This window comes from Aquarana catesbeiana, linkage group LG05 (genome assembly GCF_042186555.1).
Source record: "Aquarana catesbeiana isolate 2022-GZ linkage group LG05, ASM4218655v1, whole genome shotgun sequence".
Lineage (NCBI taxonomy): Eukaryota > Metazoa > Chordata > Amphibia > Anura > Ranidae > Aquarana > Aquarana catesbeiana.
Window position 1 is genome coordinate 639897175 of NC_133328.1, and position 72089 is coordinate 639969263.

Sequence of the window (72089 nt, forward strand, 5' to 3'; positions counted from 1 at the left end):
ATTGCTCAGTCATGCAACACTGTACCCAATCGAAATTTATGTTTTTTTTTTTTGTTTTTTTTTCACACAAATAGAGCTTTGTTTTGGTGGTATTTGATCACCAATGGTGTGTTTTTTTTTTTTTTTTTTTTTTTTTTTTTTTTTTGCGATATAAATGAAAAAAAGATGAAAATTAAAAAAAAACAAAAAGATTTTTTTTCCTTTCTGCAATAAACCATATCCAGTGATACTAATACAGTGATCAGTGCTAATACTGTATACTATCACTGTACTGTTATTTTACATGATTTATATAGCGCCAACAGTTTGCGCAGTGCTTTACAACATGAGGGCAGACCGTACAGTTACAATACGATTTAATACAGGAGAATGGGAGGGCCCTGCTCATTAGAGCTTACAATCTAGAAGGGAAGGTCAAGAGATACAAAAGGTAATAACTGTGGGGGGTGAGCAGATTGGAGAAAATAAAAATACAGTTGTTAGGTGTGGGTAGGGGAGGCTTCTCTGAAGAGAAGGGTTTTCATTGATCGTCTAAAAGCAAACAGAGTGGGAGATAATCGGACAGCTTGGGTTTAGAGATTTCCAGAAGGTGGGAGAGGCGCGGGAAAAGTCCCGGAGGCGAGCATGGGAGGAGGTAATGAGGGAACTAGAGAGCAGGAGGTTTTGGGAGGAACGAAGAGGACAATTAACCACATCTCCGCTGACATCCGCCTGGGGGTCAATGGATGGCCTGAAAAATGGACAGGCAGATCCGAGCGGGCTTATCGCGTGAAAGGGGCCCAAAGGTGCGGTTATAGAAGTAGGATGAGAACCAGTGAACAGTACAGTCCTGGAGACCAAAGGAGTGGAGATTTTTGGGGAGGAGGAGGGGGTGGTCAACTGTGTCAAAGGCTGCAGAGAGGTCCAGGAGTAGGAGTACAGAATAGTGTCCATTGGATTTAGCTGTTAGATCGTTTGTGAGTTTTAGGAGAGCAGTTTCTGTAGAGTGTTGAGGGCGAAATCCAGACTGAAGGGGATCAAGAAGGTTGTTCTCCGTGTGTCGATCAGTCGGTTGTAGACCAGACATTCAAGGACTTTGGATAATGACATGATAATAATATGATTGATGATAATATAATATTGGATAATGAGCTTACTAATGACGGGGGTTAACATCGAGGGGCGATCAAAGGATTAACTGTGTGCCTAACAGTGACGGCTTGTCCATACAGGACACAGGGGCGCCACCCTCCCTATCCATGCGCCTGGCCCCTAATCTACATACAGGGAGATGGACGCATGGATTCCAATGGGGTGGTGAGGGTTTAAGCATGTGATTAAAGCCAGAGGCTCTAATAGGCTTCAAAAAAGGGTGGGATCGGGGAGCAGAGCACTGCGCCTAGCCCACCCAGTTTTGTGACAATAGCGAATGAATATTCGCTATTGTAACGCTGTTTCTCCTCCCAGCCAATCGGGAAGTGGGTCATGAGTCCTGTTTCCTGATTGGCCCGAAAGGAGAAGCGATCTTATTGGCCAAGGGGGAGGAGAAGCAGGGGAAGACCGACCGGCCGACCCACCAGCCGCCACTGCAACTCCAGGGATGGCTCACCCGCAGTGGCTCAGCCACCCAGCCCACCCAGCACTTCCCGGCTCGGACAGGGGAGGGAGTAGGAGGGGAGATCGGAGTCATTCCAGGGGGTGGCCTCTTGGGGGGGCCTCTTAGGCTGTGTTCCCCACATTCATGTCCATCTCGGGGGGGGGGGGGGCAGTCTCCTCTCCCAGTGAGGAGGGGTGGCTTTGGTTTGCTGCCGCCCCTGAATTATCGAGCGCCAGCCATCACTGGTACCTAACAATGTGTAATGTGTGTAACATGCGCTGCTTTTTCTAAGCAATCTTCGCAGGAAATAAAAAAAAAAAACAAACAAGATCACCTTGTCAGTGTTCGGAGCTCTGTATTTTTTTTACCAACACAGAGCTCTCCTCCATGAATGGCGGAACCAACCAACAGTTCTCGGCAATCAATGGTTGGCCGGGATCCCCTGAATGCCTTCTGCTGTAGCAAATCATAATCTGCAGTAATGTCCGCGGGGAGGTCCGCAAGCGGTATATTTGTTTTATTTTAATTTTTATTGATTTCTTTGGGGTGGGGGATGTGGTGCTTTTAACCATTTTTCTAATCTAAATATCTTGTCCCACTCACACATGAAACATCCGTGATCACAGATCTGAGCAAAAAGTGCAATAAATGTCAGACATTCTATTTACTGTATTTATTTTTTTTCGGTAGAGAACAAAAATAAGTGCGAAAGTTTACTGAACGATACGCCGTTATTAAAAATACATCAATGAATAGAAAAACAAAGAAGAAAACTAAACCTGATAGAAAAAGTTTGATTATTACATTAAAATAAAAGAAGTCTGATTAGAAAATCTCTTACAATCCATGTGATTACATTGACCTGAGTGGAGAATTTCTGGAGCCAGTGAAGTCCCATTCATACTGCTGCGTCGTTGGCGTAACGCTGTACTGCAGTATATAACGCATAAAGCCTGGTGCGGTGTCAGGTCAGATTTAAGACAGCCATGACCTCTATTAAAAGTAAGCACATTTTTAATATTTTTTCATATTCATGAATAAAAATCCCCCCCCCCACACCAATGCAGACATCCAAGGTGCGGTTGTCCAACGGTGGCATTTGATTGGCGGCCTCTAGGATTCCTGGGATCGCGGCACGGCGCACACCTGGGAGAAGAACAAACTTCTCATCTTGTCCTGTTTCAGCGCCTTACAGTCCTGACGCTCTGCGCCCGGCGGCTGGGTGAAGGTGAATTTCTGGAGCAGAGCGCAAAAGAGTAGGAAGAGTTCCATGCGGGCCAAATTCTCCCCGGCGCAAACCCGTTTCCCTGCGGAGAAGGTGAGAATCAGCGCTGATAATAATAAGATTTCACACGTATTTACTTATTCGTAATTCAAGCGCCATCGTAACCCTCCTCTCCCATTTCATTTTTTGATGGGCGGTGTTTTTTCCTACTTTTGGGTGGAGTGGAGAAGGATTAGAAACCCCCCCCCCCTGTTGAGTTTGTACTTCCTGAAGCTCCTTTGGGCAATGCCAGGAACTTCACCAGACAGGAAGTGAGGGGAAATTTCCAACAATACAGACTGTCTGTCGCTGATCAGGACTGGAACCCGTCCTATCCGGGGTCACTGAAACCTCATTATTTGTCAGATAAGCCGACAACAACTCTCCCAACACTCTAAACTGTCACTTTTATTTTTCGGACGGATGAAGCCTTTTATGTAATACATTGTTACAATAAATTCCCCCCAGCTGGCTGCGCTATCTGCTCTGATGTGGATACGTCATATAAGATCAGAATTATTTCCGGCCAGAAGCTTCCACTGTGCTGAGCTGGGAAGAGCACGCTGCAATCTCTGCTTGTCTGACCACATTCTTTTTATAACACTTTTTTTTGCTTCTCAGGCTGATTTTTTTTTCCTTCTGTTTCCATTGTTCTCTCACCCCTACTATTCTCTTTTACTCTGTTCACTCTATATCTCTCCCACCCCAGCAATCAGTATCGCTCTCCCCCTTTCCCACCCCAACTCTCAGTATGGCTCTCCCCCTTTCCCACCCCAACTCTAATAGTGTTGCTCTCCCCCTTTCCCACCCCAGTTCTCAGCATCACTCTCCCCCTTTTCCACCCCAGCTCTAAGTATCGCTCTCCCCCTTTCCTACCCCAACTCTCAGTATCGTTCTCCCCCTTACTCACCCCAGCTCTAAGTATTACGCCCCCCCCTTTCCCACCCCAGCTCTAAGTATCGCACTCCCCTTTCCCACCCCAGCAATCACTATCGCTCTCCCCCTTTTCCACCCCAGCTCTAAGTATTGCTCCCCTCCTTTCCCACCCCAGCTCTCAGTATAGATCTCCCCCTTTCCCACCCCGGCTCTCAGTATCGCTCTCCCCCTTTCCCACCCCAGCTCTCAGTATCGCTCTCCCCCTTTCCCACCCCAGCTTTCAGTATCGCTCTCCCCCTTTCCCACCCCAGCAATCAGTATCGCTCTCCCCCTTTTCCACCCCAGCTCTAAGTATTGCTCCCCTCCTTTCCCACCCCAGCTCTCAGTATCGCTCTCCCCCTTTCCCACCCCAGCTTTCAGTATCGCTCTCCCCCTTTCCCACCCCAGCAATCAGTATCGCTCATCCCCTTTCCCACCCCAGCTCTAAGTATTGCTCCCCTCCTTTCCCACCCCAGCTCTCAGTATCGCTCTCCCCCTTTCCCACCCCAGCTTTCAGTATCGCTCTCCCCCTTTCCCACCCCAGCAATCAGTATCGCTCTCCCCCTTTTCCACCCCAGCTCTAAGTATTGCTCCCCTCCTTTCCCACCCCAGCTCTCAGTATCGCTCACCCCCTTTCCCACCCCAGCTCTCAGTATCGCTCACCCCCTTTCCCACCCCAGCAACCCAGCAATCACTATCGCTCTCCCCCTTTCCCACCCCAGCTCTAAGTATCGCTCTCCCCCTTTCCTACCCCAACTCTCAGTATAGATCTCCCCCTTTCCCACCCCAGCTCTCAGTATCGCTCACCCCCTTTCCCACCCCAGCTCTCAGTATCCCTCACCCCCTTTCCCAGCCCAGCAATCAGTATCGCTCATCCCCTTTCCCACCCCAGCTCTCAGTATCGCTCACCCCCTTTCCCACCCCAGCTCTCAGTATCCCTCACCCCCTTTCCCACCCCAACTCTCAGTATCGCTCACCCCCTTACTCACCCCAGCTCTTAGTATCGCTCTCCCCTCTCCCACCGCAACTCCCAGTATCACTCTTACCCCCCCATAGTCCAGCTCTCAGTATCGCTCTCCTTTTTCTCCCTCTCTGTACCACTCAAGCAGTCTCCGCTCTAATTCATCCCAAAGGTGTTCTAACGGGTTGAGGTCAGGACTCTGTACAGGCCAGTCAAGCTCCTCCACTCCAAACTCGCTCATCCATGTCTTTATGGACTTTGCTTTGTGCACTGGTGCGCAGTCATGTTGGAACAGGAAGGGGCCACCCCAAAAATTGTTCAAAATGTCTTGGTATGCTGACGCCTTAAGAGTTCCCTTCACTGGAACTAAGGGGCCAAGCCCAACCCCTGAAAAACAACCCCCACACCATAATCCCCCCTCCACCAAGTGATTTGGACCAGTGCACAAAGCAAGGTCCATAAAGACATGGATGAGCAAGTTTGGAGTGGAGGAACTTGACTGGTCTGCACCTCATCCCTCTAAACCCGAACACATATTAATTACACATTTTCTATGGCTAATTTAATGCTGAAAGACTGGTCAAATATTCCCATAGACACACTCCTAAACCTCTTCCCAGAAGAGTTGAAGCTGTTGTAACTGCAATGGGTGGGCCAACTCAAATTTGAACCTTACAGACTAATGCCCCGTACACACGGTCGGACTTTGTTCGGACATTCCGACAACAAAATCCTAGGATTTTTTCCGACGGATGTTGGCTCAAACTTGTCTTGCATACACACGGTCACACAAAGTTGTCGGAAAATCCGATCGTTCTAAACGCGGTGACGTAAAACACGTACGTCGGGACTATAAACGGGGCAGTGGCCAATAGCTTTCATCTCTTTATTTATTCTGAGCATGCGTGGCACTTTGTGCGTCGGATTTGTGTACACACGATCGGAATTTCAGACAACGGATTTTGTTGTCGGAAAATTTTATCTCCTGCTCTCCAACTTTGTGTGTCGGAAAATCCGATGGAAAATGTCCGATGGAGCCCACACACGGTCGGAATTTCCGACAACACGCTCCGATCGGACATTTTCCATCGGAAAATCCGACCGTGTGTACGGTGCATAAGGCTGGAATGCCATTAAAGTGCATGTGTGTGTAAAGGCAGGCGTCCCAATACTTTTGGTAATATAGTGTGTGTGTGTGTGTGTGTGTATATATATAATCTCACAAAAGTAAGTACACCCCTCACATTTTTGTAAATATTTTCTTCTATCTTTTCATGTGACAACACTGAAGAAATGACACTTGTCTACAATGTAAAGTAGTGAGTGTACAGCTTGTATAACAGTGTAAATTTGCTGTCCTCTCAAAAGGGTTTTTTTTTAGCAGCAAGGTGCATGAATATCAGGGAATTCAAAGAGAAATATTTAGATTAATAAAAATGTATTTTATTAATCTAAATACTTCTCTTTGAATTCCTTGATATTCATGCACCTTGCTGCTAAAAAAAAAACCCTTTTGGGGGAACTTTCCCATATATATGTATATGTAAAATAAAAGGGACAGAATATGAGTAATACTGTATAATGGTAAATGGGCATAGAAACACATAAGTAACATGCCTGTTTTCCAAAATCAATACTGGGATGCCATTAAAGTTCATGTAAAGGTAGGTGTCCCAATACTTTTGACAATATAGCGTATATAGTATACTGTGTGTGTATAAAAAAAATCTCTCTCTTTATTATTTTTTAATAATAATAACGTAATATATTTTTGTTGTTCTCACCTGCAGAGAAAGCCATGAACGCTGTCTTTGTGCGGAATTGTCCCTTTTCATCCAGAAAATGTCCCGGGTTGAACTCTGTGGGAGTCTCCCACTGGCTGGGGTCAGATAGCACTGAAGAGATGAACGCAATCACTGTGGTCCCCTGAAAAAGTAAACGAGAGTTCCTATGTACATTCAATTCTATACATCAATTAAAATAAAACTCTACTGGGAAAAAAAATTTAAAAATTTAAAAATTTTAAAAATGAATAAATAAATATATGTGTGTGTGTGTGTGTGTGTGTGTGTGTGTGTGTGTGTGTGTGTGTGTGTATATATATGTGTGTGTGTGTGTGTGTGTGTGTGTATATATATGTGTGTGTGTGTGTGTGTGTGTGTGTGTGTGTATATATATATATATATATATATATATATATATATATATATGTGTGTGTGTGTGTGTGTGTGTGTGTGTGTGTATATATATATATATATATATATATATATGTGTGTGTGTGTGTGTGTGTGTGTGTGTGTATGTATATATATATATATATATATATATATGTGTGTGTGTGTGTGTGTGTGTGTGTGTGTGTGTGTGTATATATGTATATATGTATATATATATATATATATATATATATATATATATATATATATATATATATATATATATTCCGTACTGTTCTAAACCCTATTAAATATATTTTTTTAAAAATGTGCATCTCAGGTGTGAGCAAAGAGAGGGCAGCTACGTTCCTACATACATTGGGACCATGGAGAACAAGCATAGGCACCCTCTAACAGGAAGTCAGATCACAGCACAGAATTTGGAGATTTGGGGGGAGGCTGAGGCAAATAGAATGGACTCTTTTTTTTTTTTTTTAACATTTCTTATCTTTTAGATGTCTCCTAGGGGAAGGTGTCATGGCTGATTGCACGTATTTCTCAACAAGTTTAGTGTGAGTCTGTCCCAATGGAAGGGCTTAGGCTTTTTTGCTTTTTTTTTTCCAATATGCTCTCAGGACTCTCCTCACTGAGCTCTGCAGAGTGTAATCTTAGCCCTCCGTCCCCTTTTTTTTTTTCTGACAGCTCAGACAAGCTTTATAAATTTTGCACCTTGAACAGATGTAGAGAAGAGAAGACTTCAGATAAACAGGTACAACTAATGCCCCGTACACACGGTCGGATTTTCCGATGGAAAATGTCCGATCGGAGCGTGTTGTCGGAAATTCCGACCGTGTGTGGGCTCCATCAGACATTTTCCATCGGATTTTCCGACACACAAAGTTTGAGAGCAGGAGATAAAATTTTCCGACAACAAAATCCGTTGTCGGAAATTCCGATCGTGTGTACACAAATCTGACGGACAAAGTGCCACGCATGCTCAGAATAAATAAAGAGATGAAAGCTATTGGCCACTGCCCCGTTTATAGTCCCGACGTACGTGTTTTACGTCACCGCGTTCAGAACGATCGCATTTTCCGACAACTTTGTGTGACCGTGTGTATGCAAGACAAGTTTGAGCCAACATCCGTCGGAAAAAATCCTAGGATTTTGTTGTCGGAATGTCCGATCAATGTCCGACCGTGTGTACGGGGCATTACAGTGGGGAGAAATAATATTTGATCCCCTGCAGATTGTGTAAGTTTTGCCCACTTACAAAGAAATGAAGGGTCTATAATTTTATCATAGGTGTATTTTATATGATAGAGACCGAAAATCAACCAAAAATCCAGAAAAAACACATGATACAAATGTTCTAATTGTGTTGCAGTTCAGTGAGTAAAATAAGTATTTGATCGTCAAGCAAAACATGACTTAGTAGTTGGTGGAGAAAACCTTGTTGGCGATCACAGAGGTCAGACGTTTCTTGTAGTTTGGTGACCAGGTTTGCACACATGTCAGGAGGGATTTTGGTCCACTCTTCTTTACAGATCTTCTCTAAATCCTTAAGCTTCCTTGGCTGTTGCTTGGCAACTCGAAGTTTCAGCTCCCTCCATAAATTTTCTAAAGGATTAAGGTCTGGAGACTGGCTAGACCACTCCATGACCTTAATGTGTCTCTTCTTGAGCCACTCCTTTGTTGCCTTAGCAGTATGCTTTGGGTCATTGTCCTGCTGGAAGACCCATCTTCAGTGTTCTGGCTGAGGGAAGAAGGTTCTCATCCAAGATTTTACAATACATTTCCCCATCCATTGGTCCCTCAATGCGGCAAAGTCAGTCTGTACATTTAGCAGAGAAACAGCCCCAAAGCATCATGTTTCCACCTCCGTGCTTGACTGTAGAGATGGTGCTCTTAGGATCATAGTCAGCATTTTCTTCCTCCAAACACGGCGAGTCGAGTTAATGCCAAAGGGCTCAATTTTGGTCTCACCTGACCACAGCACTTTCTCCCAATCCTTCTCTGAATTATCTGGATGTTCATTGACATGACTGTACATGTGCCTTCTTGAGGAGGAAAAATGCTGACTATGACCCTAAGAACACCATCCCTACAGTCAAGCACGGAGGTGGAAATATGATGCTTTGGGGATATTTCTCTACTAAATGTACAGGCCGACTTTGCCACATTGAGGAACCAATGAACGGGGCCATGTATTGTAAAATCTTGGATGAGAACCTTCTTCCCTCAGCCAGAACACTGAAGATGGGTCTTCCAGCATGACAATGACCCAAAGCAACAAAGGAGTGGCTCAAGAAGAAGCATATTAAGGTCATGGAGTGGCCTAGCCAGTCTCCAGACCTTAATCCAATAGAAAAGTTATGAAGGAAGTTGAAACTGCAAGTTGCCAAGCGACAGCCAAGAAACCTTAAGGATTAAGAGCCCTTGCACACTGGGGCGGTTTGCAGGCGCTATTGCGCTAATAATAGCGCCTGCAAACCACCCCGAAAGTGCCGCTGCTGTCATCCCAGTGTGAAAGCCCCGAGGGCTTGCACACTGGAGCGATGCGCTGGCAGGACGGTAAAAAAAGTCCTGCCAGCAGCATCTTCGGAGCGGTGAAGGAGCGGTGTGTATACCGCTCCTTTACCGCTCCTGCCCATTGAAATCAATGGGACGGCGCGGCTATACCGCCGGCAATGCGCCTCTGCAGAGGCGCTTTGCGGTGGTATTTAACCCTTTCTCGGCCGCTAGCGGGGGGGTAAAACCGCCCCCCGCTAGCGGCCGCATACCGACGGTAAAACGCCGCTAATAATAGCGGCGTTTTACCACCGACGCCGCCCCCCGCCCCAGTGTGCAAGGGCTCTTAGAGAAGATCTGTAAAGAAGAGAGGACCAAAATCCCTCCTGAGATGTGCAAACCTGGTCACCAACTACAAGAAATGTCTGACCTCTGTGATTGCCCACAAGGGTTTCTCCACCAAGTTTTGCTTGGGGATCAAATACTTATTTTACTCACTGAACTGCATCTCCATTTATAACATTTATATCATGTGTTTTTTCTGGATTTTTGGTTGATATTCTGTCTCTATCATATAAAATACACCTATGATAAAAATATGTAAGGGTTTGCAACCACTTTAACCAAATCAAGTTTACAACTGATAATGAGATCTTATAGCACAGCACAGACGGGGTTAACTATGGGAAATACAACTCCCAGCCCCCCCTCCTTTCCCCGCTCATAAACAAAAAGAGCTAAGTAGGTTTTTTCAGTGCTGGTGTATCTAGACGAGAGCATCTAAAAAGAGAAGTTGCAATTTTTACATTTTCATTCATTTACCCTACATTCACACCTATGCGTTTTTTAGTACGTTTTGCAGTTGCAGAAATGCACTACAGTCCATTTAACATGGTCTCCTATTGTACTAGTTCACATCTATGCGTTTTGCGGCTGGGGCGTTTTTGGAAAGGGTCGGGGACTTTTTTTCCAGCGATTTGCGGCTAATGGACTTTAAAAAAAGAAAACTGCATGGGACCCCCCCCCCCCCCCCCCAAAAAATACATACCAGACCCTTTTCCGAACGTGCCGCCCGGCAGGTCAGGAAAGGGAGGGGAGGAGTGAGCGCCCCCCCAAACCATACCAGACTGCATGCCCTCAACACAGGGGGGATGGGTGCTTTGGGGTGGGGCAATGAGGACAAGGGCCTCTTCCCGACAACCCTAGCCAGTGGTTGTCGTGGTCTGCGGGCAGGGGGCTTATCCAAATCTGGAAGCCCCCTTAGACAAGGGGACCCCCAGATCGCGGGCCCCCCACCCTATGTGAGTGGGTATCGGGTACATCGTACCCCTATCCATTTACCAAAAAAGCAGTGAAAATTAAAAAAAAAAAACAAGAGCCCTTTTTGACAATTCCTTTATTAGTAAAATAGCGTCACAAGGGGCGGGCTCTCCTATCGACGTCATTGGATGGCCACGCCCCATGCCTATGTAAGAGGCACCAGAAAGCGGGGAACATAACAACGGAGGAATACAGCTTTGCGGCAAGACCAGCTTCTTTTTTTGTTTTTTAGCGGGTAACCGGTAGCAGCGAGGAAGAAGAAGAAGACAGCGGCGGGAGTATGAAGAAGAAGGATGCGGCGGCAAGGAGGAGGAGGAAGAAGACAACACTGGGAGATACAGCTCGGGAAGAAAACGGTGGCAGAATAAGACGAGGTCACGGGGAGAGACGACACCGGGAGAGACGACACCGGGAGAGACGGCGGCTCAGAGCTATTTTACTAATAAAGTAATTGTCAAAAACTGGCTCTTGTTTTTTTTTTACCTTTCACTGCTTTTTTGGTGAATGGGTAGAGGTACGATGTACCCGATACCCATTCACATACAGTAGGGTGGGGGGCCGGGATCTGGGGGCTTCCAGATTCTGATAAGCCCCCTGCCCGCAGACCCCGATAACCACCGACTAGGGTTGTCGGGAGCAGGCCCTTGTCCTCATCAACATGGGGGCAAGGTGCACCCATCCTCCCATGTTGAGGGCATGCGGTCTGATATGGTTCAGGAGGGGGGTGCTTGCTCATCCCCTCCCTTTCCTGACCTGGAAATGCTCGGATAAGGGTCTGGTATGGATTTTGGGGGTGACCCCACGCTGTTTTTTTTTTTTTTTTTTGGCGTCGGGGTCCCCCCTGAATCCATACTAGACCTGGGGGGGGGGAACGTCCATGCTGTTCCTTTCACTAATTTGTTTGCCGGCAACACTCAGCTTTTAGCAGGGACATTCAGCTTTTAGCAGGGAACCCCGCTGACAGCTGATGACTCAGTTGCTAAGGACGCGGCGGCCGGCTTCCCGGCCCCCTCCTTAGCAACCAGCTTTATACAGTGTGTTTTACAATGCGTTCAAAGAGAGAGAAAAAAAAACGTAAAACTCAAAATGCATGAAAACTGCATGCAAAAACACATAAAAAAACGCTGGTTTAAAAACGCAAAATGCACTAAAAAACGTGCCTGAAAAATGCATCAAACGCAGCCGCATAGGTGCGAACTTAGACTTATGCTGTGTGAATGGCAATATGGAACAAATAGAAAATAGGTGTCATCCCAATTTGGGTGCAAAAGTGGAAAAACCAGGTTGGCAGGTGGCAGCAATAAATGGGCACCCTCTACCCGTTGATAAACCCGCACCTTGGGAATAGTGTAACCTCGGAAGTGGGTGTCCTCTGTGACGGCGTGGTAATGGGCCATCGGCGCCAGGTCTAGAACTCTCTGTATCTCATGGATCACGGCGTTGGTGTATGGCATCTGCGCCCTGTCCATGATCCCAGCTTGGCGCTGCGACTCCGTCACCTCATCGATCTCCTGCTGGACCTTGGCTGAAGGAGATACCAAACACAGAACACTGATTGTTTCCAGAAAGCAATGGGGGGGGAATGAGAAAATATTTCCAACCCGGCAAAAAGGAGTAGACTTGAAGCTGACCTCCAGGCAAAAGCAAAAGATGCGCATTAGTGCCGATCGTCATTCATAAATGTATTAACCCCTTCACCCGGGTTCACGTCATATGACGTCAGGGACTTGAAGTGGCGATATCTAAATGATGCTTGCAGCTGCAAACATCATCCAGATATGATTCTTTTCAGTCGGTGATTCCCCCGCCGCGTTTCGTCTTTGTATGAGTGGAATGTTATTTCGCAAGATTTAAGTAATACAACAAAATGGCATGTGTTATTATCTACAAGACAAATGCAGGTTAACTGGTTTCCGATCGCCCCACCTACACATACTGCGGGTGTGCTGCTCTTCTGCGCGAAATCACATACAGGTATGATGATCTAGCGCTTCTGCTGTCAATCACAGCCAATCAGCGGGACCGGAGGCCAGAACGGCAGATCGACGTTCTGTGAGAGGGGAAGACAGAGATCCTGTGTTTTTTGCTAAGCAGGATACCACTGATCTCTGTCTTCCTACAGTTAAAGCACCTCTCCCCCACACAGTTAAAAAGCACTCCCTAGGGACACATTTAATCCTTTGATCGCACCCGATGTTAACCCCTTCTTTGCCAGTGTCATTAGTACAGTTACAGTGCATATTTTTTAGTACTTATCACTGTATTGGTGTCACTGGTCCTCAAAAAAGTGTCACTTAGTGTCCGATTTTATCCGCCGCAATGTCACAGTCCTGCTATAAGTCGCTGATCGTCGCCATTACTACTAAAAAAAAAAAAAAAAAATCCATAAAAATATTTTGTAGTTTGTAGACGCTATAAATTTTGCGCAAACCAATCGATATACACTTATTGGGATTTTTTTTTTTTTTTACCAAAAACATGTAGCAGAATACATATTGGCCTAAATTGATGAAGAAATTAGTTTTTTTTACATTTTTTTTTTTTTTGCAAAATTGTTGGTCTGTTTTTTGGTTTATAGCGCAAAAAATTGCAGCCATAGAGGTGATCCAATACCACCAAAAGAAAGTTCCATTTGTGGGGAAAAAAAGGCATCAATTTTATTTGGGTACAGCGTCGCACGACCGCGCAGTTGTCAGTTAAAGCGACGCAGTGCCGTACTGCCAAAAAAAATGCTCTGGTCATTAAGGGGGGGTAAATCCTTCCGGAGCTGAAGTGGTTACAATCTGAAATGAAGTAAAGCCATGCAATGTACATAATTTGACAGTTTTCGCTCTATTCTAACACTTTCTGACCAGCTGTCTTATTTCTTTATCCCTTACCTCCTGCATTCCGCTCTATTGGGTGAGTGTAAATAACAGCCAGCCCCCGCTTACCTCCTGCACTCCGCTCTATTGGGTGAGTGTAAATAACAGCCAGCCCCCGCTTACCTCCTGCACTCCGCTCTATTGGGTGAGTGTAAATAACAGCTAACCCCCACTTACCTCCTGCACTCTGCTTTATTGGGTGAGTGTGAATAACTGCCAGCCCCCGCTTACCTCCTGCACTCTGCTTTATTGGCTGAGTGTGAATAACTGCCAGCCCCCGCTTACCTCCTGCACTCTGCTCTGTTGGGTGAGTGTAGATAACAGCCAGCCCCCGCTTACCATCTGCACTCCGCTGTATTAGGTGAGTGTAAATAACAGCCATCCCCCGCTTACCTCCTGCACTCCGCTGTATTAGGTGAGTGTAAATAACAGCCAGCCCCCGCTTACCTCCTGCACTCCGCTGTATTAGGTGAGTGTAAATAACAGCCAGCCCCCGCTTACCTCCTGCACTCCGCTCTATTGGGTGAATGTAAATAACAGCCAGCCCCCGCTTACCTCCTGCACTCCGCTGTATTAGGTGAGTGTAAATAACAGCTAACCCCCGCTTACCTCCTGCACTCCGCTGTATTGGGTGAGTGTAAATAACAGCTAACCCCCGCTTACCTCCTGCACTCCGCTCTATTGGGTGAGTGTAAATAACAGCCAGCCCCCGCTTACCTCCTGCACTCTGCTCTATTAGGTGAGTGTAAATAACAGCTAACCCCCGCTTACCTCCTGCACTCTGCTCTATTAGGTGAGTGTAAATAACAGCTAACCCCCGCTTACCTCCTGCACTCCGCTCTATTGGGTGAGTGTAAATAACAGCCAGCCCCCGCTTACCTCCTGCACTCCGCTCTATTGGGTGAGTGTAAATAACAGCCAGCCCCCGCTTACCTCCTGCACTCCGCTCTATTGGGTGAGTGTAAATAACAGCCAGCTTTAAATTTATGGGGAAAATTCAGAACTAAAACAGGACAAAGTTTTATAGACAAAAAGCAGAGTGGCCTTTCGTGACACGTCTATATTGAGCCCCTTGTACCTTGTATCTCCGGGTAATTGCTGATTAGGACCAGAGCGAATTTCAGCGTGGTGGTTGTGGTCTCAGTCCCAGCAGCGAGCAGGGAAATGAGCGTCATCAGGAGGCTGGTCTCACTGAAATGACCCCCCGAGGACCTCTTCTCCTCCTGCAATGAAACGGGAAACTGGAAATTCATTTTTCTTCAAAGTATAAATATTATAACAAAGTAACAACACCTAAAACAGGGGTCTCCAAACTTACTAAATAAAGGGCCAGTTTACTGTCCTTCAGACCTTAGGAGGACCAGACTGTGCCCAGAGGGAGAAATGCCTCATCTTTGGTATTATGGGAGGAATAGTGCCCCATCATTGGTGTCCGTAGGAGGAATAGTGCCCCATCATTGGTGTCAGTGGGAGGAATAGTGCCCCATCATTGGTGTCAGTGTGAGGAATAGTGCCCCATCATTGGTGTCAGTGGGAGGAATAGTGCCCCATTATTGGTGTCAGTGGGAGGAATAGTGCCCCATCATTGGTGTCAGTGGGAGGAACAGTGCCTCATCATTGGTGTCTGTAGGAGGAATAGTGCCCCATCATCGGTGTCAGTGGGAGGAATTGTGCCCCATCATTGGTGTCAGTGGGAGGAATAGTGCCCCATCATTGGTGTCAGTGGGAGGAATAGAGCCCCATCATTGGTGTCAGTGGGAGGAATAGTGGCCCGTCATTGATGTCAGTGGGAGGAATAGTGCCCCATCATTGGTGTCAGTGGGAGGAATAGTGCCCCATCATTGGTGTCAGTGGGAGGAATAGTGTCCCATCATTGGTGCCCGTGGGAGGAATAATGTCCCATCATTGGTGTCAGTGGGAGGAATAATGTCCCATCATTGGTGTCAGTGGGAGGAATAGTATCCCGTCATTGGTGTCAGTGCGAGGAATAGTGCCCCATCATTGTTGTCAGTGGGAATATTAGTGCCCCATCATTGATGTCAGTGGGAGGAATAGTGCCCCATTGTTAATGTCAGTGGGAATAATAATGCCCCATCATTGGTGTAATAATAATTCCCTGTTGTTGGAATCAGTGGATAGAATGGTGCCCCAAGGAATTCTCACCAGCAAAAGATTGAGAGCAGGTTCTATATTTTCCCGTCGGAAAAAGTTCCTATTGGAAATTCCGCTCGTCTGTATACAATTTCGGCACGCAAAAAAAATCACACATGCTCAGAATCAAGTACGAGACGAAATCACTCGGCCTGCTAAAACTAGCGTTCGTTATGGAGATAGCACATTCGTCACGCTGTAAATTTTTGGGTCTTTTAATGCAGCGCATTCTTTTGTTCTTTATAATGCTAGAAGAATTTAGTTGTTTTGCTGCTGATATTCACACAGAGTTCTGACAAACTTATTTCTTTATTATTTCTTGAGATCTCCTTAATATTTTTAGTTTTTAAAGCCAGATCTCCACAATAATGTTTAGAATTATTTTTTCAGTGATTTTTTTTTTCCCTTTTTTTTTTTTTGAATCAAGATCTCCTTTTTTTTTTTGATTGTTTTAAAATTATTTTCTAGTGATCTCCATAATTTTTTAAATTTTTTTGTGTGTCAAGTTACCACAACAACATTATTATCTTGTATTTTTTAACCTCAAGGAGGCTGGTTGGTGTCCCTTGTTAATTTGACATTGTATTTTTGAAATGTACCTGCCTACTCACAAACAAACTGTCCTTTGTTAACAAAAGCACATAGCCAAGTATTTGTTGAAAACAAAATGACCATTTATTGTGGGTCATAACAAAAGAAAGAGGGAAGGCAACGCTTGAGAAACTGCAGAAATTTGCGAAGCCTTTGTACACCAGGGCAGACATCAACTATTTGAAAATGAAAATTAGTAGCCTGAGGAGTCCATATATTAGGGAGCACAATCTGGTCCTGGACTCCGAGAGATCAGGAACAGCAGCAGATCATATATATGTCCCCAGGCTGTGGTACTACAACAGCCTGCGTCTTCTGTCAGACCAGACTGAACCCAGGCCATCACTCTCTTGTCTTCCTTCCATGCTTCCCTGCACGCTGTGGCTTTGTTTGTCGAGTTGTGGCAGGAGGAGGAGAAGGAGGAGGAGGAGGAGGAGGATGGACAAACTCAGAAAGGTGTGTATTTTCTGTCATTTGTCCACTCAACCCCTTATTTAGGGTCTGTAAAATTATATTCTCACATAAGAGGCGTTGTCCCTTCTCCATTTCCTGCATTTTCGCTGCTACTATGCAGCCATAGCCCTCTTGAATGCTGGGGGGTCTCTCAGGGTCGCATGAGCATCCTGAATGAGGGCAAGTGCTGCATCCTCTATGTTCCTCCCTTACCTGGGCCTTTTGGGTGGAAGGCGGAGGGGAGGGACTTGGGATTGGGTCAGTCCACTGGGCCCAGCCACCTCCTGGCTGCCACTTCCCCCTGCCACCTCCTGGCTGTCACTTCCCCCTGCCACCTCCTGGCTGCCACATTCCACACCCTAATCCCGGCTGAGGCTTTCCTGTGTATAAAAAAGAGACATAGTTTTAGTTTTTGCTTCATCAATCACACACAATTTTCAGCTCGTGACTGTTGCAAATTGAATGTTAATAAATAGAAAAGACTATCATTCTGAGCCCAGCATTTTTCATTCTTGTCCCAATCATTTTTGGCCACTACTGTCTATTGATATGTAAAACACTTTTTGTTCAATCATTCATTTCTTAGTAATAATAACATCTAGTTAACATCATTAATTTTAGGACAAGAAATATGTAGAAAAATACTATACCTGCCTCAAGCTGGGCTCCTCCACTTCTTCCTGGCTGGAAGGCCAAGGTTGGTCCTCGGAAGCCTCAGCTGGGGGTGGAAGGAAGTGTGGAAAGTGATGACCTCACTTCAGTCTGGTCTTCCAGAAAACGCATTTTGTTGTAGTACCACAGACTGGGTACATACACGTCCTCTGCTGCTGCTCCTGATCTCTGGGATGCCAGGACCTTATTACGCTCCTTCTTGTATGTGCTCCTCAAGCTACCAATTTTCCTGTCCAAAAAAATCGCTGTCTGCGTTGGGGACCTCCGTCTTCACAAATTCCAGCAGTTTCTCCTGCGCCGCCTTCCTAGCTGGTCTGTTATGGTATAAATTATGTTTGACTTGCCACAAACTGGGCAGCTCCCTGTACCTATCTATAAACTGGCTCATAAACTCAGGCTTTTTGAACGGATTCATTATTTCTGCAAGACAAAAAACAAGAGCAAAACCCTAATGTCAGGCTAAACTCTCATAATCTTATCACAATATAGGCCTCAATCTAGAAGCAGTATACGCCACTGATGCCCCAAGTTAAAATGTTACCTTCGTTCTAACAATTGGCACTTCCTCCACTCACAGATCGTACGTCCGACGCACGCACGTTATGCTTTATATACACTGCACATGCGTGAAACTCCGCGCATGTCGCCCACCCCTGATGTTCTTTCTAGAATATTCCCCGCTCCTCCTCTTTCGGCGCAGTGGGAGAGGACATGGCGGAGACACAGTAGGTGCGTAATTCCAGTAACGACGAGGAAAGCCCGGAACCAGAAATGTCCCGATCCCGGAGGAGATTTAAGGCCTCAAATATGGCCTTTGGAGAGATGGTGGAGATGGTGGACATCTTGAAGGGGGCCCAATATGATGGGAAGTATGGACCTTACCTAAACCCGAATGTGAGAAAGGCCAAGATCATGTCTAAAGTTGTGAGAAGTCTGCACAGGAATTTTGGGGTACGGCGATCCAAGGAGCAACTGAGAAAACGCTGTTCAGACCTGAAATTGAGGGAGCATGATCAGTACAGAAGGATCAAGAAACTGCTTCTAAAAAGTAAGTAGTTGTCCTGTGTTCCTATTATTATTATTATTATTACTTTAGTGCTGCTGCATGTCAACATGTGCTATCTCCCATCATGGGGGATCAAAGGACGTGTTTTGGGGGTGCAACCCTTTCCTCTCACCTACTTGAGTTGCGAGGAAGAGCTTGCACCCACAAAACGCGTACATTGATATCCCATGATGGCAGATAGCACATGTTGACACACTGTGTGCATCTTCAAAATTTGGCTTTTAAAATGTATTAAAACTTTAGGAAATTTCTCCCAAAAATTATAAAATGGTGTGATTTTGTTGTTATTAAGATTCTCCCTAATACATCAATCATGTTCTTCAGTTATTGTTCAACACTTAATCGTTTTTTTGCTTGATGATGTCTAAATCCCGACTACACACCATTATGTCCTGGATTAGCATTTGTGCACTTTCACTTGTGAAATGCGAATCTTCTTCCACAACATGCACATCACCTAAAATCAAAAAACACACCATGTATTATAAATATGCAGGCATACATCTATTACCTGAAGCTGTGGTCTCAGACACTCACCTGTTGTGGTCACTATTCCAACCACCTCTCCTTCCTCCACATCCTCTGGTTGTGTGCTGAGTTCCCCTTCTTTAGTAGGTGGGGGGTACCTGGTGTCCTCAAACGTCCCGAGTCTTTTCTCCACTATGATAATTAAAAAAAGTTATACTTAGCACACAGATATTTGAGGCCAGAAATAGGAATATGAAACATTGCTTGGAAGTGGGGTACAATTGTTTGTTTTGGCAGAGTTCCAAGCTGAAGACATTTTTTTCCCTTTCTAAAGCTGGAATACTTACCTATTTTGGACAACTTTCACACATGTAGACACCCCTAGTATCCACTGGAGCACCTGTGTGGGACACCCTAAAAAGTTTGTTCTGGTATCCCACACTAGTGCTCCAGCGTCCAGATGTGTAAACAGCTGCTGAGTGTCCTCTCCTTACATTACACTGAATCAAGTTTGCATTTCAATGACCGATTACTGTGCCCACGAGCCTGAAAGTTGCCATTTTAAACTGGACAACAATAAAGAAAAGCACATGGAGCAGCACTAAAGTAATAATAATAGTAGGAACACAGGACAACTACCGTTTTTATCGGCGTATAACACGCACTTTTTTCCCCTTAAAATCAGGGGAAAATCGTTATAAGTTATATGCTGATCCCCACTGTCTGTGAGCCGAAAAAGAGCGAGCGCCGCCAAAAATGGGCCGAGCGCCGCCGAAAAAGACAGAGCACCGCCGAAAAAGTGCTTGGCTCCGCTCGCAGTCATGCCGTCCCGCCTCCCTGCGGTCTCTGAGAGGATGAGGAGCGAGCGCTGCTGAAAAAGACCGAGCCGAGTGTACTGTGTACTCGGCTCGGCTCGGCTCCGCTCACAGTCCCGCCAAGTCCCGCCATTGGACTTGTGTTATGTCCATCATAGGAGCTGGGCAGAACTGCGAGCAGGCCGAGAGGAGCCGAGTACACATGCTCTGTCTATCTCGGCGGCGGCGGCAAATTTAAACAGTTACATGCTACAAATGGCACTGATCATTCTGCAATGATGGACAAGGCTGCAAATGGACTGATAAGGCTGCATTGATGGGCATTTAAATGTAAGTCTTTTTCCTTAAACTTCCCTCCTAAAAGTTTTTTTCCTTAAAATGCCCTCCTAAACTTGGGGTGCATGTTATACACCGGCGCGTGTTATACGCCGATAAATACAGTACTTACTTTTTAGGAGCAGTTTCTTGATCCTTCTGTACTGATCATGCTCCCTCAATTTCAGGTCTGAACACCGTTTCCTCAGTTGCTCCTTGGATCGCTGTACCCCAAAATTCCTGTGCAGACTTCTCACAACTTTAGACATGATGATGATCTTGGCCTTTCTCACATTTGGGTTTAGGTACGGTCCATACTGCACGTCATAGTCAGCCCCCTTCAAGATGTCCACCATCTCCACCATCTCTCCAAAGGCCATATTTGAGGCCTTAAATCTCCTCCGGGATCGGGATGTTTCTGGCTCCGGGCTTTCCTCGACGTTACTGGAATTACGCACCTGCTGTGTCTCTGGAGCTGCCCAGTTTGTGGCAAGTCAAATATAATTTATACCATAACAGACCAGCTAGGAAGGCAGCGCTGGAGAAACTGCTGGAATTTGTGAAGACGGAGGTCCCCAACGCAGACAGCGATTTTTTGGACAGGAAAATTGGTAGCTTGAGGAGCACATACAAGAAGGAGCGTAATAATGTCCTGGCATCCCAGAGATCAGGAGCAGCAGCAGAGGACGTGTATGTACCCAGTCTGTGGTACTACAACAAAATGCGTTTTCTGGAAGACCAGACTGAAGTGAGGTCATCACTTTCCACACTTCCTTCCACCCCCAGCTGAGGCTTCCGAGGACCAACCTTGGCCTTCCAGCCAGGAAGAAGTGGAGGAGCCCAGCTTGAGGCAGGTATAGTATTTTTCTACATATTTTTTGTCCTAAAATTAATGATGTTAACTAGATGTTATTATTACTAAGAAATGAATGATTGAACAAAAAGTGTTTTACATATCAGTAGACAGTAGTGGCCAAAAATTATTGGGACAAGAATGAAAAATGCTGGGGTCAGAATGATAGTCTTTTCTATTTATTAACATTCAATTTGCAACAGTCATGAGCTGAAAATTGTGTGTGATTGATGAAGCAAAAACTAAAACTATGTCCCTTTTTTATACACAGGAAAGCCTCAGCCAGGATGAGGGTGTGGAATGTTGCAGCCAGGAGGTGGCAGGGGGAAGTGGCAGCCAGGAGGTGGCAGGGGGAAGTGGCAGCCAGGAGGTGGCTGGGCCCAGTGAACTGACCCAATCCCAGGTCCCTCCCCTCCGCCTTCCACCCAAAAGGTCCAGGAAGGGGAGGAACGTGGAGGATGCAGCACTTGCCCTCATTCAGGATGCTCATGCGACCCTGAGAGACCCCCCAGCGTTCAAGAAGGCTATGGCTGCATAGTAGCAGTGAAAATGCAGGAAATGGAGAAGGGACAACGCCTCTTATGTGAGAACATAATTTTACAGACTCTAAATAAGGGGTTGAGTGGACAAATGACAGAAAATACACACCTTTCTGAGTTCGTCCATCCTCCTCCTCCTCCTCCTCCTGCTACACCTCCTCCACCTCCTGCCACAACTCGACAAACAAAGCCACAGCGTGCAGGAAAGCGTGGAAGGAAGACAAGAGAGTAATGGCCTGGGTTCAGTCTGCTCTGACAGAAGATGCAGGCTGTGGTAGTACCACAGCCTGGGGACATATATGTGATCCGCTGCTGTTCCTGATCTCTCGGAGTCCAGGACCAGATTGTGCTCCCTATTATATGGACTCCTCAGGCTACCAATTTTCATTTTCAAATAGTTGATGTCTGCCCTGGTGTACAAAGGCTTCGCAAATTTCTGCAGTTTCTCCAGCATTGCCTTCCCTCTTTCTTTTGTTATGACCCAGAATAAATGGTAATTTTGTTTTCAACAAATACTCGGCTATGTGCTTTTATTAACAAAGGACAGTTTGTTTGTGAGTAGGCAGGTACATTTCAAAAATACAATGTCAAATTAACAATGGACACCAAACTCCTTGAGGTTAAAAAATACAAGATAATAATGTTGTTGTCGTAACTTGACACACAAAAAAAATTTAAAAAATTATGGAGATCACTAGAAAATAATTTTAAAACAATCAAAAAAAAAGGAGATTTTGATTAAAAAAAAAGGGAAAAAAAACACTAAAAAAATAATTCTAAACACTATTATGGAGATATGGCTTTAAAAACTAAAAATATTAAGGAGATCTCAAGAAATAATAAAGAAATAAGTTTGTCAGAACTCTGTGTGAATATCAGCAGCAAAACAACTTAATTCTTCTCACATTATAAACATCAAAAGAATGCGCTGCATTAAAAGATCCAAAAATTTACAGCGTGACGAATGTGCTACCTCCATTACGAACGCTAGTTTTACCAGACCGAGCGCTTCCGTCTCATACTTCCATCTCGTACTTGATTCTGAGCATGCGTGGTTTTTTTCGCATGTCGAAATTGCATACAGACGAACGGAATTTCCAAAAGGAACTTTTTCCGACGGGAAAATAGAGAACCTGCTCTCAATCTTTTGCTGGCGGGAATTCCGCCAGCAAAAGTACGATGGAGCATACACATGGATCGGAATTTCAGACCAAAAGCTCACATCGGACTTTTGCTGGCTGAATTTCCAATTGTGTGTACGGGGCATTAAACTAATAATTTGTTGAATCCCTTTTTGATTTTATTACAGCACTCAGTCTTTTTGGGTACGAGTCTATCAGCATGGCACACCTTGACTCGGCAATACTGGCCAACTCTTCTTTGTAAAAACACTCCAGATCTGTCAGATGTCCTCCAGCCAGGAAATGAGGCGGGGCTCTTTCTGACTTTCTGCAGCTTCCAATGCACATGGTGAGAAGCTCACAGTGTGCAGTGAAATCAGAGGAAGCCGTTTCAGTCCAGGAGAGGAGCCGGTACACCGATGCAAGACTGAAGGGAAGACCGGAGATTTATATTAATTGGAACCCACCATGATTGGGTCTCCTGCCACCCTCTCACCTCTTTGATCTTGATAAAAAAGTAATCTATAAAATCTCGGGGAGCTGCCGGGTTCACGGAGTGCCGGTGCTGCTCGATGTACTTCTGGACGAAGGCTTTGAGGTCAGAACTTTCCTTGAAGATTTTCTGCTTCAGGATCGGCACATTGAGGAGGACGGGGAAGGTGTTTGCCAGCTGGAAGGACAGAAAAAGACATTACAGAGGGGAGAAACGTGGGTCTATCCTGCAACCTCGCTAAGGCCAGATGATGAATCCTATGTGGGGATAGGCTGTGTCTTCACTCTACACAGGCTGGTGTGATCGAGGCCCTTACCCTATGATGAGCTGGGCCCTTATAGCCAAAGACACTTTAAGACTTAAAGGGGTGTATTTATTTATTTAAAAAAAAACCCTGCAAAATACTTCACTTAGTGAGAGCGCATGTACATTCGTTCTGTGCAAATGGGGCAAAATATGATTGTTATTAGGCTATTTCCTGTGCTGGATGAATGTTTTTTCAATTATTTCAAACATAAAATACTGAAATTGGCCACTAGATGGTGCTAAGTATCGAAGTAATTTCCTAGGGTATTTAGCACCACCTAGTGGATAAATGTTATACTTTCCATTTGAACCACTTCAGCTCCTGAAGGTTACTCCCCCCCCCCCCCCCCCTTCATCACCAGGCCAATTTTTGCGATACGACATTGCGTTATTTTAACTGACAATTGCACGGTCGTGCGATGCTGTACTCTATTACAGTAGTATATAATGTACAATGTGTGTGTTTCTGTAATATAATTGTGCCAATACCTTCGATATAGCGCCGCTCTGCGCTTCTGTGACCCACCGGAGCTCTTCTTCCCCGCAATTATATTACAGAAACACACACATTGTACATTTATGTACTATTGTAATAGAGCGGGTTATAGGATTTTACAAGCATTTTAAACTAGGGCTTATTTTCGGGGTATGGCTTATATTGCAGCCCTCCTGGAAAATAATGCTAGGTCTTATTTTCCAGGGGAAACGCGGTATTTGATCCCCTGCAAGTTTTGTAAGTTTGGCCACTTACAAAGAAATGAAGGGTCTATAATTTTTTTATCATAGGTGTATTTTATATGATAGAGACAGAATATCAACCAAAAATCCAGAAAAAACACATAATACAAATGTTATAAATGGAGTTATAAATGGAGTGCGTAAAATAAGTATTTGATCCCCAAGCAAAACATGACTTAGTAGTTGGTGGAGAAACCCTTGTTGGCGATCACAGAGGTCAGACGTTCCTTGTAGTTGGTGACCAGGTTTGCACACATCTCAGGAGGGATTTTGGTCCACTTCTTCTCTACAGATCTTCTCTAAATCCTTCAGGTTTCTTGGCTGTCTCTTGGCAACTTGAACCTTCAGCTCCCTCCATCCATTTTCTATATCGGTGATGGTGAACCTTGGCACCCCAGATGTTTTGGAACTACATTTCCCATGATGCTCGTGCACTCTGCAGTGTAGTGGAGCATCATGGGAAACGTAGTTCCAAAACATCTGGGGTGCCAAGGTTCGCCATCACTGTTCTATAGGATTAAGGTCTGGAGACTGGCTAGGCCACTCCATGACCTTAACTAGTTAAGGACCAGGCCTATTTTTCAGACTCTGTGTTTACAAGTTGAAATCGGGGGTTTATTTTGCTAGAAAATTACTTAGAACCCCCAAACATTATATATTTTTTTTTCAGACCCTTCATTTTTTTATAAGTGGGCAAACTTACAAAATCTGTAGGGGATCCAATAATTATTCCCCCCCCCCCCCACTGTATATGCTGGATTATTATAGCAGCGTTTCGATGCAGTTCGCACACACGGCGTACCTCGTGCAGCGGAGAGTGAGTGTTGTATATGAACTTCCTGGTGGTGGTGATCAGTTCCTGAAACTTCGGGTCTTGGTAGTCGAAGTGTTCCCCCAGCAGAGCAGAGCTGGTGATATTCCCCACCGCACAGCCCAAGAGATTGAGAGCGTTGAACGGCTTTCCTAACAAAAGTATATTAACGGAGATGTAAATCCAACCAGTAAAAGCTGTGACAGGTTGGTGTCATTTCAAACATCATATTTAATCTGCAGCTTTCCCTGGCCATCCTGCCATAGAGGTCCTGGTTCAGGAACTTCCTGTTACGGGGTGACAACACTCTGTCACGTTCTACCAATAGTGCTCCTGCGTTGTCACCCTGTCACATGGGCTTTCAATGGAGACTACAAGTGCACATTTCAGCACATATTTTGCAGGGAGGGTCCACAGTTGTCTCCGTCAGGAAACCGGACCCCCTGGTTTTTTGCTTTTCTTTTTTTAGTACTTGCGTTTCCTGAAATCTTCAAGTGGTTGTATACCCTAATTTGTCATTTCTACCTACAGGCAGGGGCGGACTGACAACTCAGGGGCCCCCGGGCAATAGGAGATTATGGGGCCCCCCAGGCAATAGGAGATTATGGGTCCACACAGTATAGACACAAAGGATACACATACACACACAGTATAGACACACAGTATACACATACACACACAATATACACACAGGATACACATACACACACAATATACACACACAGTATACACACACAATATACACACAGTATACACACACAGTATACACACACAATATACACACACAGTATACACACACAGTATAGACACACAGTATAGACACACAGGATACACACACACACAGTATACACACACAATATACACACAGTATACACACACAATATACACACACAGTATACACACACAGGATACACACACAGAATACACACACAGTATACACACACAGTATAGACACACAGGATACACACACACACAGTATACACACACAATATACACACAGTATACACACACAATATACACACACAGTATACACACACAGGATACACACACAGAATACACACACAGTATACACACACAGTATACACACATACACACACTGAAAAGGTACTGGAGAGGCGGGGCAGCTATAATCTTGGGATTTTTTAAAAAACACAGATTTTTACATACTGTCCCTGGTTTTATTGAGGCTGGCAACCCTGATGTGGCCCCTTAGTGGCATGGGGCCCTTGGGCAGTGCCCGAGTGCCCGAATAGTCAGTCCGCCCCTGTCTACAGGTAAGCCTATAATAAGGCTTACCTGTAGGTAAAATTAATATCTCCTAAACCTGTACTGTTTAGGAGATAATCCCTTTGACATCAGCGGCACATGAGCTCTGAATGCCCGGCTGAAGGTCTGGCAGACGCTGCCGGACCTTGCCGGGAAAGAAGACTGCCACGCGCATGCGCGGGAGTGACGTTATGGCGGCTCCGGCCACTCACAGTGCCGAAGCCGCAAACCCACAAGAAACGCCTAGGACAATACGCCTAGGGCAACGCCCAGGCTGCGATACGGGGGCTTCGATCTGAGTGTTTCATAATGAGCTATTATGTGGTGCGGTGTAATCCCTACACTGGCTCCCAATCGCCCAGCGAATTAAATTCCAAATACTAACCACAACATACAAAGCCATTCACAACTCTGCCCCCGAGCTGCATCACCAATCTTGTCTCCAAATATCACCCAAATCGTCCTCTCCGCTCTTCTCAAGACCTCCTACTCCTCAAGCTCTCTCGTCTCCTCCTCTCATGCTCGTCTCCAGGATTTCTCCAGAGCCTCTCCCATCCTCTGGAACTCGCTACCTCCACCGGTCCGACTATCCCCCTACTCTTGCTACCTTCAGGTGATCCCTGAAAACTCATCTCTTCAGGAAAGCCGATCACGTCTCCAACTAATCTCCTACCACTTCCATCAGCTCATTCCCCACAGTTACAACCTTTTGTACCACCTGCCCCACCCTATTAGATTGTAAGCTCTTCTGAGCAGGGCCCTCTTAATCCTCTTGTATTTTATTGTATTATAACTGTATTGTCTCCTTTTATATCGTAAAGCGCTGAGTAAACTGTTGGCGCTATAAAAATCCTGTATAATATTTTTTTTTTTTTTTTTTTAGATGTGCGGGTATACGACCACTTTCAGGTTGGTCCTGTGACATTGCACTGTCCTCATTTTTTTTGCAGCTTCTGCAGGCTGAGTAGTCCATACTGATGCAGGAATTACCCCCCCCTCCCCCATCCCCCACATACCCCCCTCACTGCAGGGGGCATGATATTTGTAGCACTAACTCACGGTGGAGCTGTTGATCTAATGCAGGCTGTTACCGTCACCTTGTTACCTGTAATTTTACCAATGCCGGGTCTAGGGGTTCCCGTTGAGCTTACTATAAGACAATGTAGGCACCAGTCACTTGGGTATTTTTCCAATGCTTTAATGGGAGATAACTGGAAGAAGTAGCAGGAAAGAGGTAGAAGTAGAGCTGCAGGGAAGTTCAAATACCTTTTCTTGGCGTAGCGTCAAGGAATTTAAATCTTTAGGATGGATGTGTCCTCAACTTAGGATTAAATCTTTGCCCGCCCGGATAGGTCTCTCTCACTAACCTAGCAGCCGGTACGCAGCACGAACAAAAAAAGTCTCTGCCACAGACTTGGGTGAAACGAAACTGTACGATCCTCTGCCACAGGACGTAGTGGTTTTCGATGAACAGCAAACACAGTACCAGAACCTTTAAGCCGACCCGGCAGTACTTGTGCGGTAGAGTAGTTTAGGATACGTCCTCCAATCGAGTCACCAGGCCCTTCTTAAGACCAGCCTTGCATGGTCTCTTCCAAGATGGGTCCTCCCCTGGATCTTCCCGATTGTCCGGCTTCTTTCCCGCAGGACAGACAGCACAGGACCATCCCCTGCAACAGCAGACCCCAGACAGGCTTCTGGGTCTACCCGCTCGGCTGCAGCAACGTAACCCCTCCAGGCCGGAGGGCTACGAGGTAGAACTCACTGACACATAGCTCTAGGCCAGGAGGGCCACGAGGCAAGAAGACTCGAACTCCCCAAAAACATGGCGTCTGCCCCATAAATACCCTCTCCCAGAATACAACTCGGAGGGCCACCTCCGCCGAGTTATCTCCGGGACAAAAGAGCACCCATACACTTCAGCTTGTTGCTTTCCAACACCGACCCATGGCGACAACGCCACCCACAGGCGCAATGTGGAACCGCACGCAACACAGCCAAGCTGGAACAGAAGCCAAATCCGACAATAAACTAAACCTGAACTATGTACAGAACAGATGACCCACTAAATTTACCTATAAGCGGTAGATTGAAAAATCTACCAGCGCTACATATACATATGAATGCCACCATTATTTACATATCTATGCCGCCGGATGCAGCTTTTTACATATGAATGCCGCCCCTATTTACATATGATTGCCGGTTATTTACATGTAAACACAGGGTCTGCAGGTGAGTCATCTGTACACAACAATAGGGCAGAGCTGGGCAGCATTAGTAGCAGCACTTCACACTGAGATATCAGGACACAGCACGGGACTAAAACTTCAAGGAACAAGGGAATTTAAACTGGGATAGTTGGCAAGTATGAGGCAGCTGCTTTGGGCCCCACAACAATGACAGGACCCAGGGCAGCTGCCCCTTTTGCCCTGCCTTAAAGGCGGCCCTGGATGTGGTGATTGGGTAATCAAACGTTATGTAGGCTTGGAGGTGTGGCTGTCAGCAGTCACACCCCCTATAACAGTTGGAATATCACCGAATCACCTCCTGTCTTGGAAACGGCTCCGACGAGATTCCGGGACTCCTCCAGCACTTGCTTCTCCATCGATTTCTTCCCCATCCCGAAATTGCGCAGTGACGTTATGGTGAATCTGCGCAGCTGGCGCCATCGTTCGCCTTCAAGGCTGGGAAAACCTGCGGAGAGGAGACAGGAAGATCATAATCGCGTCAGCGACGGGAACCAACAAAGACCACTGCATGGCACCTGATGGGGGAGGGTAAAGGAAAGGGGTGAAATGCAGAACAAAATTTGGTGCGTGTATATATAAATACACAGTATCTCTCAAAAGTAAGTACACCCCTCACATTTTTGTAAACATTTTATTCTATCTTTTCATGTGACAACTGGAGGAGGAGGAGACAAGTTAGAAGCCCGTCGCCCATAGGAGCGCTGCCCGCCTGCAACCTAGATGGGGTAAGCGTGGGGCAGGATGACCGACCACGGGACCCCCTGGGGAAGGGGGGGGGGGTTTGCGGGTTGTTTGCCGACCCCCCCCCTCCCCCCCAAAAAAAACCCCAGCAGCCACTGAATCCCGGTACACAGCGAGTGGTTTTTAATACAGCTGTGGGTTCTATTATTCACTTGTATTCTCTTCCTGTCAGTGCAGAACGTCAGCCCAGTGTCAGGCTCTGAGGCCCCCAATGGAGACTGTCCTGTCTCCTGCCTAAGCTCAGGGCTGACAACTGGCGCTCTATCCAGAACGGTAGAAAAAGGTGAAACTGTCAGATAAACTCCTTTAAATTGAAAAGCATCTTTGTTATGTTTTTTTTTTTTTTCTTTTTTTTTTAGCAATAAGCTAAAGCAGGAGAAAGGAAAGGTCCATAACACTTGACACATGGGGGGAGACTAAAACCGGTGCACACAGAATCTGGTGCAGCTCTGCATAGTAACCAGTCAGCTTCCAGGTTTTTTTTTTGTCGAAGCTTAATTGAAGAAGCTGATTGGTTTCTATGCACAGCCGCACCAGATTCTGCCTGCACCAGTTTTAGTAAATCTTCCCAATGATGTATATTTATTATAAAAAATGAAAAAAAAAAATGCTGCACGACAGTTACAAGCATTCACCCAGCTGTTTTGAATTTTTCCCGTATGTTGTCTAGTAGATTATTTCCTAAGATCGTCGGCGCCATCTAGTGGCCGTAGTGAGGTCTTTTCCTGAAATACCTCAATCAGGAAAATATGGCATTATGGCCACTAGATTCGGCAGATGATCGTAGGAAAATAACCTATTCAAATACCAGGAAAATTCGTCACTGCTGGGTAAATGCTTGTGACGTTCGTCCAGCTAATTTTTCTTTAGTAAATAGACCCTCTTAGGGCTCGTTTACACCATCTGCGGCTTCCCCCACAGCTCCGCACTGGAACGCAGGCAAAATGGACAGCACCGCTCTACATGCCTCTCGTGTGAAGGGAAGTGGGGGGGGGAATGCAGAGCGGTGCTCTGTGAGTTTCCAGCCAGCCTTCTCCTCATGCTGGAATGCCGCCTCTTGGGTAGGAGCTGGAAGGACTCTCATAGTGGGCAACAGAGTGGCGGTATGTGATAAGGGGGGCACTGATGGTGGAGGACAGATAAGGGGACACTAATGGTAGGGGACAAATGAGAGGCAGTCTGATGGGGGGGAGACTGATGGGGGGGGACAGATGAAGGGTACACTGATAGTGGGGGACAGATGAGGGGCAGTCTGATGGGGGGACAGATGAGGGGAAGACTGATGGCAGAAGACAGATGAGGGGTACACTGATAGTGGGGGACAGATGAAGGGTACACTGATAGTGGGGGACAGATGAGGGGCAGTCTGATGGGGGGGACAGATGAGGGGAAGACTGATGGGGGGGGGGACAGATGAGGGGTACACTGATGGCAGAAGACAGATGAGGGGTACACTGATAGTGGGGGACAAATGAGGGGCAGTCTGATGGGGGGGACAGATGAGGGGGAGACTGATGGGGGGGGACAGATGAGGGGTACACTGATAGTGGGGGACAGATGAGGGGTACACTGATAGTGGGGGACAGATGAGGGGTACGCTGATAGAGGAGGACAGATGAGGGGTACACTGATAGTGGGGAACAAATGAGGGGGAGTCTGATGGCAGAAGATTGATGGTGGAGGACAGATAAGGAAACACTAATGGTAGGGGACAAATGAGGGGGAGTCTGATGTGGGGGACACATGAGGGGTACACTGATAGTGGGGGACAGATGAGGGGGAGACTGATGGTGGGGGACAGATGAGGGGTACACTGATAGTGGGGGACAGATGAGGGGTACACTGATAGAGGAGGACAGATGAGGGGTACACTGATAGTGGGGGACAGATGAGGGGTACACTGATAGAGGAGGACAGATGAGGGGTACACTGATAGTGGGGGACAGATGAGGGGTACACTGATAGTGGGGGACAGATGAGGGGTACACTGATAGTGGGGGACAGATGAGGGGTACACTGATAGTGGGGGACAGATGAGGGTTACACTGATGGCAGAAGACAGATGAACGGTACACTGATAGTATGGGACAAATGAGGGGGAGTCTGATGTGGGGGACACATGAGGGGAAGTCTGATGTGGGGGACACATGAGGGGGAGACTGATGGTGGGGGACAGATGAAGGGTACACTGATAGTGGGGGACAGATGGGGGGTACACTGATAGTGGGGGACAGATGGGGGGTACACTGATGGTGGGGGACAGATGAGGGTTACACTGATAGTGGGGGAAAAATGAGGGGGAGTCTGATGGCAGAAGATTGATGGTGGAGGACAGATAAGGAGACACTAATGGTAGGGGACAAATGAGGGGAAGTCTGATGTGGGGGACACATGAGGGGGAGACTGATGGGGGGATGACAGATGAAGGGTACACTGATAGTGGGGGACAAATGAGGGGGAGTCTGATGGTGGGGGACAGATGAGGGGTACACTGATAATGGGGGACAAATGAGGGGCAGTCTGATGGGGGGGACAGATGAGGGGGAGACTGATGGGGGGACGACAGATGAAGGGTACACTGATAGTGGGGGACAGATGAGGGGTACACTGATAGTGGGGGACAGATGAGGAGTATGCTGATAGAGGACAGATGAGGGGTACACTGATAGTGGGGGACAGATGAGGGGTACACTGATAGTGGGGGACAGATGAGGAGTATGCTGATAGAGGACAGATGAGGGGTACACTGATAGTGGGGGACAGATGAGGGGTACACTGATAGTGGGGGACAGATGAGGGGTACACTGATGGCAGAAGACAGATGAGGGGTACACTGATAGTATGGGACAAATGAGGGGGAGTCTGATGGCAGAAGACTGATGGTGGAGGACAGATAAGGAGACACTAATGGTAGGGGACAAATGAGGGGGAGTCTGATGTGGGGGACACATGAGGGGTACACTGATAGTGGGGGACAGATGAGGAGTACACTGATAGTGGGGGACAGATGAGGGGTACACTGATAGTGGGGGACAGATGAGGGGTACACTGGTGGGGGACAGATGAGGGGTACACTGATAGTGGGGGACAGATGAGGGGTACACTGGTGGGGGACAGATGAGGGGTACACTGATGGTGGGGGACAGATGAGGGGTACACTGATAGTGGGGGACAGATGAGGGGTACACTGGTGGGGGACAGATGAGGGGTACACTGATGGTGGGGGACAGATGAGGGGTACACTGATAGTGGGGGGTAGGGTGTCCCTGATGAGGGGGAAACTAGTGGTAAGGGACAGATGAGGGGGCACTAATGGCGGTGCTCCTGGCTCCTCCCCCTTGACCAGTGTCCCAAATAACAAGCCACTTGCTTTGAGGGCACTGGTTCCTGCTCACTCCCGAGCCCTGCTTTATGCATCTGTGAGACACATAGAGCCGCGGCTCGGCCCCGCCCCCCGCTCTCTTCTCATTGGCTCACTGGCTGTGATTGGCTGTCATTGACAATGAGGAGAGGGAGTCCCGGGACAGCCGAGGCTCTCGTGGTGCACATCACTGGATTGAGAGGGGGCTCAGGTGAATATTAGGGAGGGCGGGCTGTGGGGCAGCAGCACACAGAATAAAATGCATGAAGGTAAGCTTTTACAACCACTTTTAAAATTTGTACTGTCTCCTTAAAATATTTCAAGTCAATATTTGGGCTGTCCCCCCCCCCCCCCCCCCCCATTATGTAAAACACTAAAACAGTGAAAAAGAGTGAAGGGGCATAAAATGGTTTTATTTTTAATTTTTTGATACTTTTTTTTTTTTATACTTTTATTTAAAGTTTTATTTAAACATGTCATACTTACCTGCTCTGTGTAATGGAGAGCCCCTGCTCTTGCGCACACTGCTGGATCGAGATCGGGTTCAGGTAAGTATAAGGGGGGCGAGGGGAAGGTTAATCCTCTGCAACAGAAGATTTTTTTTTTTTTTTTTAACCTTAAGGGCCCGTTCACAACACATGCAGTCCAGTGTGTTTTTTTTTCTGCATCAAAAACGCATAGAAAGTAGGTTATATGGTTTTCAATGGCATAGTTCACACCAGTGCTTGCAGTCCCAGTGCGTTCCAGTTCCAGAAAAAACAGCTGCATTTTTCCTGCACTGTACTGGAACGCTGTAAAAAGCATCAAAAACTCATCGGAACGCACCTAAATGCACCAAAAACGCACTGGAAGACCCATGTTCTTATTTAAGGTTAAGGGAAAAAAAAGGAGCGGGGGAATGCACTGGACTGCATCAAAAATGCACCAAAAACGCACTGGAACGCATCAAAAACGCGCATGCAAAAAAGCATCTGAAGTGCATCCGGACTGCGTTGCAGAAAACGGATTAAGGTAAAAAATAAAAAAATAAATTAAAAAAACCTGAAGCCTTTACAACCACTTTAATTTAATGTTTGGGAAACTGATGTTTGTAAAGAAATATCCTTTCATGTACTGAGTGTGAATGATGTCATAGTGAGTCACCATTGATAAAGAAGCCCATTGATAAAAATCGTTTTTTTTTTTGTTTTTTTTTAATAGATATCTATATCAATGGGCTGTATACCAATCACAACCCATTGAGTAGACTCTGAGTAGGTGATATGGAGACATTGTGATTAATGAGGACTTACATTGGACAGAGGATTGTGAAGCCTTCAATTACATATTGAAGGATTCTCACAGAGCAGTGGAAGGGAATATATAGCACCACCATCGTCTTAAAGCAATGGGAGCGCAGAAACTGATTGCAGGCCGCTATAAAATTATGTTTTCTCATCCAGTTGTGCCTTGCAAAGCTACAAGTTGAAATAAGAGGACAATTTTGACAAAATTTTGGTGAATCCAAAACTACTAATTATGCAGCAAAATCGGTTTGGGCCAAATTCCATGCCCATTACTAATGGAAAATCAGTGGCAGTGTTTGACAATGGCAGACAGGGCCATTGATAAGGGAGTACAACCAGCCCTCCTGTACTGGGCCCGGGCCCCATCAGTTGAAAAGAGGGGCCCTGCCAAGTAGGAGGGCAGGCTGTACTCCCTTATTGCCAACTTGTGCTCACCCATGCTGGCTCCCCCTCCTTTTTCTACCTCTGGCTGCGCTGTAGAAGGATCAGTATGTGTGCCCCCATCCCCCCCCCCCCCCCGCTGTCTGAGGCCCACTGTGTGCCCCCCCCCCTGCAATGCTGCCAGCTACCCTCCTCTCCCACCGGCAGATGCCATGGGAACCCAGGAGGATGTTTCAGGATGGGGAGCGCATGGATACATCCTATTTACCAGCCCCTTCCTTTCCTGAATGAACACAGTGATCGATACCGATCGCTCCTGTGTCCATTCATCACAGAAGCATGGCAAACTCTATTTACTATTCTTCAGTTTGTGAATGAACAGGAAGCCTCCGAGCGCATCCTATTCATTCAGTTTCCAGTGCAGCTGAGGCTGTAGAGCAGGGATATGCAATTAGCAGACCTCCAGGTGTTGCAAAACTCCCATCATGCCTCTGCCTCTGGGTGTCATGCTTGTGGCTGTCAGAGTCTCGCAATGCCTCGTGGGACTTGTAGTTCTGCAACAGCTGGAGGTCCGCTAATTGCATATCCCTGCTGTAGAGAAAGGGACTGAAATCTCTGGCCTCGGTCCCTTTCCTTGTCTTAAAAGTGAGACATCAGGGGTCTGTTTAGACCCCAGATAGTTCACCAAAGCCCCCCCCCCCCCTAAACAAGGAAGTTAAAAAAATGTAAATAAATAAAACATATTAAAATTCTAAAAAATAATTTGAACAGAAATTAAGGAGTCATTCAAATGTGATCTGCTCTCGGTCAGCATTTGAATTGATCTTCAAAGAACATTTCACACCTTTAACCCTGCGCTAGTAGAGCAATGCTTTTCTCCTGAACAGGTCTTGTTCGATGGGGGGGTATAATTTCTTCCGCATCGCGTCCGTGGCATTTTAGCAAAATTATAATTTGATATTTTCAGGAAGGGGGCGGACCCCCGTTGGGTAGGCTGTACGGGGGGGGGGGGGGCGTGATTTCCAGCAGCAGCCCTGATGACAGGTGAGATGTATTTTTGCGTTCCTGTGGCGATATTATCTCTCACACACACACACTTCGGGATCCATTTATCATTTCTTACTGTATCCCTCTGAGTAGACGTCGACCACCGGAGCGGGTGGTCTGCCGCTGAACTGCTCCCCGTGATTTAGGAGCGCGTCCTTCACCACGTCGTAACCGCAGAGGACCACCTCGGGGTCGGTGAGCTTCCAGATCGTGAATATCGGACCGTACTGCTTACACAGCTGCAACACAAAAGTGGTTACCATGTTTGAAAAGTTGCATTATACAGAAAGACGGACGAGAAGATTTCCTTTCCTGCAAGCTTGGCTGAAAATGGTTCAGCCAACAGCTGCGGAATCCCAAACCCCACCATGGTGCTCCAGCCTGTCAAAGTAATGGCTGCGCGGCTCATGCAGCCATTACTTTGAGCACTGCTATACTGCAGGGATGAACTGACCTATTGTGGGGCCCCATGACAGGCTCTGCAACACCAGGACTGGAAGAGGCTGCAATAGGACCTCTCACAGCGTGCTGTTCCCCGCGGGCCCCTCCTGTCCACCCCAGGTGCTTGTACATGACATCATCTGGAATGGACTAGAAGAGCGGAGGGGCCGGCAGAGAGCAGCGCGCCATGAGAGGTCTTATTGCAGGCATCGGCTGAGGCTGTATACTATCGCCATCACTGGGGAGGGGAGAGCAGAGGCAGCCAGTACAGATGTAGGGGGCCTGGGCCCCAACAGGATCGCAGGAGGCCCTATGATACTCTACCCCTCTGTCCTTCACCCCCCTGTGTCCTCCACCCCTCCACAGTGTCCCCCTCTGTCCTCCACCCCCCCCTGTGTCCTCCACCCCCCCAACGGTGTCCCCCTCTGTCCTCCACCCCCCTGTGTCCTCCACCCCCCAACGGTGTCCCCCTCTGTCCTCCACCTCACCCTGTGTCCTCCACCCCCCACATTGTCCCTGTCTGTTCTCTACCCCCTTCATGGTGTCCCCCTCTGTCCTCCACCTCCCCGTGTCCTCCACCCCCCACCGTGTAACCCTGTGTCCTCCACCCCCCACTGTGTCCCCCTCTGTCCTCCACCCCCCCTGTGTCCTCCACCCCCCCATGGTGTCCCCCTGTGTCCTCCACCCCCCCTGTGTCCTCCACCCCCCCCTGTGTCCTCCACCCCCCATCGTGTCCCACTGTGTCCCCCACCCCCCACTGTGTCCTCCATCCCCATGGTGTCCCCCTGTATCTTACACCCACCATGGTGTCCTGCACCCCCTACGATGGTAAAGGTGGTTGGTCTCTTAGTGGCGACAGCTTCCCTTACTACCTCCAACCACAACAGGGTCTCTGGCCGGCAGAACCATCACTTTTAGTTGAATTGCAAGCCGCAATCCCAACCCTGCGCTTCGCTCTTACTTCTGGGTAGGCCCTCACACAGCCTGGCAGCCAAACGCCCCCAAGATAGGCCCAATCTCTGGCCTAGCAGCCCGGGGCAGATGACACACTGCCACCCAGACAGCAGTCTGGGTGGCACAAAACATAGATCACCTGACTCCACCTGAATATGCAGGTTCTCCCAGCAGGCCAAGGGATCCAAGAAAACCCCTGCCCATTGGCCGAGATACCCCATATAGCCATAACTTGACCTTGAGTTGTCCTTCTCATACCTAGTGCTACCAATTGCCCGGCCACCTAGTGGTAGAAGAGAAAAGTACAACAAGGCCAAACTTAGGGGGAAATCAATGGATCTCTAACAATTGACTACAGTAGCTACTCTTGACAAGGAATTTGGTGAGGAGCTCCCTGACTAAACCCCAGGACGCTACACCTATAAAAATAATAAACATGTTATAGTTACCTGCCCTGTGCAGTGGATTTGCACGGAGCAGCCAGGATCCTCTTCTTCTCGAGTCCCTCTTCTGTGATCCTGGCCCCTCCCTCCTGTTCAGTGCCCCCATAGCAAGCAGCTTGCTATGGGGGCACCCGAGCCGAGTCACAGCATCTTGTGGCCATTCAGACACGGAGCCCCGACCCAGCCCCGTCCCCTCTCTCTCCTAATTGGCTAGCTGACTTCGATTGACAGCAGCGGCAGCCAATCAGGAGGGCTGGGGGCGACGTACCTGTACATCACGGGCCTTTCTTCTGGGTTCAGGGCATGAATGCGCGCGCCCCCTGCCCACCCGTGCTCTGATTGGACACAGTACAGGTTTGGCAGCTGGTTTCAGCCAATAATTTTCGCTGAAGTCAGCTGATTGGCTTTACAAAAACACAGAACTCCGTGTACAGTGATCAGCGACTTATAATGGCACGCTGATAGTGTGGCGGACAATCTGGCAGTAGCTGATCCTGACTGGGAGGTACACTAACTGACACTGACATCAGTAGTGACACTAATACAGTGATCAGTGATAATACTATACACTGTCACTGTACTAATGACACTGGCAGGGAAGGGGTTAACATCTAGGGGCATCTGTTTTTTTTTCTCCCCCTGCTTTGCAGGGAGAAGAAACAGCCAGATCGCTGTTCCCTGTACACAGAGTTCTATGTTTTTGTAAAGCCAATAAGCTGACTTCAGCCAAAATTATTGGCTGAAACTAGCTGTTAAACCTGTACTGTGTCCAATCACAGCATGGGTTGGCAGGGAGGTGCGTGCATGCATACCCTGAACCCTGAAGAAAGGCCCGTGATGAATAGGTACGTTGCCCCCTAGCCTCGGGCTGTCGCCTGCTCACCATACAACTTCTGTGGGCGGGTGGCAAACGGGTAAAGTTCAGCAGATGAATGTACATTTATTTGCAAACAAATGCCTATCCATTGCTGTGGGGATTGAGAAGCCTTTGCTTGCATATCAAAGGCTTCTCATAGACAGTGCTGGAACAGACACCCCCATTACAACATTGCGTCAGTAAAAAAAATTGGTAAATTGTTTAGAATTTGTTAAGATTTGATTAGTCGTCCAATAAGTAAATGTTGCCAAGAGAGAGCTGGGACCCCCAGATAAAAGTAGCATTGGATGTCTATGGCCATAAAACAGTTATACATTCTTTGCAACCCCTCAATAGAGCCTGTTAATGGCACAGAAAGTTTGTGCCCGCTATTGGGCCAACAATGGGCCTAAATGGTGCACCATTTTTAATAGGCTGAATTTCTTTGTTCGCGCGATATGTGTTTATGTATCTGTTGTGCAAGTGAGATGCGTTCCTTAGTCACGTACCTCTGGAAAGTATTTGCAGCCAGCACTGTCCCCAATGTATTGAGGGGTCCCCAGGAGAGGCAGCGGGGACGGTCCTGGAGGTAGAGACTTGTATTTCTTCGGCTTTCTCCAGAAGGAAATGAGGAGGAGGAGGGTGAGGAGGAAAGAAAAGGCCACCGTGAGCACCGGCAGTACAGTCATCATTCTGCAATTGTCCACAGAAAGGTTATTTGTTAAAGGGGACCTGTAGGTAACTTTACAAGACTCTGTAGGGAAAAAAATCCAAACATGTTACAATATACACAACAGTATTTATTTTTTTTTAGAAATGCTCCACCTTTTATCACTAATAAAGAAAGGATGTGCTTGGGTTGGGCTCTGAGTTTGCGCCAAACCCATGTTCAAGTGAACCTGGAGGCCGGCTGTCAGTGCAGGGCCAATGAGCTTTGGGTGGGGGATTCCCTGCCCACGCAGCTGAACATATACAAAGGGTTAGGGATGATCATGAAATCATTGACCTAATTTGGCCATATTAGAGAGGACATGCAAGGTGTGTCTAAAAAACGTAGTGAATGGTCTGATATCTCAACGGCAGCATGGGCCAGGTGCACACGCATCTACGTAGCTATCCAGAGACACGTCGAGAAGCACCACCTAGCGTGAATTACACTTGAACGTCAGGGTAAACCCGCTGCGGGCAGTCGAACGTGGTCAGTGTGAGTGGTAGGGTCACAGTGCAATGGAGCAACAAATGAACATCAAGTTCACGGGGAAAACGGTGATGGAGATGCATGAAATGTTGGTGCAAGTGCACGGGTTGGAAGCCGTGAGCAGAAAATGTGTCTGCGACTGGTTCAAACGCTTTCGCAACGGGAAGGAAACGGCTGAGGATGAACCACGTTTGGATCGGCAGTGGACAAGCAGAACCCCAGACATGATCGAGCAGGTGTGACAAATGCTGGCAAGAGATCAGCGACTGATGGTTCGCACTATTGTCCGCGAAGATTTGGGTAAGAGGAAGATCTGTTCCCGGTTTGTGCAACAGAAAGCAAAATGGATGGAAACCTCTGGATATTTCATTATCATGTGTGACCAGGATCCATCCTTTCTGCAAGCCGTCGTCACAGGAGTAAAGACCCAGTGCTACAAGTTTGATCCGAAATTTAAGCGGCAATCGATGGAATGGTGTTCACCGTCTTCTCCACGACTCAAAAAGAGTCGCCTGCAAAAGTCCAAGGTCAGGACAATGTTGATCACCTTCTTCTACCACAATGGCATCATCCATAATGAATTTGTTCCTGCGGATCAAACCGTGAAAGCTGCATTCTACGAGGCAGTTTGGAAGCAGTTTCTACGATGTATCCACCATGTTCGGCCAGAGTTGCACAGGACCGGACAGTGGATGTTGCTGAACGATAACGTGCCTGTGCGCTGTGCGATCCATGTGCGCCAATTCATAGCACAGCACGGCATACCTATTCTCAATCATCCACCTTACTCCCCTGATCTTCTTTCTGTTTCCCCGCCTGAAGAGTGTCGTGAAAGGTGCACGTTTTGCAGACGTGGCAGCAATCCAAGAGTATGCAACAGTGGTTCTGCAATCGATTCCTAAACAGGCTTTTGCTGACACTTTCCAGAAGCTTTATGAAGATTGCCAAAAGTGTGTTGTGAAGGATGGCGATTATTTTGAAGACCAATAATTGTAATTTGTTTGTATCTTCTGTTTTTTTTGTTCTCTGATACCATTCAGCAAACTTTTTAGACACACCCCCATACAGCAAGAACACTTCAACTACAATTACAACTCCTTCATCTCACCCTCTGCCCTCCAACCACAGAGCACCCCTCTCTACCTATTCCCCCAATGGTCCATGATAAGAGCCCTCTCTGTATTCATCAGCTCCCAATCTGCCACCTTTACACTCCTCACCACCATTAGCTCCATCCGTCTCATATACTGTACCTCCTACTTTCCTCAATCAACACCCTCCTATACCACCACCTCTCCATCATAAACTGTCTCTCTACCTCCTGTACCTCATCCTCTCAACCATCACCTCCCCATCTGCCTTTTATACCTCCTCCTCTCCACCATCACCTCCCTATCTGCCGCCAATACCTCTTCCTCACCACCATCACCTTCCCATCTGCCTCCAATACCTCTTCCACACCACCATCACCTTCCCATCTGCCTCCAATACCTCTTCCTCACCACCATCACCTCCCTATCTGCCTCCAATACCTCCTCCTCTCCACCATCACCTCCCTATATCTGCCGCCAATACCTCTTCCTCACCACCATCACCTTCCCATCTGCCTCCAATACTTCTTCCTCACCACCATCACCTCCCTATCTGCCGCCAATACCTCTTCCTCACCACCATCACCTTCCCATCTGCCTCCAATACCTCTTCCTCACCACCATTACCTCCCCATCTGCCTTTGATATCACCACCTCTTCACCATCAACTCCCTTTCTGCCTTCTATACCTCCTCCTCTCCACCATCACCTCCCTATCTGCCTCCAATACCTCTTCCTCACCACCATCACCTTCCCATCTGCCTCCAATACCTCTTCCTCACCACCATTACCTCCCCATCTGCCTTTGATATCACCACCTCTTCACCATCAACTCCCTTTCTGCCTTCTATACCTCCTCCTCTCCACCATCACCTCCCTATCTGCCGCCAATACCTCTTCCTCACCACCATCACCTTCCCATCTGCCTCCAATACCTCTTCCTCACCACCATTACCTCCCCATCTGCCTTTGATATCACCACCTCTTCACCATCAACTCCCTTTCTGCCTTCTATACCTCCTCCTCTCCACCATCACCTCCCTATCTGCCGCCAATACCTCTTCCTCACCACCATCACCTTCCCATCTGCCTCCAATACCTCTTCCTCACCACCATCCCCTCCCCATCTGCTTTCTATACCACCACCTCTCCACCATTTACAAAGTTTTGTAACAGAAACAAACAAAACAAAAAAACATTTTTTTTTCAAAATTTTCGGTCTTTTTTTTATTTGTTTAGCAGAAAATAAAAATCCCAGAGGTGATCAAATGCCACCAAAAGAAAGCTCTATATGTGGGAACAAAATGATACAAATTTAGTTTGGGTACAGTGTTGCATGACCGCGCAATTGTCATTCAAAGTGCGACAGCGCTGAAAGCTGAAAATTGGTCTGGGCAGGAAGGTGTATAAGTGCCCGGTATTAAAGTGGTTAAGGTAAGGGGCCTGGAGCTGCAGCTGCAATAGCCCCAGGGGCGTTGCTAGGGGGTGGCTTTTGGGGCTATAGCCCTGAATCTGGGGCCAATAGCCCCGAGTCTCTGCAGGGGTCCCAAAGGGGAGGGGAGGCTCTCTGGGGACCCTTATGTAAGTGGGGGGCTCTCTGGGGACCCTGATGCAAGGGAGAGGCTCTCTGGGGTCCCTGATTTTAAGGCAGAGGCTCTCTAAGGACCCAGATTTAAGGGGGAGGCTCTCTGGGGACCCTAATGTAAGAGGGGCTCTCTGGGAACCCTGATGTAAATGGGGGGCCCTCTGGGTACCCTGATGAAAGGGGGAGGCTCTCTGATGACTCTGATGTAAGGAGGAGGCTCTCTGGGGACCCTGATGTAAGGGGGGACTCTCTGGGGACCCTGATGTAAGGGGGGACTCTCTGGGGACCCTGATGTAAGGGGGGACTCTCTGGGGACCCTGATGTAAGGGGGGACTCTCTGGGGACCCTGATGTAAGGGGGCTCTCTGTGGACCCTGATGTAAGTGGGGGGCTCTCTGGGGATATATATATACACACTCACGTATATTACTGTATATACATGTGTATGCTCGCCCAAGCGTATGACTTTCTTTACTACGCTGCTATGGGCTCTAGCCCCAGATCTTTTGTAGACCTAGCAACATCCCTGAATAGCCCCCTATGTTAATCTGGCCCTGCTGCCTCCTCTACCTCTTCCTGTCCACCACCAGCACCCTTTCTGCCTCCTCCTCTCCACCACCAGCAACCAGTCTACCTCCTCTACCTCCTCCTCCCCACCATCAGCTCCCCATTCTGCCTCCTCTACCTCCTCCTCCCCACCATCAGTTCCCTCTCTGACTTCTATACCTGCCCCTGCTTCCACCATTGACTCATACTCATTTTTGCTGCTTAATTAAAAATTGTAAGTAAATCATTGTTTTTATCTCACCAGCTCTCTTTTGATAGCGGCGTGTACTCTCCAACACTCCCTTGGGTAATGACTATCCTCTTGCTCTTAACCTTCTGAAGACATACATTATAAAGCCTCCTTTATTGGGTTTGGGGAGTAGTTACTCAGCTTTTATAGATAGATTTATGTCTGGGCTGGGTCTAGACACAGTGTGGAATGTGGAACGTTTTAGCAGAGAAAGCTGAGATTATCTCTGTTAAGCACAATGCAAAGTTCACAAGTCATTAGATGGATTTAGAAGATTTAAATTGTATGGTGTGTGGCATCACCCAACAGAGACTGAAGTCAGTGAAATGAGATTAATGTTTGCTGGATTAACTGTAGCAGAATCTCTAACCTCTTCCAGTCTAATGGGAACCATTGAGGCCACAGACCGCTGACATCCTTCGATTTGTGGTGGGTTGTGAGGCATAGTGGGTGCAAAGGTGGTAAAAGTCATTGGGCGCCAGACACTTCTTGGATGCAAAAGAGGTTTTATTTCTTTTAACAGTCCTTTTATATTTTGCAAGGGAAAGAGGGTTGGGGCCAGGACACCCTTAAGTAGTTGCAATTTCAATAGGCAGACTCTGAGGCTTCAATAGGAGAACAGCCGCACAGGGAAAGGCCCCCAGCAAGGCGCCACTTCTGCACGTGCAGGATTGCTGTTCCCTATGGCTACAGTACTTGACAGTTCCTAATTCAAACGTAACAGTTCTCTCAGCTTTACTACAACTTCCACTTGTAGTTCTTCAGCCCCTTGAGCTCCTGCTCTCTCACTGGACCCTCTGATTCACTGACTCTGAATCCTGTGAGCTCCTCAAGGCTTTTGTGGTGGTATCTCCCTCAAGCGTCACCCACACTTCCCTGCTGGGTACATAGCTTGGCACTTCGGATACCTTCAAGCTTCACCCCTGCTGACCATCTCGGTCCCTAGCCTGGCACACAAGGCTGCTCTGCAAGCATCACCTCCGCTGGTTGGGTCCCTGACTTGATCACCGCCTGAAGTTTCCCGATTCTCCACCGCGCCCGTTCGGTGAGAATACTGCTCTGGTACTTGCTTCAGTTACTCACTGTGGTCCCTGGTAAAGGTGGTCGGTCCCTTCGTGGCGACAGCTTCCCTCCTACCTCCGAACACGACAGGTTCTCCGGCCGGCAGAACCGTCACTTTTGGTTGGACTGCAAGCCCCCAGTCCCAACCCTATGCTGCTCTCCTGCTTCTGGATAGGCCCCTCAGACAGCCTGGCAGCCAGATGTCCCCGGGATAGGCCCAAACTCCGGCCTAACAGCCCGGGGCAGCACAACAACACGTCCACCCAGACAGCCGTCCAGGTGGCACAAAATCCCGGTCACCTGACTCCACCCAAATAAATACAGTGGCGTCTCCAGCTTTCAAATTTAGGGGGGGCACATGGGGGGACAGGGACAAAAGTAGGGGGGCAACTATAAAATGCATATATATATATATCCTGGGGCCCTTTACTACGACCCCACAACGGGCCCTTTCACATGTTCTGCAGTGAGCTCCCTTCCTACTGTATTGGGGTCCCCCCAGGGTGGCAGAAAACAAGAGATATATGTCACCAGCATATCAAGAAAATATAAGGATCCAAAGCAGTGGGAGAACTATCAGGGTTGCAAAGGTTGTCTTGCCTCCGGGCCCTGGTGTTCTGCCACTGTGGGGTTCTCCAGCCCCCTCTTGCTGTCCTGCCCCTGCTTTTGACAGCTCTGGTCTGGCATCTCTTGGAATTTACAGGCTGGTTCTCCTGTCCTAAGGACGGGAGAAATCAGTCTGTTTTTTCAGTAACTGAAAGTCCTGGTGGAGTCCTTCCTGCAACTCGCTCTTCTCCCTGCCAATGAGGATGAAGGTGAAGGAGCAGATTAGGCGGCCGTGGTTGTGTGAACGCTCGCATTATGCAGTGTCAGCGAGCAGGGGAGGGGGGAGGAATCACCCGCAGGAGCTGACTGGGGACTCTCTCCCTCTTAGACATTGATTTTTTTGGGGGGGGGGGCACATGGTGGGGCACAGCATAATGTTGGGGGGGTCAGGGCCCCCTCTGGCCCCCCCCTAGGGTCGCCATTGAATAAATAGGCTCTCCCAGCAGGCCAAGGGACCCAGGAAATCCCTGCCTATTGTCTGAAACACCCCAATTAGTCCTAATCTGCCCTTGCAATGCCCTTGTCTTATCTAATGTCACCAGATACCACCTAAAGATTCTAATGTCACCTAGCGACAGAAGAGAGAAGTGCAGCAATTTCAGAGTTAGGGCAAAATCAATTGATCTCCTAACAATTGACCAAGGCAAATATCACTTGACAAATACATTTAATAGCAACCTTGCCTAAACATCAGGGTGCTACCTGTACATAGAAAACAGCAGGTGTATATGAACAAGAGTCATACATAAAAATATAAGACATGGGGGATTTTAAATACACCTCCAATAGAGGATTGATGCAAGAAATAAATCAAATAAAATCAATCAAATTTTATTACATTTCATATAATTTCGCCACATGGTTCAATAAAAATACGTATTACATATATGTACTGTATGCACTGGAGATACATTTATACAGAGTATAAGCAGATGAATCTTAATATAATAGCTCTACATAATACATAGAGACAAGGTCTACGCGTTTCGTGGAACAATCCCCTGCTTCAGGACTTCTCAGATCTGAAATGTATAGAGTTTATGTCATAAGCTTTTATGGATTCTAAAAGAGACCATACTAATCATTAAAACAAATACATTCCAATATTATATACGAGGGGCCTTCAAAATATTTATTTTATATTTTTGTTGAAAACGGTGAGGGCGGGAGGAGTTATGCTGATAGCATTAAAAAGTTGGGAGGACGCCGGGAAAAATGCATTGCAAAGGAAGATGACTATGTAGAAAAGTGATGTCATTTGCTTTTGAAATTCTTAATAAACAGAGTTTTAAAAAAAGTGTGGAAACCTTTTGACGAACCCTTGTACATAAATCCAACCTCCACCATTTGGCATGTGCATGCAGGATAAAACGCAAAAGAGAGGAGTAAGGGGGGAACAAAACAAACAAACAAAAGAAACCACCAAACAACCACAACACCATTGCTGCATATCCATATAAATGGGTGATAGTAAGCCCTTCACCTACCTATCCCATGAGTGCCATACCAAGAGAGGGAGGGATGTGGGGGGAGATGCCGCAACACGCATCCGCCATTAGGCCTATTGTGTGAAGGTATATACATCTGTAGTGATATTATAAAGGGTTTGTAAATACACTAAATTCGTCATTGAGAAAGGGGAGAAGGGTCAAAAGGAGAGTGAAGGGAGGAAAGCAAAAAAAGGAAAACTGTGTGTTTGGGGGGATAAGGGGGGAAAGGAAAAGAGGAAGGGGGAACTAAGGAAAGGGAAATGGGAAGGGAAGGGGGAGCAAGGGATGGGGAGGGGAAAGAAGGAAGAAGAGGAAAGGGGGAAAAGATAAACAAAGGGGGAGGGACATGGGGAAGGAAGGAAGTAAAACCAGCAGCCAATCAGCGCCGGCAGCCAATTCGGTCTTTTTTTTGTTTTTTTAGTGTAGCAGAGTCCCAGGTCCCCAGAGGCCTAATGGTGATCTCCAGAGTCAGGGAAAGCTGACATCCTTCATTGTAGAGTGGGTTACCAGGCATGGTGGGTGTAATGCAAGAAAATGATGGGCACCAGTCACTTTTTTAATGCGAACAAGAGATTTATTGTCTCTAAACAGAACTGTGGGAGAGAGGGTTAGACAGCTATACAGTGGAAGGCCTCCAGCCAGATAACACTTCTGTATAGGTAGGACCGCTGTCTCCTATGGCAAAATATCTTGTAACAGTCACTAAAGGTAGTTGTACATAACTCTTGGTAACACAGAACAGGTTTCTTATCTCACAGTATCCCACTGTAGATCTTCACTTACTGAGCTCCCAGTCACTCACCAGACTTCCAGATCCCAGACGTCACTGGATCTCTTGAGCTTTTCCACAGCTATCCCACTGTAATTTGCTCAAGCGTCACCCCCACTATCCTGCTGGGTCCCTGGCTTGTCACTTGCTGATGCTTTCCCACTTCTTCACCATCCTCGGTTGGTGAGAAGACTGCTCTGGTACTCACTGTAGTCTCCGGTAGTAAAATGGATGGCCCCTTAATGGTGACAGCTTCCCTTCTACCTCAGACCACAACTGGCTCCCTGTCCGGCTGAACCTTCTCAACTTGGTTGGACTCCAATCCTGGAGTCCCAACCCTACCCTACTGCTCCTGCTTCTGGATAGGCCTCAGGCAGCCTAGCAGCCAGGTGTCCCCGGGATAGACCTCAGGCTTCCGGCCTAGCATCCTGGGGCGACATAACACACTTCCACCCAGACAGCCGTCCAGGTGGCACAGAACCCCCAATCACCCGACTCCACCCAAATAAATAGGCTCTCCCAGCAGGCCAAGGGACTAAAGAAACCCCTGCCAATTGGCTGAGATACCCGATCCTATCATAATCTGACCTTGCTAAGCCCCTGTCATTCTAATGTCACCAGCCACAGTGCCATCTAGTGACAGAAGAGAGAAGAAGCAGCAATTCCAGAGTTAAAAAGGAATCAATTAATCTTCTAACATTTAACCAGGAAAATTACCTCCTGGTAAACTAAATTTATTAGCAACCTTGCGTAAACACCAGGGTGCTACAGATACGATCGATGTATAATAAAGAGTTGGGTGAGTTTTTGGATTGCAGAGAGAGATACTTGCAATACATTATGAAGGATATCAGACCATTCCGCATCATTAAGGGGGCTGATATTCACTCGCCAGTACGTTCTACACCTCAGGGACAAGGATTTTGCTGAATTCTGTAGTAATGAGCCATAAATTGCTGATATTTGTCCCAGTTTAGAGGTTACAGATAATGTTTGGTTAAGGAGAGTGGGTGTGGGGTGAATCCAGGGGGGGTCAGTCTAGTTTGTGCTTGGATGGCGTGGCGGAGCTGTGAGTACTGAAAGAAACATTTATTGGGAAGACCAAATTCCTCTTTCAGGGTGCGAAAGTCCATCAACAGCTGACAATGGTATAATTGCGGGAAATAGTCAAGGCCTAACAGGGACCAATAGTCAAATCCCTCTAATTTCAATAGTTTGGGTAATTGAGATTTTTGAGAATTCGGTAGTATAGGCAGTGTACCCAATGTATTGGAAATGGGCTTTAGCTCTGTTCCATACCTTATCCATCATGCAAAAGGGTAGGGTACTGCCAACTTGCTCTGAATTCATCCGCCTCCAGTCTACCAATCTTTTACCCAGGAATACACTAGAACAGGGGTGTCAAACTCAATTTGGTCTCTGGCTTTATCAGCAGTATGATCGCCCTCAAAGAGCCGGTTGTATCTGGGGTGCACTACGTACAGAGCGCAGAGTTCAGGATTATGCTGCGTACAGAATGCAGGAGTGCGTTATGTACAGATTTCAGGTTTTAAGAGTGCGATATGTACAGGGTGCAGAAATCAGGGGTGTGCTGTGTACAGAGTGCAGGGTTTGCAGGTGCGCTGTGCACAATGTGCAACTCCAAACTGCTCCCCCAAGCTTCCTTGCATCTCTCTCTCCTACTTGGCCTACCCTCTAGTACCTACCTGTGTAGGTGGCTCCGCCTCGTCTTGCAGGAATAATGTTCTCTCTCTCAGATTCTGGAAATCTGTCCCCACCGTGAGTGCATGCAGGAATCTATTAGTTCCAGGAGCTTCTGAGAACAAAGTTGTCCCTTATAAACACAGAAGGCTTCTGTGTTTATAAATGACAGCGGAGAACGGGAGTGGAGGGTGAGAGCCAGAGGTGGTTGAATGGAGTTCCGCAAGTTCCAGCTGCAAAACTAGGTGCAAGGGCCACATAACGAGGCTTAGTGGGCCGGATTTGGCCCGCGGGCCTTGTGTTTGACACATGTGCACTATAAAGTATTGTTCTAATGGGGTTATTGGCTGAAGCATCATTCCAGCCAGTTATATGTTGAAGCTGAGCAGCCAGATAATACAAAATTGGATTGAGAACTGCAAGGACTCCCGATTCCTTGGCTTCCTGGTGTGTTTAGATGCGTGGACTACATTTTTTTCCAAAAGGGTGTACAAAGTACAGTGTTGAATCATTTGAAAACATGCATTGGATGTCATACCGGTGTGTTATGCAATACACAAAGAAGTTGTGGTGCCCAAATCATTTTAATAAGGGTTAACCCTCCCTACCACCAAAAGAGGTCATTTACACCAGCTTGTTGCTTCCTGTTTGAATTTGGTAAGCAGGGGGTAAGAAGTTAAGTAACATATTTAGAAGTATCAGGGTGGACAATGATCCCCAAATATACAGAAATGTCAACTATTTTGATTTGAAAGCCGTGAGTTGCATCTACTGTATCTGTATGTGTCCATCCAGCTGGATTTTGGGGAAATCTCCCCCTAGTGGTAGCTGGTGGAATTGCAGATTGTGATAACAGTGCAAGTGTGTGCTTAGCATGCTGCATCCAAAATGAAAAATATCTAATGACATGACTAGCCATGGATGTGTAAAGGTAATGGGAAGTTCTGACTGCAAAAAAGATCCCTCCACAAACATGCAAGTTTATTCAATTGCAATCATCCAAAGCAGCTTGCACACTTGTCATCACACCATATAAATATTTATTCCACAAAGCTGGCTTGCCGATAGCCCCCACATTTTATCCAAGTTGGAATTACTCCATTAAGAGTGGTGACCAGGACAAAGTAAGAAGGTGAATCTTCTCTGAGAGGATGCAGATCAGGACCCGGATCAAAACCTGCGACCTCTGCTGTGTCTGGCAGTATCTCCACAATGAAAATTTGATCCCAACCTGCAGCCACTTGTAACTGACCTTTGGCTTGTTTATTGACTATGCTTCTGCTTGATCCCTACCTGCTATATCTGCTACTGGACCCCAGCTTGCTCACCTCCTGGTTGGGTGATTCTGAGATCCGTGTCCTGATACGAACACGCAGAAAAACCCATCTTAACCACCAGGAGCTCTGGTGAACACCAATTAGTGATTAGTCTCTGCACTTAGGGTGAGCCCACATCATTTGCTATATCTGCTACTGGACCCCAACCTGCTCACCTCCTGGTGGGATGATTCTGAGAACCATGTCCTGATACAACACGCAGCAAAACCCATCTTCACAATCAGGAGCTCTGGTGAACACCAGTTAGTGCTTAGCCTCTGCACCTAGGGTGAGCCCACATCATTTGCTATATCTGCTACTGGACCCCAGCCTGCTCACCTCCTGGTGAGATGATTCTGAGAACCGTGTCCTGATAAGAACATGCAGCAAAACCCATCTCCACCATCAGGAGCTCTGGTGAACACTAGTTAGTGCTTAGCTTCCGCACCTCGGGTGAGCCCACATCATCCACTAGGGTCACCTTCTCTGGTACTTATCCAGCTGGTCAGTGGGAGCCTCTCTACTGCTATTACTACTAGACTCCGAGCCACTAGACAGTTGTTACTTGTTTATTGACTATGCTTCTACTTGATCCCTACCTGCTATATCTGCTACTGGACCCCAGCTTGCTCACCTCCTGGTTGGGTGATTCTGAGAACCGTGTCATGATACGAACACGGAGCAAAACCCATCTTAACCATCAGGAGCTTTGGTAAACACCAATTAGTGCTTAGCCTCTGCACTTAGGGTGAGCCCACATCATTTGCTATATCTGCTACTGGACCCCAGCCTGCTCACCTCCTGGTTGGGTGATTCTGAGAACCGTGTCCTAAAACGAACATGCAGCAAAACCCATCTCCACAATGAAAATTTGATCCCAACCTGCAACCACTTGTTACTGACCTTTGGCTTGTTTATTGACTATGCTTCTACTTGATCCTTACCTTCTGTATCTGCTACTGGACCCCAGCTTGCTCACCTCCTGGTTGGGTGATTCTGAGAACCGTGTCCTGATACGAACACGCAGCAAAACCCACCTCCACCATTAGGAGCTCTGGTGAACACCAGTTAGTGCTTAGCCTCTACACCTAGGGTGAGCCCACATCATTTGCTATATCTGCTACTGGACCCCAGCCTGCTCACCTCCTGGTGGGATGATTCTGAGAGCCGTGTCCTGATACGAACACGCAGCAAAACCCATCTCCACCATCAGGAGCTCTGGTGAACACCAGTTAGTGCTTAGCCTCTGCACCTAGGGTGAGCCCACATCATTTGCTATATCTGCTACTGGACCCCAGCCTGCTCACCTCCTGGTGGGATGATTCTGAGAGCCGTGTCCTGATACGAACACGCAGCAAAACCCATCTCCACCATCAGGAGCTCTGGTGAACACCAGTTAGTGCTTAGCCTCCACACCTAGGGTCAGCCCACATCATCCACTAGGGTCACCTTCTATGGTACTTATCCAGCTGGTCAGTGGGAGCCTCTCTACTGCTATTACTACTAGACTCTGAGCCACTAGACAGTTGTTACTGACCTTTGACTTGCTTATTGACTATGCTTCTACTTGATCCCTACCTGCTATATCTGCTACTGGACCCCAGCTTGCTCACCTCCTGGTTGGGTGATTCCGAGAACCGTGTCATAATACGAACACGCAGCAAAACCCATCTTAACCACCAGGAGCTCTGGTGAACACCAATTAGTGCTTAGCCTCCGCACCTAGGGTGAGCCCACATCATCCACTAGGGTCACCTTCTCTGGTACCTATCCAGCTAGTCAGTGGGAGCCTCTCTACTGCTATTACTACTAAACTCCAAGCCTGACCCCTGACTGTGACAATGACAATACAAACTTGGCAGGGGTTCTAACTTTTCCCCACTCCATCCAAAACTAAAATATAAAAAGTTTTGCCTTTTAATACACTTTAAACGTGAATAATTTGGGTTTCATTTATACTTGTTTATTTTGTCTTTATGGTGCCATTTATTGGTTGGACCTTCACATTCCAGTTCAGAGTAAGTTCTTCCCCCTCCAAACCAGACATGAGACTCATTACATTGGGGGGAGATTTACTAAAACTAGAGAGTGCAAAATCTGGTGCAGCTCTGCAGAGGAACCAATCAGCTTCCAGGTATTTTAGTCAAAGCTTAATTAAAAACAAGCACCTTCAACCCCTGTATGGAAAACAGTTGGAGAAATTCTTGTAAGAGCAGGTAAAATACGAGTGATTTTGCTATTTAGGCCCGCTGGCCCTCGGCTTTGCTGTGTGAGTGGGAGGGTGTTACCTCACCCACTTGGCATAGATCTTTTCCTTTCCTTTTTTTTCCTTTTCAAGATATGTCATTGTACTATGTGTCGTGGATTTACACGTTGATCTTTAAATCGCATACCTTGTTGATCTGTGAACTGATTACGTTTTTTTCTAATCTCTGTTTTGCTGCTGTTAAGCAACATGTAATGTATTTTGTACGACACAATAAAACTTTCTCTGATTTAAAAAAAAAAAGCTTAACAGAACAAGCTGAAGTTAGAAGCTGATTGGCTATCATGCGCAGCTTCACCAGATTTTGCACTCTCCAGTTTTAGTAAATCAACCCCATCGCCTCCCTGGTCTCGTCTTATTGGCTGGATTCACACCTATGGCATTTTTAGTGCTTTCTGCATTTTACAGATTTGCGCTACAGAACGTGTTCCCTTTAAAAACCATGTTCAATGGGCTTGTAGTGCAAATCTGCAAAATGCAAAAAAAGCACTAAAAACGCCATAGACGTGAATCAAGCCATTCTGTCCCATCACACAAACAAGCCAATAAAAGGCACAATAGCATATAAACTGATATGTAACCCCCAGGTTATGTGTACTTTGCCTTCAAAGACAAATGTGAAAGTTCATCATTTGAGTAATAAATCCTGCCAATCAGTGAATTTGGCGCTGTTGACATTAAAAATCCATGATGCTTTGCAAAAAGCCAATGACCTGTATAAACCGATCTAGGACATGCAATATAATGAGTAATAAAAAAATTCGCTGTTGTTCCTGCAGTTACATTTCCAGGCACCAAAGTCATCCTTGGCATCCATCCCTGGAAATCTCAATCTTTATTTCCTTTTATTGAGTTTTCAAAGTTGAATGACAATAGATGGAGCAAGATGTGTCAGTGCAAAAGGTGTAAGTTCGATAAATAGTGCAATAACTACAGCAAACCGTGCCATGTCCTCATTCCAAGGTGTGCCAACATAAAGGCAGGGAGAGAGACGTAACTACCTTGTGCTCATTGCTCAACAATGAGAACCATTTGAAAAGTAAAGACACATTGCAAACAGAATATTGGCATTAAAAAAGGGGATCAACTCCAGAGATAAAACGAGAATTCTCCCGCTCTACAAGACTCTGGTCCGGCCGCACCTGGAGTATGCTGTCCAGTTCTGGGCACCAGTCCTCAGGAGGGATGTACTGGAAATAGAGCGAGTACAAAGAAGGGCAACAAAGCTAATAAAGGGTCTGGAGGATCTTAGTTATGAGGAAAGGTTGCGAGCGTTGAACTTATTCTCTCTGGAGAAGAGACGCTTGAGAGAGGATATGATTTCAATATACAAATACCGTACTGGTGACCCCACAATAGGGATAAAACTTTTTTTGTGGAAGGGAGTTTAATAAGACTCGTGGCCACTTGTTAAAATTAGAAGAAAAGAGGTTTAACCTTAAACTACGTAGAGGGTTCTTTACTGTAAGAACGGCAAAGATGTGGAATTCCCTTCCACAGGCGGTGGTTTCAGCGGGGAGCATTGATAGCTTCAAGAAACTATTAGATAATCACCTGAATGACCGCAACATACAGGGATATACAATGTAATACTGACATATAATCACACACATAGGTTGGACTTGATGGACTTTTTTCGACCTCACCTACTATGTAAGACATGCGGACAACAGATGGTACCAAAAATGATTTAAATCATGGGTGTCCAACCTTCTGACCTTCTTGGGCCACAATGTAAAAAGAGGAATTGTCTTTGGTCACACATAAAATGCACTAACAATAAAGTCGGGATCACATATCACATGATCCAAATATCGTCCAGTTCAGCAGGGACCGGCCGACATTCAGGATGTGTACAGCTGCCCGTCCGAGAGAAGCCGGTCTCACAATTGTCGGCTTCTGTCGAACGTGCTTGCTGGAAAACCAGCAGCCACTCAGTGCCGGCAGCCAATTCGGTCTTTTTTTAATTTTTTGTTTTTAGTGTAGCAGAGTCCCGGGTCCCCAGAGGCCTAATGGTGACCTCCAGGCATGGCAGGCCTGTGTTTGGGTTTGGGTGAGGGTGAGGGTGCAGGGACCTTTTTCCTGCATTTCCCACAGGGGCAAAAGCCAGTTTAAATGAATGGTCCGCTGTGCCCACACAAACGCGAGTCGCAGCAAATGCACAGGTGTGACCCCAGCGTCAAGGACCTGGCCGGAGACCAGCGGGCACATGTGTGCGTGAGCTGGCATTTCCGCGCCTGCGCACAAACTGCACCAGCTTCTGGTAGGTTGCCAATGTACTTACCAGTGACCCATAGCTCCCAACTGTCCCTGATTTCGAGGGACTGTCCCTGATTTGGAGCAATGTCCCTCTGTCCCTCTTTCCCCCTCATTTGTCCCTCATTTTGGTCTGATCTCTATAGTTGTATATAAAATACACTTTTTATCTTTCAAAAAGTGTTTCCCGCTGCTAAACCTTTCATCCGATTTCTAAATTGCTGCATTTGTGTATTTTAAAAGCCGATATAAAGGAGTAGTAGTGGTAAAAAAAAGCCCTTCTGGATTTAATTAACCATTTTTTTGGTTAATTCTCCTTTAAGGGGGCGTGGCAGGGGGGGCGTGTCCTATGCCTATATACGTTTGTTAGTAGGTGTCCCTCATTAGCATCTCAAAATGTTGGGAGGTATGGTGACGTTTGTGCAAATTCGTCACGCATGCGCACTCACACACACCTAACATAGAAACACACCAATGCAGCAGGGCCCTTCCTAGGCCAGAAACCTGGAAGTACTGCTTTGTAACACAAAAAAAAAGATATAAAAAGGTAAAAGAAAACAAAAAAATAAACTAGATTCATGGATTGCATTGGTAACCCCCTTTTCAGGCGTCCGGACCCTTTTTGGATGCCGGGGGCCTGAATTACAGCGGCAGGGGGTGTGTATTTTTGAAGCACCTGGTTAGAGCCCTAGGCTCTGATAGGCTTCAAAAAAAGGTTAACTCGGAGCGCAGAGCATTGCGCTCACAGTTCACAAAGGTGTGTTAGAACAGCGAATGAATATTCGCTTTCCTATCACTGAACCGCCTCTCCGCCAATCAGGTGCTCGGGTCTGTTACCCGTCACCTGATTCCCTGAAAGGCCAGGCGCTGCAATTGGACGCCTGTCAGGCATTGGGGAGGAGACCCATGGAGGACACAGGAGCCGCTGTCTGACCCGCTGCAAGGTCCCACCGCTAACCGCCGTCATGGGGCACAGTGGCTGCGTTTGATGGGCACAGTGGCTGTGTGTGATGGGCACAGTGGCAGCATTAGATGGGCACAGTGGCTGCGTTTGATGGGCACAATGGCTGCGTTTGATGGGCAAAGTGGCAGCATTAGATTGGCACAGTGGCTGCGTTTGATGGGCACAGTGGCTGCGTTTGATGGGCACAGTGGCTGCGTTTGACGGGCACAGTGGCTGCGTTTGACGGGCACAGTGGCTGCGTTTGATGGGCACAGTGGCTGCGTTTGACGGGCACAGTGCCTGCGTTTGATGGGCACAGTGGCTGCGTTTGATGGGCACAGTGAGGCTGCAATTGATATTTTTTTCCAGAATTTTTCAGTTTGTTGTCGCAGAGCATTGCGCTCACAGTTCACCCAGGTGTGTTAGAACAGCGAATGAATATTTGCTTTCCTATCACTGAACCGCCTCTCCGCCAATCAGGTGCTCGGGTCTGTTACCCGTCACCTGATTCCCTGAAAGGCCAGGCGCTGCGATTGGACGCCTGTCAGGCATTGGGGAGGATACCCATGGAGGACACAGGAGCCGCTGTCTGACCCGCTGCAAGGTCCCACCGCTAACCGCCGTCATGGGCACAGTGGCTGCGTTTGATGGGCACAGTGGCTGTGTTTGATGGGCACAGTGGCTGCGTTTGATGGGCACAGTGGCTGCGTTTAGCACAGTGGCTGCGTTTGATGGGCACAGTGGCTGCGTTTAGCACAGTGGCTGCGTTTGATGGGCACAGTGGCTGCATTTTAAGCACAGTGGCTGCAATTGATGAGCACAGTGGCTGCGTTTGATGGCACAGTGGCTGCATTTTAAGCACAGTGGCTGCAAATGATGGTTACAGTGGCTGCATTTGATGGGCACAGTGGCTGCGTTTGATGGGCACAGTGGCTGCATTTTAAGCACAGTGGGTGCAATTGATGGGCACAGTGGCTGCATTTGATGGCACAGTGGCTGCGTTTGGCACAGTGGCTGCCTTTGATGGGCACAGTGGCTGCGTTTGATGGGCACAGTGGCTGCGTTTGGCACAGTGGCTGCCTTTGATGGGCACAGTGGCTGCGTTTGGCACAGTGGCTGCCTTTGATGGGCACAGTGGCTGCGTTTGATGGCACAGTGTCTGCGTTTGATGGGTACAGTGGCTGCGTTTGATAGGCACAGTGGCTGTGTGTAATGGGCACAGTGGCAGCATTAGATGGGCACAGTGGCTGCGTTTTATGGGCACAGTGGCAGCATTAGATGGGCACAGTGGCTGCGTTTGATGGGCACAATGGCTGCGTTTGATGGGCACAGTGGCAGCATTAGATGGGCACAGTGGCTGGTGTTTGATGGGCACAGTGGCTGCATTTGATGGGCACAGTGGCTGCGTTTGATGGGCACAGTGGCTGCGTTTGATGGGCACAGTGAGGCTGCAATTGATATTTTTTTCCAGAATTTTTCAGTTTGTTTTCGGCCCCCCCCAAAATTTGGAGCACCAGCTGCCACTGTATGTAGTAGAGTATGAAACAAGATTGGTCAATGCTAAAATACAGAATTGTGTCCCGGAATATAGTGCTCTGCACGAGCATGAAGATCTGACTACATTCACTTCATTATATTTTTATTGTCGGTCACCTCAGTTACTGCCAATAAAAAAATAAAATAAAATAATAATAATAAAAATGGGTCAATTGCAAACAAGAGGTGACACAGTCGTGCAGTAATAAACGTACGGTTCACCAACCCAAAAAATTATTGTCTGTGAAGCGTATTTTGTAATTCTCGCCTATCCCTGCCTTGCCCACTAGAGGTCATTATACACACATCGCATTCCTGCATTGCCCTCTCGCCTTCCCAGAATGCTTTGCTGTCTGGCCTTATGCGGCCAAGAATAATGGCAAATCCAAGGCCCAGGTCACATCCGTTTGCGTTGTATGCCCACTGCGTTTGTCATTGTGTTTTAGACAAAAAAATCGTTGAAGCTCCTCACATCAGTGCGTTGTGTTAGAGGGCTTTGATGTCCCAAGTCGCATGACAAATTGCACAAGTGTGAATGTAGCCTTAAAATATAAACACCTAAAACAAAGTAACAAATAATACAAAATAAGATATTCTATGTAGAGCCCTAATGGCCAAAATTCTGGCATTACACATAAGGGAAAATGATGAACCGTTCTGCCACTACAATGATTCACGTATCGTCCTCATACACACGAGGCGTTTGGTTATCTCTACTAGACGCCTTACCACCTGGCAGCAGCGTTTTGGCGCTTGATGAGGGCAAAAGGTGCGTCAATCGCTTGTTTGTTAAATAATTTCCAGTGTAATGCAGGGCTCAGGGGCTCCGCCCCCTATTCATGCGTCCGGCCCCCCTAATCTACATGCAGGGTGCCGGACGCATGAATGTTTTTTTTTTTTTTTTAAGCACATGATTAGAGCCTGAGTCTCTAATAGATGGGGTAAGTGCGGGGCTGGTAACCGACCCACCGACCCACCGAGTCCAATGTGTTTGCCCCCCCCCAAACAAAATATACCATCAGCTGCCACTCTTCATTTCATTGGTCAGAAGAAGAATTTTGTTCTGCCCATTGAAATGAATTAACGTTTAAGCACTTGCTACGCCTAGTATTAAGGCGCGTTTAGCCATGTTTACGCGCGTTAGGGTTGTCTCGATATCGGTATCGAGCATATGTGCGAGTACTTGTACTCGGGCAAATGCTCCGATGCCTAATCCGATACCTGGGCAGTCATGGGTGATCAGTGCAGGGGGAGGGGGGGGGGGGGGTTACAAGCACTGATCCCCCTGTGTAGATTTCAATAAAGCAGCTGACAGCCGCTTCTCCTCCTCTCCCTCCCGTGGCTGTCAGCTGCTTTATTGAAATTTTATACAGGGAGATCGGTGCTTGTAACTCCCCCCGCCGCTGCACCGATCATCCCCTGACTGTCCCCGTATCCTCATCCAGTCCCCCTCTATGTTCTCCTTCGAGTTCCTCCAGGCTCCTCCATTCCCCCTCCGTGCTCCCCTCCTGTCCCCCTCTGTTCTCCTTTCCCCCTCCATGCTCTGCTCCTGTCCCCCTCCATCCTCCGCTCTTGTCCGACCTCTGTGCTCTGCTCCTGTCCCCCTCTGTTCTCCTGTTCCCCTCCATGCTCCGCTCCTGTCCCCCTCCGTGCTCTGCTCCTGTCCCCCTCCGTGCTCTGCTCCTGTCCCCCTCCATGCTCCGCTCCTGTCCCACTCCATGCTCCGCTCCTGTCCCCCTCCATGCTCCGCTCCTGTTCCCCTCTGTTCTCCTGTCCGCCTCCGTGCTCTACTCTTGTCCGACCTCTGTGCTCCGCTCCTGTCCCCCTCCGTTCTCCTGTCCCCTTCCGTTCTCCTCTCCCTCTCCATGCTCCGCTCCTGTCCCCCTTCATTCTCCTGTCCCCCTCCGTGCTCCGCTCCTATCCCCCTCTGTGCTCTGCTCCTGTACCCCTCCGTGCTCTGCTCCTCTCCATGCTCCGCTCCTGTCCCCCTTCATTCTCCTGTCCCCCTTCATGCTCCGCTCCTAACCCCCTCCGTGCTCCACTCCTATCCCCCTCCGTGCTTTGCTCCTGTCCCCCTCCATTTTCCTGTCCCCCTCCATGCTCCGCTCCTGTCCCCCTCCATGCTCCGCTCCTGTCCCCCTCCATGCTCCGCTCCCGTCCCCCTCTGTGCTCCTGTTCCCCCCCCCCCTGTTCTCTGCTCCTGTCCCCCTCCATGCTCCTGTCCCCCTCCGTATTCCTGTCCCCCTCTGTTCTCCTGTCCCCCTCTGTTCTCCTGTCCCCCTCCATGCTCCACTCCTGTCTCCCTCCATTCTCCTGTCCCCCTCCATCCTCCGCTCTTGTCCGACCTCTGTGCTCTGCTCCTGTCCCCCTCCATTCTTCTGTCCCCCTCCATACTCCGTTCCTGTCCCCCTCTGTACTCCGCTTCTGTCCCCTTCCATGCTCAGCTCTTGTCCCCCTCCGTGCTCGGCTCCTGTCCCCCTCTTTTCTCTTGTCCCTCTCCATGCTCTGCTCCTGTCCCCCTTCGTGCTTCTGTCCCCCTCCATTCTCATGTCCCCCTCCATGCTCCTGTCCCCCTCCATTCTCTGCTCCTATCCCCCTCTGTGCTCCTGTCCCCCTCCGTGCTCCTGTCCCCCTCCGCGCTCCGCTCCTGTCCTCTCCATGCTCCACTCCTGTCCCCCTCCGCACTCCGCTCCTGTCCCCTCCATGCTCCGCTCCTGTCCTCCCTTGTGCTCCGCTCCTGTCCCCCTCCATGCTCCGCTCCTGTCTGTGCTCCGCTCCTGTCCTCCTCTGTGCTCCTGTCCCCCTTCGTGCTCCTGTCCGTCTTTGTGCTCGGCTCCTGTCCCCCTCCGTTCTCCTGTCCCGCTCCATGATCTGCTCCTGTCCCTCTCCGTGCTCCTGTCCCCCTCCATTCTTCTGTCCCCCTCCATTCTCATGTCCCACTCCGTTCTCTGCTCCTATCCCCCTCTGTGCTCCTGTCCCCCTCCATGGTCCACTCCTGTCCCCGTCTGTGCCCCTGTCCGCCCTCTGTGCTCCGCTCCTGTCCCCCTCCGCGCTCTGCTCTTGTCCCCCCCATGCTCCGCTCCTGTCCCCCTTTGTGCTCCGCTCCTGTCCCCCTCCATGCTCCGCTCCTGTCCCCCTCTGTGCTCCGCTCTTGTCCCCTCCATGCTCCGCTCCTGCCCCCCTTTGTGCTCGGCTCCTGTCCCCCTCCGTTCTCCTGTCCCGCTCCAAGATCTGCTCCTGTCCCTCTCCGTGCTCCTGTCCCCCTCCATTCTTCTGTCCCCCTCCGTGCTCCTGTCCGCTCTCTGTGCTCCGCTCCTGTCCCCCTCCGCGCTCCGCTCTTGTCCCCCCTATGTTCCGCTCCTGTCTTCCTACCGCGCTCCGCTCTTGTCCCCCCCATGTTCCGCTCCTGTCTCCCTTTGTGCTCCGCTCCTGTCCCCCTCCGTGCTCCTCTCCTGTCCCCCTCCGTGCTCCGCTCCTGTCCCCCTCCGTGCTCCTGTCTGCCCTCTGTGCTCCGCTCCTGTCCCCCTCCGCGCTCCGCTCTTGTCCCCCCCATGCTCTGCTCCTGTCCCCCTCCGTGCTCCGCTCCTGTTCCCCTCCGCACTCTGCTCTTGTCGCCCCCATGCTCCGCTCCTGTCCCCCTCCGTGCTCCGCTCTTGTCCCCCCTATGCTCCGCTCCTGTCCCCCTCCATGCTCCGCTCCTGTCCCCCTCTGTGCTCCGCTCTTGTCCCCCCCATGCTCTGCTCCTGTCCCCCTCCGTGCTCCGCTCCTGTCCCCCTCTGTGCTCCGCTCTTGTCCCCTCCATGCTCCGCTCTTGTCCCCCTCCGTGCTCTGCTCCTGTCCCCCTCCATGCTCCATTCTTGTCCCCTCCATGCTCCGCTCCTGCCCCCTCCGTGCCCTGGTCATGTCTGCCTCCGTTCTCCTGTCTCCCTCCATGCTCATCTGCCCCCTTTGTCCTTAATCTGTCAGGATGGAGAGTGGAGGAAGGAGTCGGTAAATCTGTCATTTACTGGCTCCTTCCTTTTCCAAATGAAAAGAGTCAGTGACTCCGTCCATTCATAACTGAGCAGAGTGTCTCAGTTTATGAATGGAGAGGAGCCTCTGTCTCCTGTCCATTCATCTCCAGTGCAGCTGAGGCTACAGAGAAAGAGACTGGGAAATCTGTCCTCAGTCCCTTTCCCTGTCTCAAAGGAGAGATGTCAGGGGTCTTTTAAGACCCCTCATATCTCACCAAAGTCCCCCCACAGGGCTGATAAAAAAAAATTAAAAAAATAAAGAATTGTAACAAATAAATATTTAAAAGGTTAAATTGTAAAAATAATTAAAAAAATAAAATATAAAACACACTGACATCTTCCACTCCCCTCCCCCTCTTAAAAAAAGGAAAGCATTGTAAAAAAAAAATCAAACACCTCTGAAAAGCAATCCGAATGTGGACCACTTTTCAGAGGAGTGGCAGTACCTGCTGCACATGTGAAGGAGCCCTAAAAACGTGAACTAAACCCTCATATTCTTTTCAGCCAAAGAAGCTGCCATGTTGGCCTTGATCTGTACTTGGCATGGTGCTGCACATGTCATCTTTTATGACTCCAGCCCAGTGGCGGCTGGTGGTGTATTTTTTTGGGGGGCCCCCCCGGTTGATCGATTGGTCCCCGCACTTACCCCATCTAGACCCCGTGGCTCCTCCTTCCTCGGCTTCATGGCGGCGTGGCTTCCCCTGCGTCTCCTCCCTCCTCAGGGGTTAATAGGATCGCTTCTCCTCTCGGCCAATTGGGTCTCAGGACCCGCTTCCTGAGCCGGGATTGGCCGGGAGGAGAATCAGTGTGATAATAGTCAACATTAATTCACTATCGTCACACAACTGGGTGGGACCACTGCGCCCCGAGCCCACCCTTTTTTAAAGCCAATTAGAGCCTCAGGCTCTAATTATGTGCTTCAAAAAAAAAAAACCCATTGGAATCCATGCATCCGGCGCCCCGCCTGTAGATTAGGGGACCGGGCGCATGGATTATGCGTTTTTGATGCATTTATATTTTTTTTAAGCACTTTTATTTATTTATTTATTTTTTTTTAAAAGGGGAGAAGTTTTTGTTGTGAGGCAGATGCAAAACGCATCAAAAACGCGACTACATGCGTTTCTGCAGCATGTCAATTGAAGTCTATTGAACCAAAAACGCACCGTTTTTCGCATTAAAAAAAAAAGTCCCTGACCCTTTCCAAAAAAAAAAATGCGTTTCCGGATGCATTCCAGGTGCTTTTTTTCCTGTTTCTTTGTTTTCACTGTACTGGTGCTCGGTGCGTTTTTTTATGCGTTTCTGTGCGTTATTGATGCGTTTTACTGTGTTCCAGTACAGTCCAGTGCAGGAAAAATGCAGCATGTTCGGTTTTTTTTTTTTCTTTCTGGATCTGGAAAGCACTTGGTGTGAACGATGCCATTGCAAACCATATAACCTGCTTTCCATTTGTTTTTGATGCAGAAAAAAAAATCACTGGACTGCATGTGGTGTGAACCGGCCCCGATGGGGTTTTATACTGCAGTTAGTTGCCTCTCATGTCCACCCGGCTCTGGCACAGTCTGGAGGCCGCACTGCCAAAAGGAACCAATTGGGGACAGGATGATGGGGGTGGCGGGGGCAATTAGGGGCGGGATGATGGGGGCGGCGGGGGCAATTAGGGGCGGGATGATGGGGGCGGCGGGGGCAATTAGAGACGGGATGATGGGGCGGCTGGGGCAATTAGGGGCGGGATGATGGGGGCGGCGGGGGCAATTAGGGACGGGATGATAGGGGTGGCGGGGGCAATTAGGGACGGGATGATAGGGGTGGCGGGGGCAATTAGGGATGGGATGATAAGGGCGGCAATTAGGGACGGGATGATAGGGGTGGCGGGGGCAATTAGGGATGGGATGATAAGGGCGGCAATTAGGGACGGGATGATAGGGGTGGCGGGGGCAATTAGGGATGGGATGATGGGGGGCGGCGGGGGCAATTAGGGATGGGATGATGGGGGCGGCGGGGGCAATTAGGGACGGGATGATGGGGGTGGCGGGGGCAATTAGGGATGGGATGATAGGGGCGGCGGGGGCAGTTAGGGGTGCAATGATGGGGGTGGCGGGGGCAATTAGGGACAGGATGATGGGGGCGGCGGGGGCAATTAGGGACGGGATGATGGGGGTGGCGGGGGCAATTAGGGAGGGGATGATGGGGGTGGTGGGGGCAATTAGGGACGGGATGATAGGGGCGGCGGGGGCAATTAGGGGTGCAATGATGGGGGCGGCGGGGGCAATTAGGGACGGGATGATGGGGGCGGTGAGGGCAATTAGGGATGGGATGATAGGGGTGGCGGGGGCAATTAGGGACAGGATGATGGGGGCGGCGGGGGCAATTAGGGACGGGATGATGGGGGTGGCGGGGGCAATTAGGGAGGGGATGATGGGGGTGGTGGGGGCAATTAGGGATGGGATGATAGGGGCGGCGGGGGCAATTAGGGACGGGATGATGGGGGCGGCGGGGGTAATTAGGGACGGGATGATGGGGGCGGCGGGGGCAGTTAGGGACCGGATGATGGGGGGCGGCGGGGGTAATTAGGGATGGGATGATGGGGATGGCGGGGGCAATTAGGGACGGGATGATGGGGGCGGCGGGGGCAATTAGGGATGGGATGATGGGGGCAGCGGGGGCAATTAGGGATGGGATGATGGGGGCGGTGGGGGCAATTAGGGACGGGATGATGGGGGCGGTGGGGGCAATTAGGGACGGGATGATGGGGGCGGTGGGGTGCCCGGGAGAGGCTGACGGAGGGCCGGGCACACTGCGATGACGGATTGTTAATCCTGGGAAGAGATGGGAGAGGCGGAGGCAGCTGCCGGATAAATGGTGGAATATTAATAGGCTCCGTGCCGTGTAATCGGAGATTAACAACCTGTGTGGGATCACAAGGCTGACACTGTTTATACGGTTAAATACTCTTCTGATAATGCCTGCGGGATCAGCTCCCCTCCCCCGACATCAAATATAAGGGGGGAGGGGGGGGGCACCAGCAAAATCTGCCTGCAGCACTCCACATGGCTGCTGTGTGAGCTGCGGGATCCGGAGGAAGATCTCCATCCATCAATAAATAAATAAATGGACCGACCATCTCATCAAATAACAAATAGAATTTTTACATTGTTACATCTTTAGGATCGAAAAAGACACAAATCTGATCAAAAAAAAAAAATATATATATTTTTTTTTTTTATTATTCCCTGCACACATGTTAAAATCTGCTTTTTTTTTTTTTGCTAGAAAAAATAAAGTATTTTATTTTCTGAAAGAGGGGGCCCTGAAGAATAAGATGGTGGCAGTTAGACATGTGCAATTCGTTTCATTCCAAATGAGTTTTTTGACAAAATCGTGAATTCGTAAGTTCGAATATTCGGTAAATCGAAAATTCGGAAATTCAAAACATTTCAGAAATCTTCGGAAATTCAGATATTCGAAAATCCGAAAACTCTGAACTGCAAAATTTGAAAAATTTCGAAAATTTTCTGACAAATTCGGAAATTCAAAATTCGAACAATTTCGGGAATCTTCGGAACTTTCGTAAATTCAAATATTCGGAAACCTGAAAATTCAGGAATTCGGAAATTCACAGCCACCAGGGACCCCGCACAACCACCAGGGACCCCGCACAACCACCAGGGACCCCGCACAGCCACCAAGGACCCGGGACCCCGCACAGCCACCATAGACCCCGCACAGGGACCCCGCACAGCCACCAAGGACCCATGACCCTGCACAGGGACCCTGCACAGCCACCAGAGACCCAGCACAGGGACCAGGGACCCCACACAGCCACCAAGGACCCAGGACCCCCTGCACAGGAACCAGCCCAGCCACCAGAGACTCTACACAGGGACCCCGCACAGGGACCAGGGAACCTGTACAACCATCAGGGGCCCCACACAGCTACTTGAGAAGGAAAGGGTAGGACAATTTTAGGGTGGGGGGCCCAATTTTAATCTTGCCTAGGACAGCACAAAACCAAAATACACCACTGCATACACAAACCTATAAACACACAAGGCTTTGGATCCTCCCTGTACACAAACAGCCCCCCTCCCTTTCCCTCACAGCCCCTACCTGTAAAGAATTTCTTCCTACCTGGTCCAAGGTCATTTTCAAGAAGGTGACGTGTTGCTAAAAAGCTCAGTACTACAGATCACACGAGGGGTGCACATTCACATAGTAGCCAGAGGTGGCAGTAAAGAGCTTGATGTCTGAGCTCAGGGGCACGAGAATAGCTGAAGCTATAAGAACATTTCTATAATGCACAGCACGGCTCCCTCTACCCGTCCTGCCTTTTTCTGGCCCCGGCGGGCCCCTCGGGCCAGGGGGCCCCTTACACTTGTGACGGCTGTACCCCCCTAATGGCGGCCCTGCCTATCTGCAGCCCATCAGAGTACCCGAGTACCTATTTGCAGCCCATGCCTCATAGAATATACATTGGGGTGTTTGCTTTGCAAAATGGGGTCATTTTGTGGGTAATTCCATTGTCCTGGTGCTCCACGACCTTCAAAATGTGATAGGTAGGAATGAAATGAGATGTGTAATTTATGCTCCTAGAACGCCTGAAGGTACTGCTTCAGTGTTGGTCCTCTGTATGTGGCCAGGCTGTGTAAAAGTCTCACACTTGTGGTATTGCCATACTTGGGAAGAGTAGCAGAATGTATTTTGGGGTGTAAATTTTGCTATATACATGTGTTAGACATATCTTATAAATGGACAACTTTGTGTAAAAAAAAAAAATGCGTTTTCATTTTTTTCCTACATTTTCCAAAAACTTCTGGAAAAAAATGAACCGTTCAAAAGACTCATTATGCCTCATAGATTATATGTTGGGGTGTTTGCTTTCCAAAATGGGGTTATTTTGTGGGCAATTCCATTGTCCTGGTGCTCCAGGGCCTTCAGAAGTGTAATAGGTAGTTGAGAAATGAGATGTGCAATTTATGCTCGTAGAACGCCTGAAGGTGCTACTTCAATGTTGGTCCTCTGTATGTGGCCAGGCTGTGTAAAAGTATCACACATGTGGTATTGCCATACTCGGGAAGAGTAGCAGAATTTATTTTGGGGTTTAATTTGTTGTATGCATATGCTGTGTGTGAGAAATAACCTGATAATATGACAATTTTGTAAAAAAAAAAAAAAAAATCCTCATTTTGCAAAGAATTGTGGGCACAAATGACAACTTAAAAAAACTCACCATGCTACTTAATACCTTGGAATGACTACTTTCTAAAAAGGGGTCATTTGGGGGTTATTTGTACTTTCCTGACTTGTTTGGGTCGCAAGAAATGAGACTCACCTGATGTACTGAAGGCCTGAATAGATGTGATCAATTTTCAGTGATTGGCACCATAGTTTGTAGACTCTATAACTTTCACAAAGACTAAATAATATACACTGATTTGGGTTATTTTTACCAAATATATGTAGCAGTATAAAAACCACTAGTGATTAAATACCACCAAAAGAAAGCTCTATTTGTGTGAAAAAAAGGACGCGAGTTTAATATAGATACAGTGTTGCATGACTGAGTAATTGTCATTCAAACTGTGAGAGCGCTGAAAGCTGAAAATTGGTCTGGGCAGGAAGGGGGTGTAAGTGCCCAGTATTGAGGTGGTTAAAGTAGTTAAGACAAATTCGGAACGAAGCGAATTGCACGTGTCTAATTTGTTTCTTCTCTGTGTATCAGCAGTCACTTCGCTGGCAGTATGTAAAGGTTTACAACCACTTTATGGTACAGATCTTTGCATTTCGGGAATGCGCCCAAAATGACGCGTTTTCCTGAAATTCTGAGAAACGCGTTGCCCTTTAACAGACACGTGGCGGTGCATTAATGGTTAATGGCGCCCCTATGCCTCTGCAAACGCACGCATTTTTGTGTGCGCCAAACTGCACTTTTTTTTGGGGGGGGGGTGAATTGTGCTGGGAGCATATGTGGAATGAGAAGATTTGAGGGGGGGGGGATTTGTGCTGGGAGGGGGATTTACTCAGGAGGAAAATTTGAGGGGTAAATGATCTGTGCTAGGAAGGGGGCATTTTTTTGGGGGGGTTGAATTGTGCTGGGAGCATATGTGGAATGAGAAGATTTGATGTGGGGGTGGGGATTTGTGCTGGGGGGGGGGGGATTTACTTGGAGGGAAAATTTGAGGGGTAAAGGATCTGTGCTAGGAAGGGGGCATTTGCTTTTTTTTGGGGGGGGGGGTGAATTGTGCTGGGAGCATATGTGGAATGAGAACATTTGAGGGGGGTGATTTGTGCTGGGAGGGGGGATGCACACGGAGGGAAAATTTGAGGGGTAAATGATCTGTGCTAGGAAGGGGAAATGTTCTTTTGGGGGGCTGGTGAATTGTGCTGGGAGCATATGTGGAATGAGAAGATTTGATGTGGGGGTGGAGATTTGTGCTGGGGGGGGATTTCAGCAGGGGGGGTGGATTTGTACTGAGAAGAGGGGGGATTTATGCTTAGGGGGTAAGCATGCAGATTAGTACTTGATTTAATGCTCATAGATCTGGGGGGGGGGGGGGCGATTAGGCATGTTCGCCCTGAACTCTAGATGACCTTGTCCCGGCACTGTTGTTCACCCATAATTAGTGCGACGGCATACCCAGCTCCTTCACATTAAGGCATCTTTAATTCAGCTGCGTCTTCTTTCAGTTGTAACGCGTTTCGGATGTGCGTTGTAACGCGTTTCGGATGTGCGTTGTAACGCGTTTCGGATGTGTTATTCTGCACACCTCAAGGAAAAATTTATCAGATGGCCAACATTTAAAAACAGTGCAGAGATGGGAACACCACATGTCATTGAGGTTAGGACAAGGGCATAAAGGGCCCTTAGTAAATAGGGCCCGGTGTCAGGGAAGCCTCAGGGTGAGGAACTGTGGACCCCCATCCCCCCCATTCGTCTCACTCATCAAGAGGCAACTCTTGTATAAAGGTCTGCAACTTTTCCTGAGGGATCCAGCCGGATGTTGTATGGAGGTCACCCCGATGTGTCTGTCCCCCCCCTTTGATACGTTCCGTCCTCGTACCACAGGACACAAAGTGTCTTTCTCTGGGAAGGCCGATGATAAGCCGTCAGGCCGGTCTCATTGTGGACGAGGACAATGACACCAGAAGGGCCGGTGAAAGGAGCAATTCTTCTCAGACAAAGGGTGCTGCTTGTGCAGTAAAGGCTGCGGGGGGGGGATGGGGGCCATTGTCATCCTCCGGCTCTCGGCTCAGGCCTCGTGTATAGATGTCACATTCCTGCATATTGATGTCACCGACTCTACCCCCCCGCGTGTCGTCCTCGCTGCTCACCACCTCCCGGGGACGCCTGTTCTCCAGTATTAGGGAAGGTGCTGTTCACAACACCGGGGGGGGGGGGGGGGGGGGGGGGCAGGAATGTCCCGCTAATACATTGTGAATGATTGTCAGCTGAGAGGCCCAGATCTCCGATGGAAATATTGCACAATACCCGCACAGGTGGCCAAACACAATTAAATATCGGGACGCCTGCCTTTACACACACATGAACTGTAATAACATCCCAGTCTTAGTCTGTAGGGTTCAATATTGAGTTGGCTCCGCCCTTTGTAGCTATAACAGCTTCAACTCTTCTGGGAAGGCTGTCCACAAGGTTTAGGAGGGTGTCTATGGGAATGTTTGACCATTCTTCCAGAAGCCCATTTGTGAGGTCAGGCAATGATGTTGGATGAGAAGGCCTGGCTCGCAGTCTCCGCTCTAATTCATCCCAAAGGTGTTCTATTGGGTTGAGGTCAGGACTCTGTGCAGGCCAGTCTAGTTCCTACACCCCCAACCCGCTCATCCATGTCTTTATGGACTTTGCTTTGTGCTCTGGTGGGCAGTCATGTTGGAACAGGAAGGGGCCGTCCCCAAACTGTTCTCACAAAGTTGGGAACATGAAATTGTCCAAAATGTCTTGGTATGCTGACGCCTTAAGAGTTCCCTTCACTGGAACTAGGGGGCCAAGACCAACCCCTGAAAAACAACCCCCCAAACATAATCCCGCCTCCACCAAATGATTTGGACCAGTGCATGGACATGGATGAGCAAGTTTGGGGTGGAGGAACTTGACTGGCCTGCACAGAGTCCTGACCTTAATCCGATAGAACACGTTGAATTAGAGTGGAGACTGCGAGCCAGGCCTTCTCGTCCAACATCAGTGCCTGACCTCACAAACGTGCTTCTGGAAGAATGGTCAAACATTCCCATAGACACCCTCCTAAACCTTGTGGACGGCCTTCCCAGAAGAGTTGAAGCTGTTATAGCTGCAAAGGGCGGAGCCAGCTCAATATTGAACCCTACGGACTAAGACTGGGATGCCTTTAAAGTTCATGTGCGTGTAAAGGCAGGCGTCCCAATACTTTTGGCACTATAGTATATATTCCCTTATGTGCCAGGTATTTGTTACCTCTCATAGAGGTCACAGTCCCCCCCCCCCCCCGACAATTCCTCCATCTGATTTTCTGTCCACAAGGACAGCACCATCTTTGTTCAGGCATCATTCAGGGACATCATCTACTTCCTGGACTGAGATTCAAACTCACAAAAATGTAAATCCTGGTGCCTGTGCAGTTCTTGGCTGTTTAAATAGTTGGACGCGGATTAGACTCTCATCTTGTGACATGTTACAAAGTTACAATGTAGAGTCTGATCACTGGAGGAGAAGAGACTGAGGAAATGAGACAAAGTTACAATGTAGAGTCTGATCACTGGAGAAGAGACTGAGGAAATGAGACAAAGTTACAATGTAGAGTCTGATCACTGGAGAAGAGACTGAGGAAATGAGACAAAGTTACAATGTAGAGTCCGATCACTGGAGGAGAAGAGACTGAGGAAATGAGACAAAGTTACAATGTAGAGTCTGATCACTGGAGAAGAGACTGAGGAAATGAGACAAAGTTACAATGTAGAGTCTGATCACTGGAGGAGAAGAGACTGAGGAAATGAGACAAAGTTACAATGTAGAGTCTGATCACTGGAGGAGAAGAGACTGAGGAAATGAGACAAAGTTACAATGTAGAGTCTGATCACTGGAGAAGAGACTGAGGAAATGAGACAAAGTTACAATGTAGAGTCCGATCACTGGAGGAGAAGAGACTGAGGAAATGAGACAAAGTTACAATGTAGAGTCTGATCACTGGAGGAGAAGAGACTGAGGAAATGAGACAAAGTTACAATGTAGAGTCTGATCACTGGAGGAGAAGAGACTGAGGAAATGAGACAAAGTTACAATGTAGAGTCTGATCACTGGAGAAGAGACTGAGGAAATGAGACAAAGTTACAATGTAGAGTCTGATCACTGGAGGAGAAGAGACTGAGGAAATGAGACAAAGTTACAATGTAGAGTCTGATCACTGGAGGAGAAGAGACTGAGGAAATGAGACAAAGTTACAATGTAGAGTCCGATCACCGGGGATAGGAGACTGAGGAAATGCTTCCTCCTGCCTGCAGCAGACTGCTAACATCATCTTGGCCTAGGCAAAGTCACTGAATGGAGGTCAAGGATGGCTTCTTAATGATAAAAGGTGAAACTTTTCTGAAAAAAAAATATACTGTAGCTGTACATTGTAGCACATCAGGAATTGATTTATGGAGATTTTTATAGTTACTGACAGGTCCACTTTAACCGCTAGCCAACCAGCTGCCGCAGTTTTACTGCGGCAGGTTGGCATAGCTGCGCAAATTGCCGTAGCTGTACGTCGCTCCTTTGAGATGTCACAGCAGGCGCACACACCCACTTCGTGTCCCCGGAGCCGATGTGGACGCCCGGTGGGCGTTATGACCGCCGACACCCGCGATCGCTCGTGACACAGAGAGAACCAGGATCAAATCCCGGTTCTCTCAGGGGAGAGGAGAGAGATCATGTGTTCATACTAAGTATGAATAGCGATATGTCTCCTCCCCTAGTCAGTCCCATCCCCCCTACAGTTAGAACACACACTGAGGGAACACAGTTAACCCCATTGATCGCCCCCTAGTGTCAACCCCTTCCCTGCCAGTGACATTTATACAGTAATCAGTGGCTATTTTTAGCTCTGATCGCTGTATAAATGTCAGTGGTCCCAAAATAGTGTTAAAAGTGTCCGATATGTCTGCCGCAATGTCGCAGTCCTGATAAAAATCGCAGATCGCCGCCACTGCTAATAAAATAAAAAAAATAATAATAAAAATTCCATAAATCTATCCCCTATTTTGTAGACGTGATAACTTTTGCGCAAACCAATCAATATACGCTTATTGCGATTTTTTTTTTCCACCAAAAATATGTAGAAGAATACCTATCGGCCTAAATTTATGAATAAATTTGTTTTTTTCGTTGTTGTTTTTTGGATATTTATTATAGCAAAAAGAACAAAAATTTTGTGTTTTTTTTCAAAACTGTCGCTCTTTTTTTTGTTTATAGCGCAAAAAATAAAAACTGCAGAGGTGATCAAATACCACCAAAAGAAAGCTCTATTTGTGGGAAAAAAAAGGATGTAAATTTGGTTTGGGTGCAAGGTCGCACGACCACGTAGTTGTCAAAGTGGCGCAGTGCCGTATCGCAAAAAATTGCCTGGTCAGGAAGGGGGTAAATCCTTCCGGGGCTGAATTAGTAGTTTTTTGACATGCTGACATTTCTCTGCAATACAATTTTCGAGATAATTATTTTTACAAAGCTGTCAGCACACATTGGGGGTTGATTTACTAAAACTGGAGAGTGCTAAATCTGGTGCAGCTGTGGATGGTAGCCAATCAGCTTCCACGTTTTTTTTGAATAAGCTGAAGTTAGAAGCTGATTGGTTTTGCATGCATAATTTTGCACGCTCCAGTTTTAGTAAATCATCCCTATTGCAACCTGCTTGTCCAGTCTATGATGTTCACTTGGGATCGGCAATAGGATTCTGCCACCTTCATTGCCATCTAAATGATCTGTCTTTCCTCTGTAGTTCCTCCCTGCAAGCTGCATCGGATTCCTGCCAACGTGGATTCTGGTCAGCCAGGGTAAGAGGAGACCCTAGAAGCATGACCAAAAAAGAATCTCATTAAAGGGGAACCTTACCTGTTACAACCGTTCTGGGTCCTCCCTCTTCCACGAATGAAAGAGGGCTCCTCCCAACGTATTTCGTGCTCACGTCTTTAGGGGAAACGCCTGTGCTGACATCACCCAGTAACAACTTAATAGGCCTTATCGAAGAACCAACCCAGTGCATTAGTATGTGGATGAATGTGGCCTCAGCCAGGACCGCTCCAGCCACTAGACATGTGCAATTCGTTTCGTTCCCAATTTTGTTTTTTAACGAACTTCGATAAATTCATTAACTCAAAAATATCCGAATTAACGAAAACCCATTCAACAAATTTTTCCGAATATTCATAAATTCGTTAATTTGAAAATTCGGAAATTCGAAATTGCAGCAGATTTTGAATTCTTTTGATTTTTAAAAACTGGTGCCCTTCCGG

General features: G+C 47.8%; 1 protein-coding gene across 1 annotated transcript; it reads right to left on the minus strand.

The window, feature by feature from the left end:
* Positions 1-2234: 2234 nt before the first annotated feature.
* On the minus strand, positions 2235-42813 carry LOC141145606 (cytochrome P450 2C26-like). The gene is made up of 10 exons (XM_073632432.1): positions 42669-42813; positions 38497-38680; positions 35370-35532; positions 28773-28922; positions 24951-25111; positions 23108-23281; positions 14646-14790; positions 12041-12228; positions 6501-6642; positions 2235-2883 (listed from the first exon to the last, which is right to left on the minus strand). The coding sequence occupies exons 2-10, from the start codon at positions 38677-38679 to the stop codon at positions 2690-2692; spliced, it is 1500 nt and encodes a 499-aa protein (XP_073488533.1). The 5' UTR covers position 38680; positions 42669-42813; the 3' UTR covers positions 2235-2689.
* Between the last annotated feature and the right edge of the window lie 29276 nt (positions 42814-72089).

Bases quoted from the DNA above. Each gene is read 5' to 3' on its own strand.
- LOC141145606 (XM_073632432.1), bottom strand. From the start codon at position 38,679: ATGATGACTGTACTGCCGGTGCTCACGGTGGCCTTTTCTTTCCTCCTC. The intron at 28,923-35,369 runs GTAAGAAATGAT...TCCTCTCCGCAG, and splicing joins CGTCTACTCAGAGGGATACA to GTTTTCCCAGCCTTGAAGGC. The intron at 14,791-23,107 runs GTGAGAGGGTGG...GTTTCATTGCAG, and splicing joins TTTTTATCAAGATCAAAGAG to GAGGAGAAGAGGTCCTCGGG.